Source organism: Vitis vinifera, chromosome 14 (assembly GCF_030704535.1).
Source record: "Vitis vinifera cultivar Pinot Noir 40024 chromosome 14, ASM3070453v1".
Taxonomy (NCBI): Eukaryota; Viridiplantae; Streptophyta; class Magnoliopsida; order Vitales; family Vitaceae; genus Vitis; species Vitis vinifera.
This window is the reverse complement of record NC_081818.1, coordinates 23,571,383-23,633,717: the sequence shown is the minus strand read 5'-3', so window position 1 is coordinate 23,633,717 and position 62,335 is coordinate 23,571,383. Positions and strand designations below refer to the sequence as shown.

General features: G+C 33.7%; 2 protein-coding genes and 2 long non-coding RNA genes across 4 annotated transcripts; 2 read left to right on the top strand and 2 right to left on the bottom strand.

The window, feature by feature from the left end:
- Positions 1–7,175: 7,175 nt before the first annotated feature.
- On the top strand, positions 7,176–10,310 carry LOC100249810 (receptor-like protein kinase FERONIA). The gene has a single exon (XM_002277529.5). The coding sequence runs from the start codon at positions 7,339–7,341 to the stop codon at positions 10,015–10,017; it is 2,679 nt and encodes an 892-aa protein (XP_002277565.2). The 5' UTR covers positions 7,176–7,338; the 3' UTR covers positions 10,018–10,310.
- A 15,290-nt stretch (positions 10,311–25,600) lies between these two features.
- LOC100244676 (receptor-like protein kinase FERONIA) lies at positions 25,601–29,060 on the bottom strand. The gene has a single exon (XM_002277548.5). The coding sequence runs from the start codon at positions 28,772–28,774 to the stop codon at positions 26,087–26,089; it is 2,688 nt and encodes an 895-aa protein (XP_002277584.3). The 5' UTR covers positions 28,775–29,060; the 3' UTR covers positions 25,601–26,086.
- A 342-nt stretch (positions 29,061–29,402) lies between these two features.
- On the top strand, positions 29,403–32,344 carry LOC132255041 (uncharacterized). Its single transcript, XR_009467609.1, has 2 exons — positions 29,403–31,105; positions 32,106–32,344. It is a non-coding gene; the product is annotated as an uncharacterized LOC132255041 (long non-coding RNA).
- A 14,756-nt stretch (positions 32,345–47,100) lies between these two features.
- LOC109123873 (uncharacterized) lies at positions 47,101–47,912 on the bottom strand. The gene is made up of 2 exons (XR_002031719.1): positions 47,846–47,912; positions 47,101–47,696 (listed from the first exon to the last, which is right to left on the bottom strand). It is a non-coding gene; the product is annotated as an uncharacterized LOC109123873 (long non-coding RNA).
- Between the last annotated feature and the right edge of the window lie 14,423 nt (positions 47,913–62,335).

The following is a 62,335-nucleotide window of genomic DNA, read 5'->3' as shown; positions in this document are numbered from 1 at the left end:
TTCTTTAGTTTAATTGACCTTGTGAGATAAAATTTATTTTTTTAATGCCAATTAGTTTAATTTTAGTTTATTTTTAATTTGAATGAGTTATTGATCTTAATTCTTTAGTTTAATTGACCTTGTGAGATAAAATTTATATTTTTAATTCCAATTAGTTTAATTTTAGTTTATTTTTAATTTGAATGAGTTATTGATCTTAAATCTATTAGTTTAATTGGACTTGTAAGGTAAAGTTTATATTTTTAATTCCAATTAGTTAAAATTCTAGTTTATTTTTAATTTGAATGAGTTATTGATCTTAAATCTATTAGTTTAATTGAACTTGTAAGGTAAAATTTATATTTTTAATTCCGATTAGTTTAAATTCTAATTTATTTTTAATTTGAATGAGTTATTGATCTTTAATTTTTAATTTGAATGAGTTATTGATCTTAAATCTATTAGTTTAATTGGACTTGTAAGGTAAAGTTTATATTTTTAATTCCAATTAGTTTAAATTCTAGTTTAATTTTTAATTTGAATGAGTTATTGATCTTAAATCTATTAGTTTAATTGGACTTGTAAGGTAAAGTTTATATTTTTAATTCCGATTAGTTTAAATTCTAGTTTATTTTTAATTTGAATGAGTTATTGATCTTAAATCTATTAGTTTACTTGGACTTGTAAGGTAAAGTTTATATTTTTAATTCCGATTAGTTTAAATTCTAGTTTTTTTTTTTTAATTTGAATGAGTTATTGATCTTAAATCTATTAGTTTAATTGATTTTGTGAGGTAAAATTTATATTTTTAATTTCAATTAGTTTAATCCTAGTTTATTTTTAATTTGAATATGTTATTGATCTTAATTCTTTAGTTTAATTGGTCTTGTAAGGTAAAATTTATATTTTTAATTCCAATTAGTTTAATTCTAGTTTATTTTTAATTTGAATAGTGTTATCGATCTTAATTCTTTAGTTTAATTGATCTTGTAAGATAAAATTTATATTTTTAATTCTAATTAGTTTAATTTTAGTTTATTTTTAATTCGAATGGGTCATTGATCTTAATCTATTAGTTTAATTGGTCTTGTAAGGTAAAGTTTATATTTTTAATTCCGATTTGTTTAAATTCTAGTTTATTTTTAATTTGAATGTGTTATCGATCTTAATTCTTTAGTTTAATCGATCTTGTGAGGTAAAGTTTACATTTTTAATTCCAATTAGTCTAATTTTAGTTATTCATGTGTTTCTTGAAATTTAAATGTTAGTTTTTGGATGATAATTTTGTTAGTTTGTTTGATTAGGAAGTCATAAATTTGTTGCCTTAGTGATTGTTGGTCAAATTTTTTTTGAGGGCCACTGGAAACCCATGAAGGTTGACCTTTACTCTCACCACTTTAATTGACAAGATTTTCTAAAATCTTTATTTCCTGATCTTTGTTTCCTTTTGTTTTAATTGATATTTTGTTTTCTATTTTTGTCATTTTAAAAATGAATTTCTTTTATTTTAAAACAAAACTCTTTTTCTCAAAAAAATCGTTTTTAAATTTTTTTTATTATTCATTTAAAGCCTTTAGAATCAAAATCTATTTTCTTTTTTAAAAAATAATATGCAACCATATCTTAATCGGTTTGCATCCTTCTCAATTTTCAACAAAAATTTTGGTTTTAAACAAAACGCGAATCAAAGCTTGTGGTCCCAAATAAAGGGGACAATTTTAGGCTAAATTCGTGTATATTAATTTGGGGAATTGGTGAAACCCCTACATAAGAAATTTTTTTCAAAATTTACTTTTGCTACCATCCTGCTATTTATCGTAATCATATTTACATTTTTCTTTTTAGGAATTGTATACAAGATATGTATGATAATTAATTATTCCGAATTCTGATAATTTTTGCTAATTAATTAGATAAGCATGCTAGGATTTATTATTTATTCTTTATTATCTAACCCCCATGTCCTGAGGAAGCACATTAGGAGTTATATATGCTATCCAAGTATGTTCCCAAAATTTCATGAATATGCATGTCATTGCCCTTGTTTGATGCCATACTTGATTGTCTCGATGTTTGTTTGATCATCCTTGATAAAATGCATGTCGTGTGTCATATTTCTGAATTAACCATTGATGTTTTATGATAACGTTTAAGAAGTGGTTCAGGTACGCACCCTAACTCTCCTTTATTGTGATTGATCTCCTTATTTAGCATGCTACTTTCTAAAAATCACCTAACTTACTTAGGTATCTACAATTAATCAATTAATTGCCCCATTTTCCCAATTTAGTCAGTAAAGACCTCTTTAGGGCTTAGAAGGGTGATACCTCCTAGAGGTACCTTCCTAATAAGTAACCTGATCCTCGGACCTAGACTCAGGTTTTTCAAAGACATGTTTTTTTCCAAAAAAATTATGGAGTCACATTTTAGGGTTTTTCTTTCTTGTTTTATTTTTCTTTTAAAATAAAAATAAAATAAGTGGCAGCTCCAACTTTTCCAAAACTAAATAATTTTTCACAAATAAAAAGAGAGTCTCGCCAATCGAGTGGGGACGCACGTGAAAAATGCGGGTCCACACTATCTTACATGTCTAGCATGATTGCTTGTTCATATTTACTTTGCTTCAATGTTATCTTTGCTTAGCTAGGGTGATGTTTCTATGATTCATTTGCTTTGCATGATTGTCTATTGCATAACTACCCTTGTTCTGCTTGATGCATGATTGTTTGTCTTTGTTTATTTTCTACTTTAGTTGATAGGTTTGTCAGATGCACCCATACTTTCATTGTGCACATTAGATAATCTTTGAGTGATTGAGAGTTGTGAGATATGCTAACCAGTAGGAGAACCTTCACCATTAGGAAACCCTCTAGGACGTGAGGTATTGCATGTGTGGAGGTGATGACCACCTTGCATGGAAGCGTCCTGTTTCTTTGAAGGCGTGTAAGAGGTTGCATACCGTAGGGGGTTATGATGACTTTTGCTAATGATCCCTTTAGACTGCCCTTTTTATTTTTAGAGTCACTTTAATCTTGTAAGTTGAGCTTAGACCCTTTTGTTAGGATTTCCTTCCTACACATGGGCGCATCTGTGGGCCTTTAGAGTTGCCTTGGTCACATATTTAGGTCTAGTATTCCCTCTTTATGGTCTCTTATTGGTGTGTTTAGAGAATAGTACACATTTGAGTGTCGATTGAGCCACTTTCCTACATTGTGATAAGTGTGTTTCCGCCTCTTCTGAGCTTTCTTCATGTCATGTCTTAGCCCATCCCTTTGTACCTTGTAGGAGTGTTATTCATCTCAATTTGGATTCAACTTCTTAGATTAGAGTCAGGAGTAGCTTGACAAAGTTATAGAGCAATTAGATATGGATCCTTAGCATGTTACGGTTGGGCAATTTACAACCACCATGGTTTCTATTTAGAAGGCATTAGTAGGTTTGAGTTTGAGGATTGATAGTTAGCAGGATTGACAACCTCCAATTTAGGATGGGATGTTGCATGATTCATTGCCTCCCACTCTCACCACCAAGTTAATAAGTGATATTGTTAAGGGTAATAGCATACATATGATGAGATTGATGGACACGGAGCTAGAGCTTTTTATATTGGATGAGAGATCTCGTGGAGGTATTAGTATTTTCTCTTAGATAATAGATTTGATATATAAGATTTTTTCTTCATGATGAGCCTGAGATGGATGCATTAGATGTCAGTTAGATGGCTAGCATAGATTAATCATAGGTCGTTCACTTTCTTGATATGTTTGGGGTCTTCGTCGTTGAGAGTTTAAAGGAGATTCAATTTGTTTTTGCTTCAGAGTTGCCTGAGTATATATCATGCTTATGTTGATTATGCATTTGAGGACGCTGTTGGCCAGTTATGGTCATGATCCACCTATTCTAGGAAACCTTAGTGACATACTTGAAGTACATCACATGTCATTAGAGAGTTGACCTTAGAGAAGACAATATGATTAATGTATCTAAATGAAAATCAATTTTTAGACCTAACTAACATGGATCAACTGAAGAAACATTACATTTGAGACCGTGGTAGTAGAATGGGTGACCATAATTTTGGTTAGCCTTATACCTTATTACTCTAATTGATTTGTAGACGATTGCTAGCCATTGAGCCTTGTAGGTACATTATAGCATTTTCTTTCTTATAGCCTTACTTATATTTTCTACATCAAGGTAAAGACCTTTTGATGTGTATGTATGTTTTGGTAGGAAAGTCTCTTGGGCTCTTAGATTTATAGTCCTGCCTTCTTCACCCTTGTTATCATCTTCGTATCACCTCGTTTCATTATATTTCATTGTTATTCACTTTTTCATTCCATTCTTTGCTTTTATCGTTGGGTGCTTCATTTCATCTTTGCTTCACTTGGAGTGGTCATTCTTCACATTTTGGTGCATAGAGGGTAGTCATATCGCTCCCTTCATTCCATTCTTTGGCATTGATTCAAAGATTTTAGCTTGAGAGGTTATCTCATAGGTGGGGATTCAAGTGTTCATCAATGATTGGGGAGAGTTAATTTGCTCATTCCTTGTATTTCTCTCATTGGAGTTTGATTTATTGATGATCAAAGTATGCACATTCATTCAAAAAAAAAAAAAAAAGGAAAAGAAAAGAAAAGAAAGAAATAAAAGTGCAATGACATGTTTCTATATAGTATCCTACTCCATTGGGCACTTATATTGTCTTTTGAGAGTTATTTGTTGGGTTTATCTATCATTAGCTCAGGTGAGATTTCCATGGGAGCATTTCACTCCCTGATTCAATTTTGTTATGTTCTTTGTGTATTGAGAGTTCATGTGAAAGTTCTATGAGATCTTTGGTTGCTTAGATTGTTGTTGATAAATATTATGGGCATGAGAGATGAGTAGCCTTTTACTAAGGACTTCAAATCATTAAATTATCCACAATTCCATCATTGGTGATATGATTTTCCTTCGTTGCACTGATATGGGTTGATCACCATTCATTCTACTTTCTCTTTGGCTTTCTATGTTTTCTCATCACCTCTTTCTAGATATTGGTTCCACCTTTTATTTCTTTCTTATATTGATACATATTTCAGATTCAATATCTTCTTCACATCTCTCCCTTGCTTCATTGATAGCCTGACCATTTATTCATTTATCTTTTTTTCACTATCGACATTTCCATTAGTTTCCTTTAGGTTCATGGCTCATAAGATTCTTACATGCATTACATATTATACACGAGGGTATGGGTCTAATCATTAGGTATTTGAGTCTAGTTTCTCTTCATTTCTTTCATCTTATCACCTTGACCTATGTTTCGTCCCATGTCTGGCCATGAGATCAAATGTAATCTTTGGCAGCCTTTACTTGGGCGAGTGTTGGAGATTTGGTTGATATATATATGCCATCTTGTTTCCTCTTCTAGGAGATGCTTCTTTGATGCTTAGAGGCGATTCAATGGTGGATGTAGGTGATTGTTTGATTTTATAAGGTATATTCGAGGTTGTCTAACTTCCTATTCTGCTATTCATCAAATGTCATACTAGGGCATATCCCTTATTCACTGAGATTGCTAGCTTGTCATTGGTTGACGTGGTTATCTTATTTTATGATGATAGACGATGATGGATGTTAACTTGATAGTTTGATTTTGTCATGATTCCCTAGTGGAGTTTCTCCCAAGCCATTGAGTCACGATCATATTTCATGATATCATCACTATTCTTGATGGAGTTATCTTGGTGAGATATGCTTTCATCCATTCTCTCAATGGAGTAGTTAGCATAATTATTTTCGATCCTCAGTGGTGTTTGATTTGAGCTAGCATGATAGATCAATGCACATGTACCTTTTGAGCTGTTGATTGTCTCATCCTTGGACATGGAGATGATGAGTTAGTGTCATTTAGACACCCATGTGATCATGCTTCAGTCACCATCCTAGGGCATATTCCTCTATATGGATTATATATATATAATCTCATATGAAAGTATTTTTAATTTTGTAATATGCTTGCTATGTATAATTTTAACGTAGAATCTAGAAACTCTAAACTCTTGCAACAAAAGTTGTAATAAACAACAATGAGACAACTCCGTATATGTTAACCAAAAACTATATTATAAATATATGGATTGAGAAAAACTATATTAAATAAAAAAGTTCGAGCTATAAATCTTGTCAAATAAATGAATTGAGATAATAAGGATAGGACAAATACAATGGAATGAGATAGCAGGCACAGCTAAGGAAATTTTCATCCGACCACTTTTTGGTGCACTTTTTTTTTATTATTCCTAATAAAGGTTCGGCATTATCCATATATGAAATGTTTAAATAATAATTATAACTAATAAAATTTTAAATAAATGATAATTAAAAGTAGGAAATTTCATCCCTATAAATATTATTCTCCAATGAGATTTCTAAATCTTAAACCGAGTTCCACTTTGCCTTCTACCTTTCAATACGAAAGCTTCCTACTATTTTTCTTCTTCTTCTTCTTTTTTGGCTAGAGATGACCTTTTAGTTCATTTTCACCTAGACGATGAAAATTCATTCACAGTAAATAAAAATATAAAATAGATTAAAAAAAAAACAGTCTATAAAAAAAAAAAAAATCTCCATCGTATTTCTAATAGCTATAAAATGCTATAAAGCTAAACTTTTGTGTATCTCTATCAAAATATGGCTCTTGTGCAGCAGTCCAAAGTTGAGCTGTCCTCTGTATTTATACTAGTGAGGTGTTACAGATATCCTAAAGGTAGCAGACTTACTACCCTATCTTACAGATCCCCCTATTTCTACTCAACTGTTGTTGATTTGCATCAAAAGTCGGACTGTTTACCATACATGTTTTCTCCATTACTGTGCTAACTAACATTTGATGGCCCAACTTCTTAAATATATCACCAATTCTTATTGGATGATTGAACCACTAAAAATGTCTAATTATTTATATATTTACTGCACCATATATCACAATCAAATACTATTACTATGATATTTTCCTTCCTCTCAAGAAAAACAAGAAAGTAGACGTCTATGAAGAATGAGAAGTCCACCCTTTTCAATGTGAAAAAGAGAAGATGGAATCACAAAGTTAAACAAAGTGAATCAATAATTGAGCAGGTGGGCCAGCTTCAATATTTTTAATCTCATGATAGAGCAGAAGTTTGCTTTACCAAAAGTCCAGTCTTCCACCAGCGACTGAGAACGAGGCATGCTTGGGTCGTAAAGCAGGCACGAGCCTCCAGCTTTAGACTCAAATCATTTGCTTTCTTTTAATATATCATCTACGCGCTGCTACCCTGTCTATCTCCTCCAATATTTGCTTCCTTCCACCATAACTACCCTATTTGCCAGAGGATGTTGCAGAAATCGGATTCTTTATACCTTCCAACTGTTATAGTCAGTCTCTTGCATGGTCAGATGAACCCGAAACAAAGATGCCTCTTTCGCCTCTCAATTCTCACCATTTACTGCTTCTCCTTCTTCTTTCATCATTGGACACTTGTCTCTGCCAGTAACGCCTCCGCCCCTTATCCTCCCACGGATGAAATACTTCTTGATACTGGCTCATCCGGCAACTCCACAGGCGACGATGGGCGACCTTGGAGTGGGGATAATGGCTCGAAATTTGCTCCGTCCCCACAATCTAAAGAAGCTACGTTGGCCGACCCGCGTTCCGCAATTGGTGTCCCCTACTCCACAGCTAGATTCTCTCGTTCCCGTTTCACCTACACTTTCCCTGTCACAGATGGCCCCAAATTCGTAAGACTCTACTTCTACCCAACTTCATATTCAGAGTTAGAAGGGTCAAAGGCCTTGTTTTCTGTCAGCTCAGGCCCATACACCCTCCTTGCCAACTTCAGCGGTTATCTTACAGCAGAGGGGCCAAACAATGCCAGCAGAGAATTCTGCATAAACGTTAAAAAGGAGGATCAAGTATTGCATGTAACCTTCACTCCAAGTTCTTCAAATGACTCCTATGCTTTTGTGAATGGAATTGAAATCTTCTCAATGCCCCTAAACCTCTATTATGCGGCAGAAGATAGGGAAGTCCCATATGTAGGCCAAACAACAAATTATCCGATTGAGAGCAGCACTGCACTTGAGACCGTGTATCGTTTAAACGTTGGGGGTCCCTCCATCAAAGCAACAGATGACTCCGGTTTGTTTAGGGTCTGGTCTATTGATGATGACTATGTGAAGGGTGAGAGTGCTCCCAATTTGTCCCCCCCAGGTGTTAGAATCAAATACACACAAGATACACCTGCCTATGTTGCACCTCAAGAAGTCTACCTAACGTCCCGGTCACTGGGTCGTAACCGAGTGAGAAATAGGCAGAACAATCTCACATGGATATTACCTGTTGATTTGGGATTCATGTATCTGGTCAGGCTCCATTTCTGCGAAACCAATCCGAAAATCGTAGATGTGAGTGATAGGCAATTCACTATTTATATAGATCGTCAGATGGTCGACAATGCTTTTGATGTGATTGCCTTGAGCAAAGGTAACAGCATTCCAGTGTTCAAAGACTATGCTGTGAGGATTGAATCTACTGGAAGCAAATGTAAGTACAATCTCCCCATAGATCTGGGCACTAGGCCTGGGAAAAGTAAGTATGTTGATGCGGTCTTAAATGGGATTGAAATATTTAAATTGAGCAAGACTGATGGCACTCTGGCTGGACAGAACCCTGAACCTCCAAATACTCAACCTTCCCTGACAGTCACCAAGAAGTCTACAAATAAGAAAACAAAGTTTATTGCCATTGGTGCGGCTGTCATGGTGGGTTTAGTATTGCTTTCACTACTACTTTACATCATTTTCCGGCCACGAAGGAAGACCAGGTACTATAATTCTTATAGTAGAAAATCTTGGTGGTTGTGGTATTGGTGTTGGGGCCAAGGCAAATCAAAGTCTTCCCGAACCAAAGCCTCGTCACTGCCAGAGGAACTTTGCCTTCAGTTTCCACTGGCCGAGATCAAAGAAGCCACCAATAACTTCCATGAAAGTTGCATCATCGGCAAGGGAGGATTTGGCAATGTCTACAAAGGTAATATCAGTGATCTGGACAATGCCGTAGCAATCAAACGCTTAAATCCCATGTCAAGGCAGGGAGCCCATGAGTTCAAAACGGAGATAGAGATGCTTTCTAGTCTCCGCCACGGCCACCTCGTCTCCCTGATCGGCTACTGCAATGAAGGACGTGAAATGATCCTCGTGTATGAATTCATGAACAAGGGGACCCTCGGTGACCATCTCTATGAAACTAACAACGACCCTCTACGTTGGAGGCAAAGGCTCAAAATCTGCATTGATGCAGCCCGTGGACTGGACTATCTTCACACAGGCGCACCACAGAAGGTGATTCACCGCGACGTGAAGACCACCAACATTCTCTTGGATGACAAATGGATAGCTAAGGTTTCGGACTTCGGATTGTCCAAAATTGGACCAACTAGCATGCCCGTGGAAACGATGGTTAAGGGCACCATGGGCTACTTGGATCCGGAATACTACAGGCGTCAACAACTAACAGAGAAATGTGATGTCTACTCATTTGGTGTGGTTTTGCTAGAAGTACTGTGTGCTCGAAAACCACTGAATCCAAGACTTGGCAAGGATGAAGCCAATCTAGCTCACTGGGCCAAATTCTGCATCCAGAAGGGGACATTTGATCAGATAATTGATCCCTATCTTATAGGCAAGATATCACCCGCGTGCTTGAAGAAATTCGTGGAGATTGCTATGAGCTGCGTGCAAGATCAGGGAACCGATAGGCCAACGATGGCAGATGTGGTTGACAATCTTGAGTTCGCATTGAGGCTTCAGGAGAGTGCAGAAATAGCGGAGGGTACTATTGTTGATCCTGTCGTCCTCTACAGGGACGTATCCTTCAGATCAGCAATCACAGGCACTTCCAACGACCTTGACAGTGGAGTTGCGGCAGATTCAAGCACCAGTGGCTGTACCGGAACCGGAACTACAACGTCTGACTGTACGACATCTAAGGCCACCAATTCCTCTGGCGTATGATTTCTTTCCACTCAAATGGTTTGTAATTTTAAATCTACGCTCCAATGATTAGTCTAAAATATGTATAATATGATAAAATGTCCCAATACTTTGGAGATAGTGTGCAAAATAAGGAGTTTGCAAGACATATGTAGGATTTTTATCATCAAATAGCCAACTTAGATGTACGTGGCATAAAAAAACAAGCATTAGTTTTGGTTCAGTTGATAATTCAGCTGCCCCTTTGGTCTATTTTAATTTGTTTCCTGTTGTATGTTTTCTAAGATTAAAGGTTTCTATTATTATTTTGAGAACTTTTTCGCGTTGGATGTTGCTTTGATATTATACTTGAAGGCATACTTTTAATTAGGATTTTCTTTGAAATACATGTTAAGGAAAGTCATTCCCCTTCCTTTCTTACTATTCTTTTCTTTTTCGAAATCAAGAGAGGTGTAAAATAAAAAATGAGTTTTCTTAATGTTACATAAGGAAACCAATTTCTTTTCCTCCATGAATCAAATTTTGGACCAAAATGTCCTTACATTACAATATATTACTTATGTAAATTTTGGACATTAATTAAAATCAAATTAGTGCAAATCTAGAACATCAAAGGCAACTTAATAAGCAACATTTTTATATTAATTTTTATTTATATAAATATTAATAATCACTTATTAAGTTCAGATCTTGTGAAAAAGATCAAAAATATCATCTTCATAATAATTATTTTTAATCAATAAAAACTACTTTTAATACAAATTTTACATTAATAATCACTAATATCAACTTCTTCTATTCCTTTTTATTATCATTATGAATTTTTTTTCCTCGTATTCTCTTTCTTGTAAAATCTTTAGAGCTAATAGTACACCCAAAACACCGGCTTTTGGCTTTTGGTAAACCCATGCAAGAATCACATCTGTGCTCCAATGTTTCAAATTTCTTTGGCTTTTGGTGAAGTTATACAAACATAAAATTTAATTTCCCATGTTCAAGTTTCATGGTCTTTGAACCCAGTCCTATTAATATAAAAATGAACCAGCTATTAGAGAACATCTAGAACCGAGGGATCCCTAGTAGGAGTAACAACAGTAGATATACTAGGAGCCTAAGAACAGGAAGAAAATATTTGACCCTACCAACTCCTAGCCTATCAATGAGAAAAACTAGTTTGAGGACCCCCCCCCCCCCCCGGTTCCCAGATCAAGGACCGCGGAGTGGCTGAGAGGTGTAACCAACATGCTTAAGCCTAGAGGTCTTGTTAATCAGAGTTAACAACTGAAAGATTAGTAGCTCATGCTAAAAAAGCACCCCAAAGTTAAAAGGATACATTATTAGATATATTCTATGCTTTTTAGATGTGGAAAGACCTCACCATGACACTTGAGAATATAATATGCCAAGATTCTAATTTCATGTTCATGCTTTTCTAGCTAGCAAAGGTTTGGCTCTCTTCAACAGTTTTAGCTCCTTATTGGTGATCTCCGGTGATTTGTGTACGGACAAAAAATTAATTATTTCTTTCATTCATAGTCTTCTACCAACCTCAGTAAGTATTCATAAAGAAATACTTGGACTAAAGAAGTCAAAATAATCTTTATTTTATAAAAGTAGCTTCCATTGTTTTGAATTCATAAATATAATCTCATAATGGACAAAACTATTTCTTATATTGTTTTTTGGAAAGGTTCGATATGAGATTAAATATAATGATGGTATTTTTGTCTATAAAAAAGGTCATTTTTCTCATCTCTTGAAAAAAAAAACCAAAACAAAAACAAAAGACAAAGGGTTATTTTGAAAAAGTATCCCATTTATAAACTTATTTCATTTGGGTTTTAGCCGAGGTGTGAAAATAGTATCCTAGTATCAATAGTGAAATAAAAGTGTGTTTGATAATGATTTAAAAAAACGTTTTTAGTTTTTTTAATACTTAAAAATTTTTATCTTTTAAAGATAAAAAAATTAAAAACACTTCCTAAAATTACTACTATTCCAAATACACTTTAAAATAATCTCATCACGAGTAAGAGAAAAGCCAATCACGAGAGGGCCAAACCCACAAAAAGTTGCTCTTTCGCTACGCCCTTCCCCGTCCCTTAGCTTTTAATGTCCCTACTTTCTTTTTCATTTATCCCATTCTCTTCTACTTTATTCTTGCTAGTTGCAGGCCCTTCTTCACCACAAGGAAGCACATCGAACTTTAATATAGCAGTAACAGGGTACTAAAATGATGTGGTTGTTGAGGGGCCAGGAGAGTCTTGTAAGTCTATTTAGGGATGATGCAGCCATGGATAAAGCCTAAGTCACAATAGGATAAAGAATTTAAGAAAGTCTATAATCAGATTCAATTTATAGTCCAGTTAGGCATGATGCAATAATATTATCTGAACGATCTTGTCATGAAGAGATATATAATCAAGCATAAATAGCCTATGATGGGGCTATTAACGTCAGCTGGCCTTTATGCGAGTGTCATTCCATTATGTTACCACTGCTTTTTAATAAAGATTAAAGTAATTGGACCCACTCATAAAGTTAAAAGGATGATTTTTTTGCTTTGTCGGGTATGAGTATCGTAAGACTTGAATGGACAAAAGAGGGCTTCACTCTACCTTTATATCTCCCCATCTTGTATGAAGATTCGAATTTCCAATAGTTTTTCTGGTAAGGGTATGGCTCCCATTTGGGGGCTAGATGTGAGCAATTACTAACCTGTGCCTCTGCATAGCATTTATGTAAATGCAAAAAAAGTTACCAATTTTTACATATTTAATTTTACTATTGGAAAGCCAAATATAATTAAAATAAATAAAAAAAATCTATGCATAATAAATTATCTATAAATTTGAAGTGAGATAGAAATATAATTTATTAATTTAAAATCTAATTTTATTTTTTATTTTTTACATTTTCTCTCAAACTTTCGAGAATGAAAAATAGTCTTAAATATGCATCTTCAAAAGTTCTAATTAAATCAAATTGATTTTTGTTATTGGAATAATTAGTTTGCCTATCAAATGTTTGAATAAAATAGTAAATCCCGATTTTGTTTTATATTGATGCGTCTCTCCCCATATTTAGGACAATCAAATTTTAAATGATGATTGTTTTACCTTTACTAATTCACTGTCCTAGTAGGGGATTTAGCAAAGTGGTTATTAAATTGCCCAACATTATTATAAGAAGAATGGGTGCTCTTTTTGGGGCAAGAAAAGTGACAAACTTAGACGGTATGTTTAGAATGTTAGAATATTAAATATAAATAAACAATCAATTTAATTTCCCATTTATTTATATTACATATTAAAAATCAAAAAAAAAAAAATCATTATAATAAAATTAAAATTTATTTTTATTAAACTTTTAATTTATCCCTTTCACGTCAATTCTCATCCATATATGTATGTACCAAACCAATCCAGAATATAGTTAAGAAGATGAGAAAAGTAAAATCGAAAAGAAAAAAAAAATGCCATGGATTTAATTTATAGAGTACAAGCTTGAGCAGTTTTCCTTTCACACTTCAAATCACCAAAAATCAAGCCGACCCACCTGAAAATCTCAAACAGAGAACACCAATTCTCAAACAGAGCACCACTTGAAAATCTCCAAATGTACATCAAATGAAAAATGGTGAAATCCAAGAAAGAAAAAAAAAAGAAACCAACCCTAAAAGGCTTAATAAAAGATTCTCGAAAACCAAACACTTACCTTCAACCATCCAAAGCTTCATTGGTGGTTAGAGACAAGCAACTTAAAAAATCCTTGTCTCAATGGGGTAACACCAAGAGAGGGGTGAATGGATGGAAATTAAAAAATTTAAAACAAAAGTTGAATTTCTAACATAAAATAATTTATGAGAGGGGTATAAGTCAAATTAAAGTAATTGAATCATGTATGATAATAAGAATATTCAATTGAAACACAATCACACAAGAAATAAACAATTTTACATGGAAAACCCTCACACTAATTATGGAGATTAAAAAAACCATACGATTTAAGATCTTTAATATAATAATCCACTATAAGTGATCAAGATATACAAATTTATCAAGTTGCTTATCTTAAAAACTTATTATCCAGTACTTATATCATGATCCATATATGTGACACAACACCTTTAATGCTCTAGCTAATTTGCCTTAACCTTTAAGAGGATGTAGGTCCTTTTAACAACCCATTAGCCTATTTAATTGAGACTCATACCTCTCATCAAGTCTACTATGACATCTACTCTAAGTGTGTCCATACTTTTTACGATAGGTGCATAGTAAGGGAGTGCTAGGAAAGGCTACTTGGTTAGGAGTTTCCTTCTTACCCTTAACAAAGATTGTGTCTCCACTAGTGGGAGTCTCAATTTTCTTAATATAGCCCAAACCTCTCTTCTTTCCATGGGAATTACATTTATCAAGAATATCATTTAACACTTCAATCCTAGGGTGAAAGGCCTCATTGGAAGATAAAGATGAATTTTGACATTCAATCTCTCGAGTTAAAATATCATCTCTCAAGGAGATTGATACTATAACTTAAGAAACTGAAATTTCTCAATGTAATTAATCTTTTCTTCACAAAGTAAATTAATCTCATATTTTTGTGAGTCGATAACATCATTAACTTTCAAGAATTTCTCAATCAAGCATTGATATTCAACAACAATATTCTTAAGAAAGCTATTATTCTATGTATCAGTAAACATGCTCACTATCAGTCTCATGCATAGATTCAATAGATGCAACAAAGCTAAAAAATCATTCTATTCATATATTTGATCCTTAGAAGTCATGGAGTCACCCTTATTAGAGTTAACGTCCCTCTAAGTAACCTGCATCTATTTTTTAATATCCTCGGGACTTGAACAATTAGTAAAAACATGTCCCAAACATCCACAATTAAAGCACTCAACCTCTTTCCCTTTAAAATATCCTGTCATTTTCTTTAGAGGATTTACCAAATCTTTTTCCCTTTCTTGAGTCTTGTTTTCTATTAGACCTTTTTTAAAATCTTAAGGCCTCATTAACATGTTTAGATATATGAAAAAATCATCTCTATTTGCATTTTCAAAATTTTTGGTTTTTTTTTTCATTCTTAGAAGCCTTAAAAGCTAATTCTTTAGGCTTTTGAGAATATGGAAGTGTCATCTCATAGGTTTGTCAAGAGCTAACAAGTTCATCGAATCTCATAGAATCGACATCCTTGCTCTGCTCCATGGTTGTGACCTTAGGTCTAAACCTTTCAAGAAAGGGTCTTGAAATCTTTCTAACAATTATAGACTCAGGGGTCCTCTCTCCTAAGTTAAAAGAAAAAAAATTTACAATATCACTAAGCTTAGAATAGAATACATAGAAGATATGATCCTCTTACATCCTTATGCTCTCAAATTTGGAGGTTAACATTTGAATCTTAGACAATTTCATCGTTGAAGTACATTCATAAGCTATCTCAAGTATGTCCTAAGCTTCTTTAGCACATTTACATATGGCAATCCTACAAAACTTGTTGGGACTAACTCCATTAAATATGTTGTAGAGAGCCCAAGCATTAGCCTCTACAAATTTATCCTACTCTTATTTAGGCTTTAATTCACTAGTTAATCTTCCAATAACATTTAATTTTAATGGGGGTCCCCATCCAAATTCCACTACATTCCAAACCCTTTTCTCCTTGTATTTTTAGGAAACATTTTATCCAACCATCTAGTGGGAATAGTTATCCCCATTAAAAAATAAAGGACTATTAATGGAACATCCCACTTTTGGTTGTTTCAAACTAGACTTGCAGGATCAAGGAAAAAATTGATTTTTATTAAAAGCATGCTTTGATACCAATTGAAAAACTTTTGTCTCAATTAGGTAACCCCTAAAAGGGGTTGAATGGGTAGAAATTAAAAATTTAAAACAAAAGTTGAATTTATTAACCCAAAATAACCTATGAGAGGAATCTAGGCCAATTGAAAGTAATTAAATTATGATTGATAATAAGAATATCCAATTCAAACACAATCACAAAAGAGACAAACAATTTTACATAGAAAACCCTCATACTAATTGTGGAGATAAAAAATTATGAGGTCTAAGACCTCTAAAATGATAATCCACTATATGAAAACAAGATAAATAAATTTATCTAGTTGCCTATCCTAAAGACTTACTCTTCAATACTTATATCATGATCCATGTCCATAACATCGCACATCCAATGTTGTAGTGGATTTGCCTTAACCTTTGAATGGATGCAGGTCTTTCTAACAACATAGAATATAATCGATGAATTCTCAAGAAAGTTTGGGAATGATAGGGTAAGTTATAGTTTATTCTCTCAAAGCATCCATCCTTGGAAAACATTTAGGTAAGGCATATATAAGAGAAAACCTAGTAGACTTAGAATCAATTTAGAAATCATATTTTACTAAAAACAATTTTAGAAACTTAAGAATTTTAAAAAGATTTGAAAATATTTCGTATTTTAAATTCAAAAACATTTGAAAATTTTTTCTTCTTTAAAATTCTTAATTTAAATTCTTTTTCAAATCTCTTTTCCAAACTCCTTTAAAGATTTGGAAATATTCCATTTTTTTAAATTCTCAATTTAAAATGCCTTTTCAAATTATTTTTATTATTTGAAAAGATTTTTCTTTTTAAATTCTCAATTTAAAATTCTTTCTAAATTAATTAAGACATTCTAGATTAATTTTAAAACTTCTAACCCAACCCTACCTTATTAGGAAAAAAAAAACTAATTTGTCTCTACTCAAACCTTATCAAACTTATTTGTAATAGTCTGATTGACTAAACGATAACCTCAAAATTTCAATGAAGAATAAGTCATTGTCTAAAAAGATCCTATGCCACAAGGAAAAGGAATAAAATTACCAACAACAAAAACAAAATATAATGTCCTAACATAACCCTCTTTCAAAAATCATCTGATTTGCTTAAAGCTCATCCATGGCAAATCTTGGCTTGTATCGAGTTTAGTTTGTTAAGAGGAAATGAGATGAGATTTTTAAATCCTTGTATAAGAATATCCCATGTTAACACATGAGATTTTTAAATCCCTCAAAGAAAGGATTAAAAATTAACTTCAGGTTAGTAATCCCTCTTTATTTCCTATTCGGTCATAATCTAAACATGGGATTGGAATTTTAAATCCTATCCCCCCACCCCCTCAAATCAAATCTTACCAACCAAACATAATCAAAGTGAAAAAATAGATAATTGATTGACACATTGAAAAGTGAAGCCAAATGTCTAAACCTTCAAAAATAGGGGAACTAAAAAAAAGAATGACTAATTCAAACATATTCCATAAGGACATAAGAAAAAAATAAGATAATTTTGAATTTGGGAACAAAAATATCATGTCAACAACAAACCAAATTCATCTTTGAAATATAGAAGCATTATATCTTCTAAAACAAGGGAATCAAAACTTTTTTTCTTCGGGTGTTTTGAATTCCCAATAACACATGAAAAGTAAACAAAAACTTGGAATCTTCCACTAGTCTAAGGTGTAACCAAAGTCTTAAGATTTCAAGTTTTATTTTTCTTTCTTTTCTTTTTTCCTTTGCTACACTTTCTCAATAACCAGATAAAGCATGGAAACAATAAATAAAAAAAAATCATTCATAAACCACATTAAAAATTGAGTAAAAAATCAACTAAATTACTTCTAAGAGCCTTTTATAAAAGATTTTCAAAGAATAAAATCTGCGAAATCAATCAAAAAGCAGAGTTTTGAATTCAATTGGATTCATCAAATGAGCTCCATGGCCTAAACGATGATGATCAATGATGAAGAACCGGAGTTAAAGAGAAGTAGAGATGAGGGTTTGGCTTGAACGAGGGTTTGGCTATTGAGTTATTTAAAGATGGTTTAGGGCTTACTTTTACATGAACCTTTTTGGTAGCAAGCTTGGGTTGGGTGACTATAATGGGCCTATATCTACAGTGCATTTGTCCAAAACTACTGTATAATAGCAGGACTTTAAGATTGCAACTATAGGACCATAAAAATAATATCTCCATCTAGCTGTAAACCTTAGCGGGTAACTTTCCTGCATTCCACCAAGACCTTCATATGTGATCAAACTATGATTGCAATAGTAAATTCTCTTTAGTTAAGGTGTTTTTTGGCCCCTACTAAAGCCTTGTGATAATTTCATTGTTTTCTTGTAGTGCTTGGTTGTTGTCAAGCATCTTTTACATGACTTTATAGCTCAATTACAACTAAAATATTAATCACCTTATTGCTTTGTCCTAAATTCAAATTTAATACTTACTTGAGCTCTAACCAAACTATTACATTAATAAAGAGCATTTCCGTGTCACACATATAGCTGATAGGGACAACAAAGCGAACACTCTCTTAATTAGAAATCTAAAACTTTCTCCATTAAATGTTGTTATCTATTGCTCCTTCCCACACTACCCATCTATAGATCTTAAAAAGAATCCAAAAAATATCTACTAAAATAATTAATTAAAGAGCCATTATCATTTTTACTCTTTGCAATTTTAAAAATAGTGCTAAAAACATTAATAAGGCTTAGTTCCCCATACCAACACCTCTATGATCTACTTATGACATTGGACAAGCTCATCTCTTTGTAGGGCTATATATGTGATGTATACACACACATTTGATGGCATCCTCTATGCACTTTTGCACCAAATGGAGGATTTAGAATTTTTGTGAAAATATATATCACTTTATTTGCAAGAAATCACGAAGAGCAAACGTTGAGACCAACTAGCATCAAAGAAATCTATAAAAACTCGTTACCTTTGTGAGAAGATATAGCCACTATTGGTGGCCTCCAATTATCACTGGATGTCAAAACTCATTGGTGGTGGTAATTGTCCACAGTTGTTGGATGTCAAGACTCACTGCTTGTCACTACCAAGTTTTCTTGCTCAAAGATGGGTATTGGGTTTGAAAAGGGAGAAACAAGTTTCCACATATTTATAACATAATAAACCTTGGAAAATTTGAAAATGGTTACCATGATTTATGAATTATATGTTGAAGTAGCTATGCTACATAAATTTACATTAACTTACAATCAATTAATTTTACATTAACTTATAATTTTCTATCAAGCTTTTATATTCTCATAAGTCATAATAGCTTTTCACTAATTTTATTATTTAATATTTCCTGATAATAATGACGTATATTATCTTTTAGGTAAAGGAAATTAATCTACGCTAAGAATAACTTCCTTTTTTTTTTTTTCTTTTTTTTTTTATTGTTATCCTTCTCTATATTGGGATGAGACTAACATGTATTGACACAACTTTTTTTTTTCTTCTTGTGATTGTTATCCTACTCTATGTTGCCATAATGCTAACATGGGTATATAATTGGAATGCAAAATGTCGTTAGATCAACATTCAATAGCTGGAAGTAACGATGGTGACGGGATGAGTTTTTTCGAGTACCTACCTCACTCCACCCCTAATGGGATGGGTTTCAAATTTAAATAAACAAATTTGGGGCGAGTTTGAGATTTTTTTTTTTAAAACATAAAACGAGTTCAGGGTAGGTTTAGGCATTGCCTTGTCTCACATCACCTCGATTATATATAAAATTCATTTTAAAATTTAATTTAATTTAATTTTTATTTCTCTATTTTATATATATGATAGTAATGATAATAATAATAATAATAAATATTTTTCAATAAAATAAGTTATAAAAAAATTATACTATTTTAACTATTTATAAAATGTATTTACTTTAATGTAATTCAAAAAAAAAATTAAAAAATAATAATAATAAACAGCGCGAGACGAGGCAGGTATGGAAAATTCACATGTTCGCCTCATTCTGTCCCGCCTCGTTTAATTTTTAAAATGGAATGAGGATGAGAAATATTTTGAATAAACAAGATGAGGTTAGGAATGGGGCCAACGTCTCCAACCCACTTGGTTGTCATGCCTACCTAGAAAGCATATAAGGAACACCTTTGTTGTTGTAACAATAAACCTGGACAACTAAAGGCAACATTAGTTGATGATCAGATTGATCGAAATGCATTTGTTAAGGAACTGCTTTTGGTTTGTAACTCCACTTTCTTGTAAAATACTCAACTTTTGTTGTGATAGCTAGTGTTGCACTAGTTATTGACTCTAAAGAATGGAAAAGCAAACTTAAAAGCAAAAATGGGAGTTAAAAAAGAATGATGGTGATCCAACTTATCTTGTGGATGAAATTAAAGATGAAATAATCCATTCACTACCTCCAAAGATGATTATCGTGTTAGACAAAATGTTCTATTACTTGGGATAGGCTTTATTTGAATTGATTCCTTTGTTTAGTAAATTACTAATTCATGAATTGTCATATTATTTCTTAATCTTATGGAAGCACATTCTAAATAATTCATGTTATTCAGGTATGCTTCTCACCTTTTGTTTCTTAATTTTATAAATATGCATGTTTCATGTGTGAACATCTTCGTGTTTAATATTGTTATTGGTTGCTTTGATTGTTGCTTGATCCTTTGACTAAGAGGAAATGCATGTTGTGTGGTATGTTATTTGAACTAACCTTGATGTTTTATTATAGTGCTTCGAATGGTAGTCCAGGTACACACACTATATTTCATGTATGCTTGTATCTTAAAATGATTGTTTGACTTGTTTAACATATTGTTAGATAATCAGCTTTGGCCTTCCTTGTTATCCTCGATACATCAATTAATTTTCATGTTTTCCTCAACTTAGTAAGTAAAAACCTTTGTTTTAGGGCTTAGAGGGGTGTTACCTTTATGGTACCTTCCTAATAGGTAAGCTAATTCCTAGATCTAAACTCTGGTTTTTCAAAGACTTGTTTTTTCAAAACTTAAGGAGTCATTTTTTTAGGTTTTTCTTTTATATTTTATTTTCTCTTTTAAAAATAAATAAAAAGAAGTAGTGACTCCAATTTTTATAAAAAAAAAATATAGTTTTTCAACCAAAAAAATGAGTTTTGTTGTCGAGTAGGAATGCACATGAAAAATACGGGTCCACAAAATGGTGAATATTTGTATCACATCTTTAGTTATAGATATACATAATGAAAAGAAAAAAAAAATTGAAGCATTATTATATTGAAACAATTTTTAACACAATAACTTTAAGGGAAGGGAAATATAAAAATTACAATGAAAGAGAAATAAAATATAATTTCAATCTTTTACAACATTATGGATATTTTTAAGTAAAGAATTAAGAATTTCAAAGAATAAAAATTTGAAATAATTTAATTAATTTTTTTATCCTTTTCATTACAATTAAAAAAAAAATTGGATTATCTTTTATTATTTTAATAATTATTGAGATTGAATCGATATAGATTAAGATAAGTTACTTATTATTATTATTATTTTTATAAAAATGGTAAAATAAAGGTACTTTAATCATTATCTCAAAATAACAATAATTAGTCCCTTAAAATGAAATAAAACTCATTTTAAACATTTTTGGAATGAAAAAGAAAAAAATTGTCATAATTTTTCAAATATTTTGTTCTTATTATATCTTATCCATTTTTTTTTGTCTATTTTTTATTAAAAAAAAATAGAAAAGGACGCAAAATGACATGACATAGAATGGAAACAATGAAGGAGATACACAAAATCATGAACAAGGCACATAGAATCAAGTGCATAATGATAAGAATCCACTCTAGTTAATATTTTTTTAAATCAAGAGCGATCAAATATTAATAATGCTTTATTCTTTTAATTTATGAAATGACATTTATTTTTCTTAATTTTAAAATATTTATTATTTCTTTCTTTGTGTAATTGACAATACATTCTTGTATATATTTTTGAAAAGAATTAATAAAACTTACTGATTTTATTGCCAAATTATTAAATTCTTCATATTATTAGAGTTAGGAGAGGAAAGTCGAATTCAAGCCTTCTCCAAAAGAGGTCAAATGTCATAAAAAGGCTTTACCTCTAGCTCAAAAATCATGTTTTCCTTTTTGAAAAGAAAAAAAAAATTGATCTTAATATCCAAGCCTCCCATCAATATTCTAGTTTGACTCAATCAAGCTAAACAACACAAATTTTCTACTATGGGGAAATCAATTCATCCCCTTAGTTTGTGTTGTTGGTATTCTTCATCATGTCTTAAGTAAACATGCTAAAAAAATTAGGGATAAGGAGGGAAGCAAAAGTCTTATCCTAGTTTGATTTTATTCAAGTCAAGAACCAGAAATTTCCTATTATGAGAAAATCAAATCATCCTCTTAATTCATGGTGTCACTGTTCTTTGCCATTTCTTAAGTTGGGAAAAACCTATTGAAGAAATTAAGAATGATGAGGAAAATGAAAGTCCTATCTTGTAATATCAATTATGGATCGATAATGACGGATTTCTCACTTCATGAGTTCTTAGAACCATGAAAGAAGATGCTTCTAGTATGATTTTTGTGTTAACATGATATATGAGGTGTGAACTTCTCTTAAAAAGCAATTGCACCCTATTACAGTTGGGAATATATATATATATATAAAATGTAAGTTGATAGCTCAAAAAATAAAAATAAAAATAAAAAAGTTCACGATTTCTTGAAGAATATTTAAGAGACTTTGAAGATACATATGGTTAGACCAATATTTGGTTAATCTCATATTTTGATGATAACAAAACAAAGTTTGGTTCTAATAATTATATTTAAGTGTGAAAGGCAAGAAGATCTCTTTGGAGCCATTAAAAAGAAAATATATGGAACAAGAGAGGAACTCAAAAAGAACAAAGAAATAGTTTAAGAGGATAAAAAGATGCAATAAATGCAAATGGAGCAATGCATAGCACAAGAAATGAGAAGAGAAAATCATGGAAAGAGATATAAAGTTCAACAAATAAGAGAAAAGAGGTTTGAAATTTTAAGTTGGACAAGAGTTAGATTTCAAAACTTGGTAGATGCATATACTTTCATTCTGAGGTCAATTTTTTTCATTTTGAGGTCAATTTTGAAAAATTGACCAAATTGATTTTGGAGCAAGCCACATGTCAATTTGAACTCAAAGTTAAGAATCCAACACTTCAAACAAAGTGTGAATTGAATGTGAAACAAATAAGTTACAACTAGTTGAAGTAGGCAACATAAAGCTAGAATCTTATGTCAAAAGAGCACAAGTCAACATTTAGATGCTTTGTTTTTGGGCTTCCTCTATTAGAGGCCAAGTGGATGTAGAGGTGTCCAAGGCCCAATGTTTAGGGAGCCATTATGGGTCAACGTGTCAGGCTAACACCACCCACTTAAAAATCGTATCGGGCCAAGCCAACTTATGTAAACCAAATAGGTGGCCCAACACGACCCATAAGCTCATGGGCCAATCGTGTCATGTTGTGACGTGCCAATCATGTCATGTTGTGTCGTGTCGATAGGTCATGCTAACGGGCTGTGCCAGCAGCCCACAACTCATGGGCCACTGACTTTGTTAAAATTTTTAATTTAATTTTTTAAGTCATTTTGTCTTTATTTTTTTTCATTATTAAATGAAATTTCTTTTTGTTACTTTAAACATCTCTAATAATTATGATTTTTATTTTTTATATTTATATTTATTAAGTTTGTAATTGTAAAATCTATAGAAATGTTAATTTTTTGTTTTTAAAAATAGTAAAAAAAAAATCATATTTGAATTTGGTTTTTTTTTTTTAATCAAAATGGGCCGATATGATGGCACAACTAGCCATCTCCTTAGGCCCAGCACTACATGCTCCTTTGGGTCATGCCAACCCAACCCGCTACAGTAGTTGGGTTGTGTCGGCCTGGCCTAGCCTTTTGGCCTGCTGGGCCATGGGCCAAAATGGGCAACCTGGTCCATTGGACACCTTTAAGTTGATGTCCACCTAGTCGGCCACTTGCTCTAGTGAAGGGTTTTTAGCTACTGTCCACATGGCAAGGTGAACGACCAACTGATTGTCCATTTCTATCTTTTAGCCTTCAACTGCTAGTAAATAGATGACCAAGTGGACATTCGATTCTGGGAAGCTTATTTCTAACGACTAATTTGACCATTAGCTCCCATATAAGGTTCTATACTTTGTTTATAAATGAGAGAAAAGTTCCAAACTATTATTCAATCATCTCTTGAGCCTTAGGAACATATTTTGAGTGCATTGAGCTTAAACTTACATTCCATTCTTAGTGCACCTAATCAATTCTAGTTTTTTTGTATCCTTGAGTAAAAATTTATAAACTAGGAATTTGCATGTATTGAAAATTCAATTCTTATAAACCTAATGAAGTGAGCTCAAGTGTAAGGTATCACTCGAGGAAAGAAATCCAAATGCGAGGTATCACTTATGAATTATCAAGTTTAGGGTATTATTTGAAGGATTGTTCAAGAGTGAGACATCTCTTGAGGCTTATGGAAGATCCATTAGAACTAGGAATCCAAGAGCAAAAAGTTTGAAGGCTTTGGCTTTAAAAGCTTTAAATTAGTGGAATTCGAATCATCTCGATTGGAGTTTGAGGAAAATGGATGTAGGTTGGGTTACGTCAAACCATAATAAAAATCTTGTTTTTGCATTCTCTCTATCCCTCCTCTATTTACTCTATGCAATTGTTTCATTTATTGTTATATGTTATATTGTTGTTCATTTGTTTCTTACATTCATCTAAATTAACTTGTTTAAATTTGCAAAAAGATATCAACGCTCAATTCACCCCATCTTTTGGGTGTTTTACCTTTAGTTGGTATAGCTAAAATCTTCACATTTGTGACAATTTCTTTGCGATCAAAAACCAATTTTAAACCAAGACAAAGTTTATCAATTCGCTCATAGCTTAGGATAAAGATATGAATTTTTTTTTTCACTTGCTATGCTTACTAAACAACCTTACCCTTCTTTTAGTCAATATAAAGTAGCTCTTCAAAGATATAAGTAATCAATAATTAGTATTAAAAAAGATGAGAGAAAATATTTTTAGAGTATGCATAAGTTTTTATTTGGATAATAAAGCCATGGTCATAATAGTTGAGGAGACAAAAATTCAATTTAAAGGGAATAGACTTCACCCTCTAATGGATTCCAATTCTAAAAAAAAAAAGAATAATTTGATATATATTTTTATCAAGTGTTTGCCAAAAGATGTCTGTACCATGTTTTCAGACTATTGCCACTCCGATTTGAGAAAACGTATTAAGAAAAAGAATAAAAAATATACAAAATGACAAAATATAAAATGAGAATAATAAAGGAGATGCACAAAATCATGAAAAAAATGTACAAAATTAAACACATAATGATAAGAATCCACTTCTGTCAATATTTTTATAAATAAAGAGCAATCAAAGATTAATAATATTTTATCATTTTAATTTAAGAAATAATATTTATTTTCTTTACTTTATGAACATTTATTATTATTATTATTATTATTTTTGCATAATTCATAATACATTTTTTTAATAAATTTCTTTAAAAAATTAAACTCATTGCTTCTATTAACAAATTATTAAACTCCTCATTTTTATTTTTATTTTACCATAATAGCTTGTTTTCTTTTTCATAGTTTTTTTTTAACATTTTTTTTGTGAGAAATTGTTGCATATAATCTCTTGTTTAGAAAATTGGCAAACTTTAACAAAGTAGGGAATAATTATTTTTTTCTTTTTTATACACCATGAAATTCTCAAGCTACGCTTTGTCGCTTTACATCCTTTTCCTTTCCCACTTCTTCTCATTTTCCTTTTTAATGTGCATTATTTGAACCTCCACTTTCAAAGCAGCAACCCAAGTGGTCTTCCATGGCCACCATTTTCCCATCCGCGTGAAAGCGAAGTAGGCCATTATTCACACACCAACTTCTCACGTCTACATATCAATAAACGCGTAAACGACTTGACTCACTTTTAACCTATAAAATATATATATATATATATATATATATATATATCTATATCTGCGTTTCATTTTACGTGATATTTTAATCATTACTTTTAAGTCTAAGTCAACATAAACCGGGGTAGAAGCTACTCTACTCTACGAGTTGACTCAGCTGACACCTAATCCTGACTACCCTTCTCTGCTGTGAGATCCATGAGCATGACCTGACCGGGCTGATCTCATCGTCCCTTTGTATTATCTATCTCAGAGCACACCCATCTGACGTGGTCGTAACTGGGGACGCTCATTTGACTAGTGCTCACCCTAGACGTGACGGTAGTGCTTGAGCTTGACACTGAGATCAGGTCATCGTGATCACTGGTGCTGGTACCTCCACGTGTCACAGTAATTGGGCTCGGTTGTGAGCCGTCCGGTTTGATTCCAACCCGACCAATGTACACCTCATCCCCACTGTTGATTTGGGAGTTCCTTTCCGCCGTCTCCTGGAGCTGCAGTGCAAACTCAAGGGCCCACACCACATCGCTCATTGGTGGCCGTTCGATTCCCTTGTCACGCACGCAGCTATCAGCGATCTCCCCAAACTTTTTCAAACACTCTGGCGCAACCTCGTCCCTCAGATTTTGGTCCATGATCCGAACTAGGGCTCCTTTCCGATAAGATCTCCGGCCCCACTCTGCTAAACACACCTGCTTTTCTGGAGCGTCGGGAATCACCGCCGGCCTAGCGCATAACACTTCAAACAGCACCACTCCGAACGAGTACACGTCAGACTTCTCCGTCAACTGCCGCAACCGGAAATACTCTGGATCCACGTAACCGAAACTGCCCTTCACTGCTGTGCTGACGTGGGTCTGGGTCATACTCGTGGGGCCTACTCTAGACAACCCGAAATCCGAAACCTTGGCCACCCATTTCTCGTCTAACAGGATATTGGTGGATTTGACGTCCCGGTGAATGATTGTATGCTTCGCGCCTGTGTGAAGGTAGTGTAATCCACGCGCCGCCCCAATGCAGACTTGAAGGCGTTGCTTCCATGGGAGTGGAGGGTTTTTTGTTTTATAAAGATGATCACGAAGAGTGCCACGAGCCATGTAATCGTAGACAAGGATCATCTCTCCTTCTTCATCACAGTAACCGATCATAGACACGAGATGGATGTGGCGGAGCTTGGACAGCATTCTGATCTCTGTTTCGAATTCGCGGGCACCTTGTTTTGATGATGGATTCAGCCGTTTAACCGCAACCGTGGTGGAGCCGCCTTTGATGAAGCCTTTGTAAACGTTTCCGAACCCTCCCTCGCCGATGATGAAGTTCTTGTTGAAGTTGCATGTGGCGTCTTTAATCTGGGCAAGGGAGAAGTGGCGGCAGATATCGGCCGGTAGTGACGAGCCGTTGGTGCTTGTGGACCTTGTCGTGTAGGAAAATGGGACCCAAGATGACTTTGCCCGACTGATGCCACCAACGTGTTTCACTCTCATCCGCGGTCGGAGAACCAAGAACCAGAGAAGAGAGAGTGCGACTACTCCGCCGACCGCAGCTACAATGACTGTTATCAGCACCAGTGGCGCCCTATTGTTGGGCTTTACCGGGGAGTTTGGGTGCTGTTCCGAGGGAGGAGGATTTAGTACCGGATCAGGATTGAGTCCTGCGAGACTACCGTTGGAATTATTTAACTTGAACATCTCTAATCCATTTAATATTACGTTAGCATACTTGCTATCCGCATTAGGATGTAAATCGAGCCACAGCTCCTGCTTCCTTCGGCTGCCATCGGATAACAAATAAACAACATAATCTTGATAAATTGGATATCCTGTGCCACCACTCCTAACGATGACGTCCATTTCTTCTTCAGCTGTCTGATTGTTAAGAAATATAGAAAAAACTCGTTCACCTGGACGGGTTACCTCCAATTGCAACTCGCAGAAATGAAGCCTAACAAGATAATAAAACCCAGAATCCACATGGAAGAGCCACGTCAAGTTGGTTCTCTTATTTATCTCCTCTTGTTTAGTCATGGTGCGTGAAGTGGTGTAGACTGTACGTGGTGCAATGTAAGGCGGTGTCGTCTGAGTGTATTGTATGCGGATATCCAGGTTAGGTGTCAACCCCAAATTTCCTCCGTATATGTAAGAGTCATCCTGACTCCAGGACCGAAACATTCCACTGTCTGCTTCCGCCGGGATATGATTGCCACCAACATTTAAACGATAAACAGTTTCAAGGGCTGTGTAGTTATCCATTTCAAATTGCTGAACCGCGGAAACCAATTTAAGGTCAATTTGTCCGTAGAGATGATTTGGCATGGAAACGACTTCAATACCATTAACGAAGGCCCAGGAGTTTGGGGATGGAGAGAAGGTTATATTGAGTATTTGGTTGTCCCACACGTTGATGGAAAATTCTTTAACAAGGGAAGATACTCCGGACCCCATAGGAGCAACTGTAAGAGAAGCGCTGAAGTTGCTTAGGAGGGTGTACACCCCTGATGTGACGGAGAAGAAGAACTCGGATTCATTATGGCCAGAGTACGCAGTTGGGTAGAAGTAGAAGCGGACAAACTTGGGTCCGGCTGAAACAGGGAAGCTGTATGTGAACGAGGAGTTAAAGATACGAGCGGTCATGTATGGAACTTGGTCGACCGATGGGTCTTGCCGGAAAGCTTTGGATGATGAGGATGAGTTTTGAACATCAGAAGTTCCAGAGAATTTTGACCCTTGATCACCTTGCCAAGTCCTGCCGTCAGGAGACTTTGTGTTGATGGATGAGCCGCAGTCGAGGAGAATATTATCAGTGGGCCTATAAGGCGGAGACTCATCCCCGGCCATGGAGATGAGGAATTGAAGAAAGAAGGAAGAAAGATAGACAGCCAAGGTGAGCATGGGATTGATTTGATCCAAACTCATTAATTTGATGAAACCGAAAATAAAGGGATCAGCTGGGTCTCAGCCGGGTGTGATGACATAAGGAGTGCTGATGTTTCAGACGGTGCGTAGGATTGGTACTGGCAGTCTGGCAGTAAAGATGGAAGTAGGAAGTCGAAGGTGGAAGGATCAGAGCAACACAAGCGAACGCCGAGACCGTTCAGCTGGATCCGTAGTTGAGGCTGTGGTGGAAGTGGAGGACATAGCCAATCTGCAACTGGTGACTGTGGCGACTGGAATTCCACTACTTTCTTGGATTTATCGGGCCTTTTATAAGAAACCAGAAAAAACGCGTAGAGGTCCCATTGGAAGGAAGTCATTTTAATTTAGTAGACTTTGTTAAGGAAAATTCTACAGTACCGAATGCGGTACTGTACCGAAACTTTTTTTTATCCGTTGGAAGTCCAAGATTAGATCTTGACCATCCATTTTAAATTTGAAAAAAGAAAAATGAAAAAAAAAAAGGATATGACCGGTTAAGGGAGTAACCGGTTGTTATTAAATGATTTTCATTAAATTTAAATTTTATTTAATTAAAATATGATGTTTGATTCTAAAAGGGTGGATTTAAATGGATAATTGTAGATCCCGTTTGGGGCTCATTTTCTGCAGCTAACTTTGGACAGGTGTCACAATCTCAAGGAACCACGTGTCACCTCGTAATTGGCCTTCAGTGAAGCAGGTAGTGGAGTTGAAGGAGCCAATGAATGGTTGACACCTGGGGAGGGATCTTCAGAGAGGAGTGCGTTTCTGTTGAAGAGTAGCAGGCCAGCTGCAGGTGGAAAGGGGGTGGTGTTTTGGGGGGAGAGGGTGTTTTTTCAGCTGTGGGAGAGGAGCTTTTTAGAGAAAGAGAGTTGCAGAGAGGTTTTTTTTTGAGTTTGGGCTGCAGATAGGGAGGGGAGGTGCCCTTTTTGCTGTGGAGGAGGAGATATTTTCAGCTAGGAGATAGAGACTTTTGAGGGAGATTTTCTTTTCTCCAGTGAGATTCTTGAAGCTGCAGAGTGAGAGAGAAAAGGAGTTTTCTCAGGTATGTTCGCCAAACCATGCTTTGATCGTCATTGATATCTTCTGGGTTATGGTGCTATGCATAACACATGTTTGGTTCTTCATATGAAATTTGATTAAGAATGATCTAACTCTTCTTTAGTTCTTTTTGTTTGTCTGTGTCATATTCCTGGATCTTGCTTTCATCTGATTCTTCCCACCCATCCATTGGATGCTCTGTTTCTTTTTCTTCTTTTCTTTATGCTTGTCCCTTTCATGGTTTATTCTCTATTCTCGGTGGCTGTTTACACCTACAAGAATAAGGGTTTGGCTATCATGGCCTTGGGATTTCATAAAAGTTCGGTTCCTGAATTTGAGTAAATGCTGTCTCATTGCTTATGGAGTCGCTTGGTGGCTCTCCTCTGAATTAGCGGTTACTATATCGGGTGACTTGCAAAGATGGACATGACGGAGGATTTTTGAAGCTTCTCTGCAAGTCCTTCGGAGGTTTATCACTGATATTGTAATGACCGGGTATTTTATGCCACGTTAGCAATTTTAGTTTGAAAAGTCTTAATTTATGTGATGGTTGAAAAGTCAAAAAGAAAAGCGTTTGGAGAACACGTGTCAATTTCGGATTGGTGAATTTCGTTTTATTGCGTCGGTCAATTAAACGAGTTGAAATTTTATGCCATGTCAGCCTTAGGATAGAAAATTCTTAGGATTTTAGAAATTGGAAATTTACGGGAACGAAAAACGAAAACGAAAAATGAAAAATAAATAAATTAAGATTAATTAGAATTAATTAAGAAAAATAAATTAATTAATTAAAGTAAATTGATGAATAATAATATTAAGAAAATTAGTTTTTATTTGGTGTTAATAAATAAAATTGTGTGTTAAAATGAAAAAAAAAATGAATTGGAAATTAAATAAAACAATTAGAATAAAGAAAAGAAAAGAAAATAAAAGAAAAGAAATAATAACAATAATAATGGATTGGGCTTAGTTTTTGAGTTGGGCTTGGAGCAAGTGGGCTGGTGGTTTTTTTTAAAAAGCCATGTGAAGTGGGCTGGGCTGTTAGTAAAAAGAAAAAGAAAAAAAAAAAGGAAAAGGGTGAAAATTGGAAAAGTGCAGCACGCGGGAGAGAGAGAGAGAGAAAAGGGCACTGTTCATAAATTAGGGCACTTGCCGGAATTTTGATCGGACGTTTGAACGGCCAAACGATCTCCGTTTCGGCCCAAATTCGGAGGAAGTATTCTATTCGACTAGACGAACAAGCCTGCGGTGGCTGATTTTGTTTTTAACGGCTAAATTTTCAGATCTGAGGTAGGGGACCCTAACCCTAAAACTTAAATTTTTATGTTTTTCCCTTGGAAAAAAATTATAGATATTGTCATTATGAGTTAATTAGGAATTATGGATGTTGTGTGAATTTTTCTAGAATATTTGGAATTTGTTTGGAAATTTTGGAATTTCGGGAAATTGATTTTAATTGATAATTAATTGTTTTGAAAGGTTAAAAAATTATTAGATGGGTTGGAAAATTCCAAAATTTGGGATAAATTTTAAATATAATGATTTGTGAATTTTTAGGCATTGGTTAGAATATTTTCGAAAAGTTTAGGGTAAATAGTTAGTTAATTTTGGATATTAGAAATTATTATAATGGTTGAAAAATTTTGTAAGTGTGGTAAAATCTCAAGATTGTTGATATGCAATTTTTTTTTTAATATTTATTTGGGATATTATCGGAAATTGTAATGTGTGAAATTGTGTGATTGGATTATTGGGGAATGTTGAGATTGTTGAATTATTGAGGAACATTGGAATTGTGGCATTCATTGCATCATGGTTATGTGAAAATAAATAAATAAATAAATAAAATCATGAAGATTGTGAAAAGTGTATGAAATGGAAAAAAATGAAATAGAGATGAGAAGTGGAAGCCCGTGTGAGGCGAATTAAGAAGGGAGAGAGATCCCTAGGGTGAAAGACCCAAAAGTTTACCCCGGGAAGACTCCGAATGGGGAGTGTATTTGGGTGCGGACGCGTATCCTTCGGTGAAAGCCCGAGAACAATAGTGCATTGTATGACTGTGTGTCACACGTTCATGTGCATTCATGTAATTGTTGAATATTGTGAAATTGGGTATAAAATTATATATATTAAACTATGTGGTTTGATTGACACTGTTGAATTGTTCCTGTGGTGTTGAAGTGTTCTTTTCGTATTCTTTGAACTTAGTAATCCCTTTAACCCCTTGGGTGTTAGGCACCCTACTGAGCAATGTGGAAATGCTCACCCCTTCCTTGTTACACCTTTTTAGATGCAGATATCTCTCCTGAGGATCCACAGGTGGGACAGGGAGGACTTCAGGATGCTCCTGGAGAGGCCTAGTGGAGCGTGACATTTATTTGTTATTGTGTTCCTTTTTGGATTTTGGGGATTTGTTTTAGCAATTATGACTCATGGATTTGCTATGAAGCTTTATTTGATTAAGTTGTTAATTGAGAACTTTTATTTTGGACTATAATGAATATTTATTTAATCTTGTTGTTTTGAGTAGTTTTGGGATATTGTAAATTATGAGAATTCTAGTGAGATGTATAAAAAAAAAAAATCCAGAGTGTTTTGGTTGACTGCCAACATGGAATAGGAGGAACCCTTAGGGTCAAACCTTTGACCTGGGATCACGGGTCAAATTTTGGGTCGCCCGGAATTTGGGTCGTGACAGCGTGGTATCAGAGCCAAGGTTGCAATAATACCTTGGGATCAATGTTTGTGGGTGTTTATGTGTGTTGTAATGTTATGATTTTTGTATGTGTTAATCAACAAGTTGATGATTAATTGAATTATGTATTGAGAGTGTATGAAAGTGAAAGTTTTGATAATTGTTGAAGTTGCTAAGTGTGTATATGTGAAATTTATTTTTGCTCACCTTAGTAATGTGATTGAATTAGGGTTTGTTAAACTTGAAATGGCGGGAAGGACCAGAGGAGGAAGATCAGAGAGGAATGAGGAGTTGGAGACAGTTAGAGAAGAATTCCGAGAAGTAAGAAGAGAGTTGAGAGAAACTGTTGAATTGATGAGAGGCCAGGGTTCCAGGAGAGCAGGAGGTACCCAGGGCCATGAGGATTCAGGCCACTCACATAGGAGGAGCCGCACTGAGAGGCCAGTAATGAGCCAAATGGAAGCAATGAAGAGGTTCATGGTGATGCAGCCTCCATCTTTTAATGGAGAGCCCAGTGCTGAAGCAGCTGAGCATTGGTTGAGGAGGATGAGAAGAATTCTGGTGGGACTGGACATACCTGAGGAAAGAAGGGTAGGTCTGGCAACATATATGCTTGTGGACAAAGCTGATTTCTGGTGGGAATCAATGAAAAGGGTGTATGACACTGAGGTTATGACCTGGGAGGAATTTGAGAGAATCTTCCTAGGCAAGTATTTTGGGGAAGTGGCTAAGCATGCCAAGAGGATGGAGTTTGAGCACCTCATCCAAAGAACCATGTCAGTGCTGGAGTATGAGTCACGTTTCTCAGAGTTGTCTCGTTTTGCTTTGGGGATGATCAGTGAGGAAGGAGAAAAAGCTAGGAGGTTCCAGCAGGGGTTGAGACCTGCTATTAGGAACAGATTAGTCCCACTAGCAATAAGGGATTATTCTGAGTTGGTTAAGAGGGCTTTGTTGGTGGAGCAGGACATTGACGAAACCAACCAAATTCGAGAGCAAAAGGAGGACAGAAAAGGGAAACAAAGAATGGGGGAAAGTTCTCAGGGGCCACAGCAGAGGCAGAGGACTCAGCAGTTTGAGAGGCGTCCCTCGTTCTATGCAGGAGGGGGGCAGATTGCTCAGGGGGTGGCTGCTAATAGAGTATGTTATGGTTGTGGATCAGGAGACCATTTATGGAGGGCTTACCCATTGCGAGGCACACAGCAGGCACGACCTCAGTCTCAGGGAAGTTCTCAGCAACAGTCAGTAGTGTCTTTCCAGCCTCCTCAACTTCAGTTGCCTTACTATCAGATGCCACAATTGCCCCCAGCAGCGCAGGGAACCAGGGCAACTACCACGAGTCAGACCCGCTCTTCTCAGGGGTCGAATGCTAGAGGTAGGGGAAGGCCCGCAGCAGGAAGAGTTTTTGCCTTGACCCCAACAGAGCCAAATGAGGATGCCCTTTTGGTGGAAGGTATGATTTTGGTATATAGTACTTGGGTGCGTGTTTTGTTTGATACTGGTGCAACTCATTCTTTCATTTCTGCATCTTGTGCTAATGCATTGGGGTTGAAATCGGAAAGGGTAGAGAATTTGTTACTTATTGAGTCTCCTATGGGTACGAACTCTAGAGTTGATAGAATATGCAAGGGGTGTGTTATTACCTTGGCAGATAGAGCACTAAATGTGGATTTGAGGATTTTGGATATGACTGGGTATGATGTTATCTTGGGAATGGATTGGTTGACAGTGTATAGAGCGGTTATTGATTGTCATCGCCGCAGGATAATATTTTGTCTACCAGAGGGATTTGAGGTTTGCTTTGTTGGAGGAAAGTGTGTTAGTTTGCCTTTTTCGCAGTCCGATCAGTGTTATCAGTATGTGTTGAGGAAGGGATCAATAAATTTCCTAGCTTGCCTTCGTGGTAAGGAGAAAGCCCAGAAGGACATTACAGAAATTCCAGTGGTGAGGAAGTTTCAGGATGTATTCCCAGATGAGTTACCAGGTTTACCACCGCATAGAGAGTTTGATTTCTCTATTGAAGTATACCCAGGAACTGATCCTATTTCAGTATCCCCTTATAGGATGGCCCCTCTTGAGTTGAAAGAATTGAAAACTCAGTTAGATGAATTGTTGGGTAGGGGTTTTATTCGTCCAAGTACATCGCCATGGGGAGCCCCAGTGTTGTTTGTGAAGAAGAAGGATGGTACACTAAGATTATGTATTGACTATAGGAAGTTGAATAGAGTTACTGTGAAGAACAAGTATCCTCTTCCAAGGATAGATGACTTGTTTGATCAGTTGAAGGGTGCGAAGTATTTTAGTAAGATTGACTTGAGAACTGGGTATCATCAATTGAGGGTTAGGGAAGAAGATGTTTCTAAAACTGCTTTTAGAACAAGATATGGGCATTATGAGTTCTTAGTCATGCCTTTTGGGTTAACTAATGCCCCTGCTGCTTTCATGGATTTAATGAACAGGGTATTTCGTGCTTACTTGGATCGGTTTGTGATTGTCTTTGTGGATGACATTTTGATCTACTCCAGGAGTTTGGAGGAGCATAAGCAGCATTTGGTGACCACCCTTGGAACTTTGAGAAGGCATCAGTTGTATGGGAAGTTAGACAAAAGTGAGTTTTGGCTTACTGAAGTGAACTTCTTAGGCCATGTGGTTTCTGAGGCAGGAATAGCAGTAGACCATTCAAAGGTGGAAGCTGTACAGGAGTGGCAAAGGCCTACCAATGTATTTGAGGTTAGAAGTTTCTTGGGGTTGGCTGGATATTATAGGAGGTTTGTGGAAGACTTCTCTAGAATTGCAGCACCAATGACTCGGTTGACTAGAAAAGGGGTGAAGTTTGATTGGAATGAGGAGTGTGAGAATGCTTTCCAGGAATTGAAGCGGAAATTGACCACTGCTCCAGTGTTAACTGTTCCTATTAGTGGAGAGTTGTTTACCATTTATTGTGATGCTTCTACAGTGGGGCTAGGGTGTGTGCTAATGCAGCAAGGCAAGGTGGTAGCTTATGCCTCAAGACAATTAAAGCAGCATGAGCGGAATTATCCAACACATGATTTGGAGCTTGCAGCAGTGGTGTTTGCCCTAAAGACTTGGAGACACTATTTGTATGGAGAGAAGTTTGAGGTGTACTCTGATCACAAGAGTTTGAAATACATTTTCACTCAAAAGGATTTGAACTCTAGGCAGAGGAGATGGATGGAGACATTGGAAGATTATGATTTTGCCCTTCATTACCATCCTGGGAAGGCGAATGTTGTAGCAGATGCCTTGAGTAGAAAGAGTTATGGCCAGTTGTCTAACTTGGGGTTGAGAGAGTTTGAGATGCATGCAGTTATTGAGGACTTTGAGCTATGTCTTAGTCAGGAAGGACGTGGTCCATGCTTGTACAGCATATCAGCTAGACCAATGGTTATCCAAAGAATAGTGGAGGCCCAAGTTCATGATGAGTTTTTAGAAAAGGTTAAAGCCCAGTTGGTAGCAGGTGAAATAGATGAAGATTGGTCTATGTATGAAGATGGGAGTGTGAGGTTCAAAGGGAAATTGTGTGTGCCAAAAGATGTGGAGTTGAGAAATGAACTTCTAGCAGATGCTCATAGGGCGAAGTATACCATCCACCCTGGGAATACCAAGATGTATCAAGACTTAAAGAGGCAGTTTTGGTGGAGTGGGATGAAGAGAGATATTGCTCAGTTTGTAGCTAATTGTCAGATTTGTCAGCAAGTGAAGGCTGAACATCAGAGGCTTGCAGGGTTGTTGCAACCTTTACCTATACCTGAGTGGAAGTGGGATAATATCACTATGGACTTTGTGATAGGGTTGCCAAGAACTAGAAGCAAGAAAAATGGAGTTTGGGTGATTGTGGACCGTCTTACTAAGTCAGCTCATTTTCTAGCCATGAAAACTACTGATTCCATGAACTCTTTGGCTAAGTTGTATATACAGGAGATTGTGAGATTGCATGGGATACCTGTATCTATAGTGTCTGACAGGGACCCTAAGTTTACTTCTCAGTTTTGGCAGAGTTTACAAAGGGCTTTGGGCACCCAACTGAATTTTAGCACCGCTTTTCACCCTCAGACAGATGGTCAATCAGAGAGAGTGATCCAGATCTTAGAAGACATGTTAAGGGCTTGTGTTTTGGATTTTGGAGGAAATTGGGCAGATTACTTACCTTTGGCAGAGTTTGCTTATAACAACAGTTACCAATCTAGTATTGGCATGGCACCTTATGAAGCACTCTATGGGAGACCTTGTAGATCGCCCTTGTGTTGGATAGAGATGGGTGAGAGTCGTTTATTGGGACCTGAGATTGTCCAAGAGACTACAGAGAAGATACAACTCATCAAGGAAAAACTTAAGACTGCCCAAGATAGACAGAAAAGTTATGCAGATAAAAGGAGAAGGCCCTTGGAGTTTGAGGAAGGGGATTGGGTGTTTGTAAAAGTGTCCCCTCGAAGAGGCATATTTCGATTTGGGAAGAAGGGGAAGTTAGCCCCTAGGTTTGTGGGACCATTTCAGATTGATAAGAGAGTTGGCCCAGTGGCATACAAGTTAATTTTGCCTCAACAGTTGTCCCTTGTGCATGATGTTTTCCATGTGTCGATGCTAAGGAAGTGTACTCCAGATCCAACTTGGGTAGTGGACATGCAAGATGTTCAGATTAGTGAAGATACATCTTATGTGGAGGAACCTTTACGAATTCTGGAAGTTGGAGAGCATAGGTTCAAGAACAAGGTGATTCCTGCAGTCAAAGTGTGGTGGCAACACCATGGGATAGAAGAAGCCACTTGGGAACCTGAGGAAGAAATGAGACGACACTATCCGCAACTCTTCTACGAATTTTAAGGTAAGCTAGTTTAAATTTCGGGACGAAATTTCTTTTAGGGGGGTAGGATGTAATGACCGGGTATTTTATGTCACGTTAGCAATTTTAGTTTGAAAAGTCTTAATTTATGTGATGGTTGAAAAGTCAAAAAGAAAAGCGTTTGGAGAACACGTGTCAATTTCGGATTGGTGAATTTCGTTTTATTGCGTCGGTCAATTAAACGAGTTGAAATTTTATGCCATGTCAGCCTTAGGATAGAAAATTCTTAGGATTTTAGAAATTGGAAATTTACGGGAACGAAAAACGAAAACGAAAAATGAAAAATAAATAAATTAAGATTAATTAGAATTAATTAAGAAAAATAAATTAATTAATTAAAGTAAATTGATGAATAATAATATTAAGAAAATTAGTTTTTATTTGGTGTTAATAAATAAAATTGTGTGTTAAAATGAAAAAAAAAATGAATTGGAAATTAAATAAAACAATTAGAATAAAGAAAAGAAAAGAAAATAAAAGAAAAGAAATAATAACAATAATAATGGATTGGGCTTAGTTTTTGAGTTGGGCTTGGAGCAAGTGGGCTGGTGGTTTTTTTTAAAAAGCCATGTGAAGTGGGCTGGGCTGTTAGTAAAAAGAAAAAGAAAAAAAAAAAGGAAAAGGGTGAAAATTGGAAAAGTGCAGCACGCGGGAGAGAGAGAGAGAGAGAAAAGGGCACTGTTCATAAATTAGGGCACTTGCCGGAATTTTGATCGGACGTTTGAACGGCCAAACGATCTCCGTTTCGGCCCAAATTCGGAGGAAGTATTCTATTCGACTAGACGAACAAGCCTGCGGTGGCTGATTTTGTTTTTAACGGCTAAATTTTCAGATCTGAGGTAGGGGACCCTAACCCTAAAACTTAAATTTTTATGTTTTTCCCTTGGAAAAAAATTATAGATATTGTCATTATGAGTTAATTAGGAATTATGGATGTTGTGTGAATTTTTCTAGAATATTTGGAATTTGTTTGGAAATTTTGGAATTTCGGGAAATTGATTTTAATTGATAATTAATTGTTTTGAAAGGTTAAAAAATTATTAGATGGGTTGGAAAATTCCAAAATTTGGGATAAATTTTAAATATAATGATTTGTGAATTTTTAGGCATTGGTTAGAATATTTTCGAAAAGTTTAGGGTAAATAGTTAGTTAATTTTGGATATTAGAAATTATTATAATGGTTGAAAAATTTTGTAAGTGTGGTAAAATCTCAAGATTGTTGATATGCAATTTTTTTTTTAATATTTATTTGGGATATTATCGGAAATTGTAATGTGTGAAATTGTGTGATTGGATTATTGGGGAATGTTGAGATTGTTGAATTATTGAGGAACATTGGAATTGTGGCATTCATTGCATCATGGTTATGTGAAAATAAATAAATAAATAAATAAAATCATGAAGATTGTGAAAAGTGTATGAAATGGAAAAAAATGAAATAGAGATGAGAAGTGGAAGCCCGTGTGAGGCGAATTAAGAAGGGAGAGAGATCCCTAGGGTGAAAGACCCAAAAGTTTACCCCGGGAAGACTCCGAATGGGGAGTGTATTTGGGTGCGGACGCGTATCCTTCGGTGAAAGCCCGAGAACAATAGTGCATTGTATGACTGTGTGTCACACGTTCATGTGCATTCATGTAATTGTTGAATATTGTGAAATTGGGTATAAAATTATATATATTAAACTATGTGGTTTGATTGACACTGTTGAATTGTTCCTGTGGTGTTGAAGTGTTCTTTTCGTATTCTTTGAACTTAGTAATCCCTTTAACCCCTTGGGTGTTAGGCACCCTACTGAGCAATGTGGAAATGCTCACCCCTTCCTTGTTACACCTTTTTAGATGCAGATATCTCTCCTGAGGATCCACAGGTGGGACAGGGAGGACTTCAGGATGCTCCTGGAGAGGCCTAGTGGAGCGTGACATTTATTTGTTATTGTGTTTCTTTTTGGATTTTGGGGATTTGTTTTAGCAATTATGACTCATGGATTTGCTATGAAGCTTTATTTGATTAAGTTGTTAATTGAGAACTTTTATTTTGGACTATAATGAATATTTATTTAATCTTGTTGTTTTGAGTAGTTTTGGGATATTGTAAATTATGAGAATTCTAGTGAGATGTATAAAAAAAAAAATCCAGAGTGTTTTGGTTGACTGCCAACATGGAATAGGAGGAACCCTTAGGGTCAAACCTTTGACCTGGGATCACGGGTCAAATTTTGGGTCGCCCGGAATTTGGGTCGTGACAGATATTGCTCTCAAAGTTTGTGCAATCGAGGAAACTGTGTCTCAGCCTTTGATTTTTCTTTCGATTGGGCTAACTGGGTTTTATGCAAAAGTCTCAGTTTCATTGCTCTGAAAGAGTTGAAGAAATTAATGATTATCCAGTTTCAGTTTTGGATCAGTGGGAGCGGGGCTAATTTCCTGAAGATGCATCATATGAAGAAGTCTGCGGTTTCATCCTTGAAGCGTGGTTGGATTGGTATTATAAAATCCCCAAATGGGGTTTGTCCCTTTGCGGAGCATGAGCCTTCAACGTGAGTATCCGATGCAGGTCTTTCTGGGTTATCGTCTATAGTCTTTGAGAGCACTACCTTCAATCCGTGTATCACAAACAGGCTGTATACAAAGGAATGGATAGTTGACTCCTGCTCATCATACCGACCCATCGAAACTCATGGAAAAAGCACTGTGGTTCCATACACTGCTTTCCTCGCTCTCAAGGGTTCTCACCATACCCACAATCTCACTCTCCCGTCATCCATATCCACCTTGTCCATTAGTGTGCCTACTACCCAACTCATCTCTCATTTCCTCGTGCCCATCTCCTACAATTTATCTATCTTAATTTCACCACCACCTTCCAATGCCCACCCGTCCATTTCTCTCACTACCCGGTTCCCTAAAGGTACTCATATATGCCAAACCTTTTACGCCCGTATTTCACACCATGTAGCCTGCATGAGGAGTTTGTGGAAGTTTCAGCTGCTGGCATTGACGAGAACGTGATTGGACAGTTTGGTATAGGATTCTACTTGGCTTACTTGGTGTTTGAGAAGGTGATCGTCGCTACCAAGCACAATGATGATGAAGAGTATATCTGGAAGTCACAGGATTGGAAAGACCACTGAGAAGGAAATTTTTGAAGAAGAAAATCAAGGAAGCTTCACGTGAGTAGTCCTTGGTCGACGAGCAAATGACCATCTGGATGAGGAAATCTGGGGAGATTATTAAAGAAGAGTATGCCGCATTTTACAAAAGTCTGACCAATGATTAGGAGACACGTGTCTCGCTAAACTTGCCCAGTTAAAACAATTCTCGAGTCCCCTTATCAGCCAAATCAAGTCATGGGAAGTGGAGAGCATAGTCTGTGGTGATGAAAAAGATGGTGACGACGGTGTGTGCTGCATCTGTTATGCTTGTGAAGCAAATACCAGATGCTTGAAGGCATGCATGGTTTATATGGTGGTCGCCAGGAGGGGAAAGTCAGAGAATATATCAGCTGATATCATCAATCCCACAAGCTACATCAGTTGCCCCTCGGGCCCACGTGCAAGACATCATTATGCATGAACACCTTTATGTCACGTGCCACCCTTCTATTCTTTCCATCCTTATTTTATTCCTATAAATGATTTCCCACTCTTATTCCTCAAATCATTTTTCAAAGTCTATTTTGTAAATAACTTTTCAAATTTCGATTTTCAAATAAAATTCAACTCTCCCATTTTTCATCCTTAAGTTTCTTTTAGGTTCCAAAATCCTGTTTTTAATAAAATTTGCTGCCATTTCCCTTCGGCACGCAACTTTCATAACTTCTTTGATTTTTGAATAAGTTTTAAAATAAGCAAAGAATAAATTCCGTAATTCCGAATAATAGAATTTATGAAATTAATTCATGCTAAAATAAACGGGCTTTGGTAGGGGCCTTACATAAGTGAATTTATGATTGATTGATTGATTGATTGATTGATCCGATTATCATACATGATTAATTTTATTATGCTCTATGACATGCATGAGATTATTCTTTAATTGTGCGCTAACCCCCTCTCTTGATAGCGCATAACGGTTCGTTGCCTAGGTACACACCTATTCTCACTCTGGTCACTTTATATTCATGTTTTTATTCTCATACGTGCATGATCAATTTGAGTTTTCATTGACTTTCTCATTGGTTGTCATGTCAACTTCATTTTATTAGTAGAGACCCGACTTTAAGGACTTAGAGGGGTGCTACGGTCTTTACCATACCTTCCTGATAAGTAACCTGACCCCCGAACCCGATCCGGTTTTTCACAGACTACCTTTTCCAAAACAATGAGTCATATTTAGGGTTTTTCTTTCTTATGTTGTTTACCCTTTAAAAATAAAACAAAAATAAGTGGCGACTCCAAATCATTTTCAATAAAATAATTTTTCAAATAAAAATCGAGCTCGCCATTCGAGTGTGAAACGCGTTGAGCACGAAAATACGGGGTCCACAATAATACATAATTTATAATTAAATTTAATGGATAATAGTTATTTGAGTTTATATAAAATAAATAGTATATGAATAGGAATGATTAGTTTTAAATGGATAATGGATAGGAATGAAATAAATAACACATAAATATTGAGATAAAAAATAGAATTGGATAAAAATAAAAATAAAAATGATATAAAATTTATAAAACATATTTACTTAATAAAAATAAAAATTTCATCACATATCATTCACATTGTTTTATTTTTAACAAATTATTAAAAATTCAAATTCACTCACTGAAATTTAAAAACACCAATTATATACACTTAGGATTGGTGGAAATTATGTAAAAATTAAAAATTAAAAATTAAACACTAAAAAATTGTGGAGGGTATCATAAATGTGAGAAAGGTATGCATTTCATATATTTCATACTTTTTTAAAATTTAAGATTTTTTTTTATTTAGAAATACAATAATATTGTTTATTCATACTAATTAAGACTTATAAATGATAAAAAAATTCTTAAAAAATTAAAATACTAAAAGAATCGGAGATGGTACGAAAAATGTGTGGAAAAATACGAATAATGTGATGAATCTTTACATTATTCATACCATTCCAACATTCTATGTACACTTGATATTTTACACTTTTTTCAATTTTCAATTTTTTTTTTTAGGGTACAAAGAATGTAAGAATATGAACAATGTGAGGACTCCTTAAAATTTTCATATCCTTCCCCACATTCTTTGTATCCTAGATATTTTACATTTTTTTTTTCAATTTTAAGATTTTTTTTCCCACTTGAAAATGATATAATATTGTTTACCCATATTAATAAGGCTTATAAATGATAAAAAAATATTCTAATTTTTCTTTTTAAAAAATAAAACACTAAAATTTTGGAGATGATAAGAAGAATGTGAGAGGAAGAGTATGAAAAATGTGAAAATCTTCACCTTCTTCATACACTTCCCATACTCTTTGTAACCTCTAAAATTTTCATTTTTTTTTTTTTTTTTTTTAAGAATTCTTTTTCTCCACTTCAAATAGCTTTAATATTTTTTATTTATACCAGTTACATTTTGCAATTGATGAAAATTATAAACAAAAAAAATTTAAAAGTAAAAAACTTCAAAATTGGAAAGGGTAAGGATTATGAGGAATGATACGAAAAATGTGAAGAATCTTCACTTCTTCTACCTTTCAAAATTTTCATTTTTTTTTTTTAATTTTAAGAATTTTTTTCTCATTCTAATATTGTTTATTCATACTACTTACACTTAATAATTGATGAAAATTATGAACAAAAATAAATTTAAAAGGCAAAAATATCAAAATTGGAGAGAATACAAAAAATGTGGGAAAGAGTATTAAGAATATAAGGATTCCTCTCATTCTTCTTATCATTCCCCACATTCTTTTTACCCTACAAACTATTCTATCTTTTTTAAATTTTAAGAATTTTTTCTCCACTTCAAATATCAATAATATACTTTGTTCCTACTAGTTACACTTACAATGATGAAAATTATGAACAAAATAGTTTTATAAGTACTAAGCTTCAAAATTAGAGAGGGTCTCACATTCTTGGTACCATTTCCCATATTTCTCGCACCCTTTATATATATATTTTTAATTTTAAGATTTTTTTATTTCAAATAACAATAAAATACCTTTATTGAGTTACAATTAATGAAATATTTGAAAAAAAACATATTAAAGTTAAATACAAAAATGGAAGACACTCGTACCAACCTCTCCATAAAAAAAATTAAAATTATAATAAGTAAAAAAATTATTAATACAATTTTCAATTAGTAATTGATTGATCACTATAATAATTTTTAACAATAAATACTTATTTTAATTTATTTATAAATGATTTTTTCACAACGTCCTAATGTTATAACTTTATATCATAAAATAAGTGGAAACTTTTATTTTAGAAAATTTTAAATATTTTACAACTTTTATAAAATAATTTGTTGAATAATATAATTGGTTGTTGTAAAGATAATTTAAATTTTGGGTGTATGAGATTGCTTCCTTTTAAAATACATGGTTAACCGGTTGGTAACTTGTAGTATTGGTGTTTTTCAATTTTTTATTAATGTAAACTTTACATGTGTCATATTTTGATTGGTAAAAAAAGGGGAGGTATGGCAGACCCTAAATAATGTTTTTGTTAAAAATACTTTAAAGATAGTTAATATTTAAATATAAAAATATCTAGGTAACATTTATTATTATTATTATTATTATTATAATTATATTGAATACAATTTTTTGTAAAAAAAAAAAAAAACTTGTAGTCAAATTGAAAATTTGTTAATTTTAGGAACAAGTACTAAAATTCTTTTTATAATAAATTTGATTGAGATGATGTTTGTTTTTTTTACTTAATTCTAAATAGAACCTTAATGCTTAATAGTGTTCAATATTAGATTGTTTATTTTTATGGTATTTTATTTTTATTAAGTATTAAAAAGTAAAGAAAAATCATATATGTTATTTTTTCTATTTAGAAAAAGCTACATATTTTAGCTTTTTCTATTTAGTAAAAAGTTTATAATAAGTCATGAAAAAATAGAAAAACAAATATCTTAAATTCTGAAAACAAATTACTTTTAACAAAAAGCCAAAAAAACAAACACCACCTTAGTCTTAACTCGGATTAGACCTTGGCATGTCTTGGCTTGGGCTTAGACTTTGATGTGTCAGCTTGGAGTTTAATATGTTGAGACCTTGGTGTGTAGTGGGCTAGGCCTAGATTTTTGCGTATCTTCAATTTGGATTTGAACCTTAGAGTGCCTTGGGTTGGACTTGGACCTTAGTTGGATCACATTAACTCAAGGTATAAATGTTTGATCTCGAATTGAAAACGTCTCGATTTTAATCTTTGAAACTTCAAACTTGATCTTCAAAGTTTCGAACTTGATATTCAAAATTTTCAAATCTTCAAATCTAGAATCTTGAACCTTGCCCTTCAAATCTTTAAAGGCTTTAAAAAACTTTTTGAGTCTTTGAGGGGAGCTTTCCATAATTCTTTTCAAGTGTGAAACTCGTATTTAGTTCAATTTTGTAGATTAAAGAGACCCTTTATTTATAGGGTATAAGAGAGACATATTAAAATCCCCATAAACAATACTATTAAAACCAAAAGAAATTATTATTTTAATAGAGTTATTGATTTGTTAATAAATGAATATTTATTAATTTAGAGAGAATATTATATTTTTACTATACTACCTATACATGAAAAAAATATAGTGTATGAATTACAAAAAATTAAGGATTAAGTTGAATTTAGTTTAAATACAAAGAAAGGATAGACGGTTTTAGATGCATATTTTGATAAAGAGTTGGTATTATGAATTTTTATTTACTATTTTTCATGTACTTCATCAATTATTAATTTATATTTCCTTGATTCTTGAAATATTTCTAAAAAAATTATTATTTTATGCATTTAAAAAGGTTATTAATTTAGTATATTGATCCAACTTGAAACCAAAAAATTTTATTATTTAAACATTGTTATTAATTTAATGAAAATTTATTTATCATGATTTTACTATATTTGAATAGTTTTTCTTATTCCTTATAAATGTTATTCCTTAATCAAAGTAGATTTGGAGATATTTTTAAACATAATTTGGATAGTTTTGACCCTTAAAATATGATATTTAACTAAAAATACAAAATATATATGAAACTTTGGAAAATACATTTGGATACCTTCTAATTTATTAATGATGGACAATTACTTTTTCACTTATTAGATTCACCATTTATTTATTTATTTTGGTAATTATATTTTAATTACCAAATTTCTTATTTCTTTGTTTAATTTAAAATCAACTTGTTTTCCTTTGTGTGGGTCATAGATATGCATCACAATTTGATTTGATAGAATTATAAGTGCTATTACTTTTTTTTTATATGCATTTTTTATTACATATCTTTTTTAGACAGGGTAATCACTAAGTAGTAAATTTTTTTTACCATTTTACAATTCCTCCAAAATTTCTTTACATATTTGAATGTGTAAAAGTGAGTAAATTTTGAATATATTTGATTGGATGTAAATACATTTAACCACATTAGTTTCAAAGATGATTTTCTTTCAAGATTCTTTGGATTCTTGTAAAAAGAATACTTTGCTAGTTTACAAGACTTTGGTTGGCTCAACCACTTGTTGGTCGTTTTGCACCTTGGATGATTTGTTTCACTTTCCTTGGTGGAGCTCAAGATCTACTTGAAAATTATTCTATCCTAAGTCTAACAATATTTTGTTTCACCCTTGGTGATTCGTTTCCCTTTCCTTGGTGGAGCTCAAGATCTACTTGAAAATTATTCTGCCCTAAGTCTATCAGTATTTCAAGATCTCTATCATCCTTGGTGTTGCAATCTCTACTTCATATATGAGTAAAGCTCTCTCAATTGTGGACAATTTGACTAGCGATTCTTAAGAGCAGCTCTTGATGCTCAATTTGTTGATGAGATGTTATCCAAGGATGATATGACCAAACATAAATTGTGAGTCTCTTTAGTCACGTTGGTAAGTAATGAAGAAAGACTTGGAACATTCAAAGAACAAGTTGAACTTCTTAGTAATAGTTACGAAGAGATTGAATCCCTAATTTGCCAAAGTAAATTGGAACTTTTAGAGTAATGTACCCGTATTTTAGCCTTACTTGATAAGATTAATATTTCTCAAGAATATTCCTAGTATTTTTAAATAATGAGGATATCATATCCTTGAAGCTTGTAGTGAATTTCAATGTTTCACCTGAAAGCCTTAAGTCGGTAGCTTTAATTTATGTAGCATGTAATTGGACATTTAGCTTCTATAAAGCATTGGTATGTTTATTATTCCAATTACATTACTAAATTTCCTTCAATTCCTCGAGACATTCTTTCTTTATTCTTATGACTAAAGCAAAGACACTTCATATATATATATATTTATCCTGAACTGGCTCTAGGTAGTTATACCAAATCACAAGGGAAACATACTCTAGTGTTTCTATGAAGGTGGTACAGGAATTGTTAATGTGACCTCTACCTCCTCATAAATGATTAAGAGTTGGGGGAAGCATGGCCTCCTCAAGCAATTCACCTAATCTCTCCAGCATAGAAAACCACATGCTTAGGAACTAAACAAGGTTGCTAGATAACACAACCAACTCCACAATCCAGAACACCCATCCCCTTCCCCAACCAAACCCCATTAATTAAAGAAATAAATAAAAGGGTAGCTCTGCAAAAAGTATCTTCCAATATTTGCTTATCAACTTTAAATTCTGTAAAGAAACATATTGTATAAACACAAAGGATGTGAACTGGATGAGCAAAAGGTGAACTGTAGTCTATACAAAGTAACTAACAAGCCAAAGCTGATAATGGTGGGTGCCTGGGAGATAGGATTTTCTTCAAAACTAGGCACTAAGACACTCAAAGCATGATCGACTGTCCATGCTTTAACACTCCTGAATGGAAGTTAACATATGCATGTACCCTGCAACCTAATAAGTGTCCTGCTGAATGGAAGCTAGTTCAGCATCACCTAACTGCTTAGGCACACATAAAACCACAAACTATATTGAGAAAACAATTGTGCCACAGAAACTTGACAAACCTTCCTCCCCCCCACCTCTAAATAACTTCTCACACTAAAAAATAACTGGGAAAAAAAAAAGATGCAACTAAGGTAAAATAACTAAACATCTTTTGTACTTCCTTGTTCACTAGTAATTCTCCATCAATTGGAACCATTTTGCAGACAATTTTACCAGCCCTGAAAGTTTCACTGTAAGTACCTTCACCAATTTTGACAATGCTTTGTGGATCACTGCATTCAAGAGAGATTCATTTTCCGAGATGTTAACGATGCAAGGGTCCATATATAGCTGAAATCATCAGTGCATGAAAACAAAGATTAAAATGAAAAATCAAAGCAAGATAAAACAATATGGCAACTACAGGAATGATAATTTGTACCCCTGAAAATCCTCAAGTAGCGAGTTGTCCAAAAGCCAAAAGGCCTGGAACAAGAATAACTATACATGTCATGCATGTTACCAACAAATAAAAATGTTAGGAAATCAAAGTAGACAGAAATAACTTTTAATGACCAGGATTTCCACCACATAATTTTCAAACATGAATCGATACACAGGGAAGAAATCCAAGTGATGAAAAAGAATGGATCCCTTTCCATGCTCAAGAAAAATTGAACAATCTAGAACTCTTCCCTCTTATCTTTTTTGAATTTCAATATCAATAGACAAAAATTGATATCTATTTGATTGCTCCTGCATCCTTTTAGGAAATGCATATTGAGACTAGGGTTTTAGGATTGATGTTCTGATACCATGTTATTTGAGAAAAAAGTATTTTAATAATCTTAATTGCTAAATAATTAATCAATGAAAGATTCGGATCATAAGAAATTGAATTCAGAAAATTTATAACCAAGTTGATTTAAGGATTCTTGAACCAAGTTTTACATGAGAAAATTTTCATTGTAGATGGAGATTTAGATTTAATTGGGACACTCATTCTCAATGAGCTTTTGTTGTCTTAACCTATGGTTGTGCTAAAGGGTGGGTGAAGACATTTAAAGGGTTAGACTAGGAGGCCCACCTTTTTTTTTTTTAATACTTATTGTGGATGTGATAAGCATTCTCATGCCTAAAACAAAGACAAAGGATTAGAAGAGAAATTCACAAAACCTATAAATAAGTCATAATTTTTTGTTTAACCTACAAACATATTTGAAATGACACAAAATTAATGAGTTTTGATTAAGGTAAATAATGTTTGTGTTATATGCATCCCTACCTACTTAACTTGTTTATTAAAAGTCATGTCGTAGTTGAAGGCTAGCTTCAATACACACAACCCTTTTTAACTTGACCATATAATTAACATATCATGATAAAAAGACTTATGGCTCAACCCATATATAATTATTTATTTGCATACTTTTTATATTCAAAATTTAAAATTAAGACCATTATGATTAAATTATTTAATTTTTCCATATATTTTATAAATCTTTTAAAAAGTTAATTTATAACTAATCATATAATATTGAAGTTTTAAAATATAACAAAGTGGGTTTGTACCAAATATTATATGCCTAATCTTTCTATGCCCAAAAATAGATATGCAAGACTATGTGTTCAATACTATATGCCCAAAACCTAGTGTCCTTGATACAAATTTTAGTTATATATTTGTCAATTTTAGATAAGGGTAACAAGGTAATTTTAGATGCTTATTTTTTTATTTTTATAAATATTAGGAGTATAAAAAGATAAGGCAAAGTCCATAAAGTCTTTTTTTTTTTTTTTCCATTTCTTAATGGTTGATATGGATATAAGGTCACCAACCAGTGTAAGGTGGTTTGGTTTAATTTACCAAAAAATATAGAATAATTTACCATTTAAAAACATAACATAAGTGGATTGTACCAAACACCATATGCCTATTCCTATAATGTCCAAAACTAGATATGCAAGATTGTGTGCTCAATACTATGTGTCCAAATCTTGGTGTCATTGATATATATTTCAGTTATATATTTGTCAATTTTTTGCCCTTAAAACCCTGACACTTCTTTCTCTCTATCCATTAAGATGGTGAACCTCGAGAGATGAACCCTAATAACCCCATCTTAAGAGATACGAACTCTGATACCCCCATCGTAGAGAATGAGGTAGAGCCTAAAACTTCTATTTTGTAGCCACAAATGATAATGCCTTTGCAAGCAAGGATGTCAACTTCTTTGACCCCATAAATGCTTGTTGTCATTGGTCTAGACCCAACATCTTTTGGTTTACCAAATGGTTGTACTATTGAGTAGAGATATCGCTTTTCTCCAAAATACGCCAAAAAATCAAATAAGGTATTTCAATGATCAACTTGTTATGTTGATTTATTTTTTTTAGGGTTTATCTCGCTTTGAAATCTAATAGAAAGGCCTCGTTTATTATCTTAATTTTAAGTATATTTGAAATCTAGTATTTTTATTTCGATTTAATATTTTCAAGAAGAATAAGGATTTAGGTTAAAGTAGCTCTTTTATTGTAAAAATATTATTTATGCATATCCATATTTGTTGGAAACCACAAGATTGGGAATTGATAATAATTTGTTAAAATAAAAAATTTATTGCATCCTACTTTTCAACATAATAACAAGCCTATTTATAATAAACTAATCATACTTGTACTAGGACTCCAATTCCAATTAGACCAAGAGTCCTAATTAACATAGGGAACCTAAATAAATAACAATTCTTAATATTTCTCAATTTTCTAAAATTATTTTAATTTGACTTTAAGTCGGATTATAATTTTATCGGTTTTCCTTAATTCGAATTGTAAAGTCAATCACACCAAGCATCATCTTCAACTTCTTGAACACATCTATCTTTAGTGGCTTTGTGAAAATATCTACAACTTGATCTTCTGATCTACAATACTCAAGTTTGATCTCTTGCTTTTTCACAAGTTCTCTAATATAATGAAATTTGATGCTTATGTGTTTACTTCTATCATGAAACATCGGATTCTTTGTCAATGCAATAGTAGACTTATTATCACATAAAATCTTTGTAAGACCCTTTTGTTCATACTTTAATACACTAAGCATCTTGTGAAGTCAAACTACTTGACATGTTGCGAAAGTAATTGCCATGTATTCAACTTCTATAGTTGATAATGCTACAACTTGTTGCTTATTTGATGACCATGAGACTGTCCCTATTCCAAGATAAAAAAACATACCCAATAGTACTTTTTCTAGTCTCTACATCACCTCCCTAGTCACTATTTGTGTAGCCCACTAAATTAAAGTTGTTTGAGTAAGAGTAGAAAATTTCATGACCACGAGTATCACTTACATACCTCAAAATTCGCTTTGTCGTTTGGAAGTGTGACTGATATGGTTTTTTCATAAATCAACTAATAATTCTTACTCTATAAACAATATTTGGTCTAGTAGAAGTTAAATAACAAAAATTCCTAGTATGTCATTGAAATATGTAAGATTTACTAATTCTCTAGTGTCTTTCTTCTTCATCTATAGTCGTTCTATAATAGAAGTACGGATTGCTAATGATGATTCCATCTTAAATGGCTTTAAAATGTCTAAAGTATATTTTTTTTATGAGATAAAGATATCATCATCTCTTTGTTGGACTTTAATTCCAAGAAAATAGGACATTAATCTCAAATCTATCATCTCAATTTGTTGTTTCATTGTTTCCCTAAAATCTTCAAACATATGTTGGCAGTTTCCTGTAAAAATTAAACCATCCTTATAGAGATATACAATAATTATATCACCATTAGAATTTGATTTGATATAAAGTGTATGCTCAAAATGACTTTTTTGAAATCTATGTCGTAATAGATAAGTATTAATTTGCATGTACGCCTGGTGGTGCCTGCTTTAATTTATATAATGCCTTATTGAGTTTATAAATGTAAAGATAATATGAGAATGAATGTTTGTATTATATTGTTGTGTTAATAATGAATACAAGAGCAACTTTATATAGTTGAATTACAGAGTTTGAAATAGCATAAAATCAGCTAACTACTTACATGATTAAAGAATGATAGTTAGAACAATAAGATAGATACAAATAAAACAAACTATATCTGGTTGTTTCTCTAACACCACTCGTCAAGCTGAAGGCGGAGAAGAACAAAGTTGAAGCTTGTCTCGGTGCTTAACAAATAGATGTTGACCAAGTGGTTTGGTAAGAATATTAGCAATCTGGTCATCTGAAGAAATAAAATGAACCTGAATGTTGTGTTGTTGGACTTGTTCTTGAATGAAATGATAGTCAAGTTCGATATGTTTTGTTCGAGCATGAAAGACAAGATTCGAACATAGATAAATAGCTCCCACATTATCGCACCACAATGTAGCTGGATTTGAGGAAGAGAAGCCAAGTTCAGAGAGAAGTGATCGAAGCCACATAATTTCAACAGTAGAGTTAGCAAGAGCACAATATTCACTCTCGGTGGAAGACCAGGCAATGGTTAGTTGTTTCTTCGAAGTCCATGAAATAAGATTTTTGCCTAGATAGACTGCATAACCATTTGTTGATCGACGATCATCGGGGCAACCACCCCAATCACTGTCAATGAAGCATTACAAATCAAGAGTGGAATGCTTGGAGAAGAACAAACCAAAACCAACAATAGCCTTAAGATAACGCAATAACCTCTTAACTGCTCTCCAATGCTCTTGAGTGGGTTGATGCATAAATTAAGATAATTTATTGACCGAGAATGAGATATAAGGGTTTGGTCAGAGTAATGTACTGCAAGGATCCAACCATTTGGCAATATTGCTCTGCATTTGATAAAGGATCACCAGAGAGTTTGGAAAGTGGAGGGCTGGTCGATATAGGTGTATGACAAGGCTGGCACTCAGACATGTTAGAATTAGCCAGTAGATCAGTAATGCACTTTCATTGGGTGATGAGAAGACCATTAGTTAAAAATTGTGCCTCAATACCCAAGAAGAAATGAAGGGATCCAAGGTCTCGAATTGGAAAAGTTGATTTGATCTTACTTAAAAATCAATCCGGTTTTGTAGAATCAGAGCAAATAAGGAGGATATCATCCACATAAATTAGAACATAGAATTTAAGAGCACCTTGATGAAGTATAAACAAAGAAGAATCAGCCTTTGAAGCTTGAAAACCAAGGTCCTGTAGAAAGGAAGTGAGTCTGTGAAACCGGGCCCGAGGGGCCTATTTCAGACCATACAATGACTTAGACAACTTACACACATAGTCTGGATGTGAAGAGTCATGAAAGCCAATGGGTTGCTCCATATAAATATCTGAATCAATAAAACCACGTAAAAATGCATTTAAGATATCAAGTTGACGGACTGGCCAATGTGAAGAAGTAGCAATTGATAAAATAGTCCGAATTGTAGTAGCTTTAACCACAGGACTAAAGGTCTCAGTGTAGTCAATACCAAGCTGCTGCGAGTAACCCTTCGCAACGAGCTGAGCCTTAAACTGATCTATCTCCCCATTAGTTTTCTTTTTAATTCGATAAACCCATTTACTGCTAATGATATGGCAGCTGGAGGTCGAGGAACAAGAACCCATGTGTGATTCTGAAGCAAGGCATTAATTTCACTTTGCATTGCATCACGCCATTCAGCATATGGTTTGGCTTGAGTGAAGGTTTGTGGTTATGGGATAAGGTAATTTTTAGCTTTGGTGGAAAGACAAGCATGTTGTTTTTGCATGGTGGAAGAACAAAGTTGCATGGGGTGAATTCGAGGAGGAGAGGTTGAGGTAGAAGACACAGCATTCAGTTGAGCTGGATAATGGGTGAGATCAACAATAAGAGATAGTGGAGGATCAGTGGTTGAATCTGATGAGGGTGATTGTTGTGGGATAGGAGAGTGAAAGAAGGGTGGTGTGGTCAAAGATGGGGACTGAGCTAACAATAAGGAATTATTTGAAGATTGATCAGTGGTAGAAAATAAAGGAATATTAGAGCGAGTAGAGGTTTGACCTGAATTTCCAACATAACCCGTGGATGATGGAGATACACTTTTAATGTGAAGCCACGAGAAATTTGAAGAGTCCTTTGGAGCTTGAGATGCTGCAATATGAGAACAATACAAAAAAAGGCTAGGATTAAAAACAACATGCCTAGCAATATAGACCCTATCATTTGATAAATTAAGACAACGACTACCTGAGTGAGAGGGACTTGGACCAAGATAGACACAAGGAGTGCTAAAAATAGTGTACCCAAAAGGCTTTTGAGTAGAATAATCAGGATGTTTGTGAAATAAAACAAAGTAGGGGGAAGAATTATTAAGAACTAGAGTGGGCAAATTATTAATAGAAGAACAGCTCATTTAAAATGCATAATTCCAATACCGTAGTGGTAAATTAGCATGAGCAAGAAGTGCAAGACTAGTATCAACAAGATGGTGAATTTTCCGTTCTGCGACACCGTTTTGTTCATGAGTATGAGGACGTGCAAGTCTGTGAACAATGCCAACTTGTTTAAAATAGGTGTTTAGTTTTCGGTATTCCCCTCCCTAGTCCGAATGGAATGCCAAAATTTTCTAATTAAATTGACGATGAATGAATTGCTCAAATTGAAGAAAGACAGAATAAACATCACTTTTATTTTTAATCAAATAAACCCATGTGTAACGGGAATAATCATCAATGAAAATAAGAGTACAGCGATGGCCAAGACTAGACAACAAAGGAGCAAGGCCTCAAACATCAGAGTAAATAAGTTGAAAAGGAACAGTACTTTTATGTTGAACTAATCCTAAAGATAGTCTAGCATGTCTACCCAAAATGCAAGAAAAACAAAGAGAACTAGAATTACTGGAACAAGGTAAATGAAATTGCTTGATTAAACTAGACACGATACACCGTTGAGGATGTCCCAAAGCAGCATGTTATTCGTCCATGGTTGGTGCTTCAGTTGTAAATGCTTGCTTAACATTAGGGCGAAAAGTGTACACTCCATCTTCACTTAGGTCCTACAGGAGGATTTTCTTGGACACCTGATCCTTGACAAGAAAATAAGAGGGCTAAAATTCAAAGAAGTAGGAATTATCAGTGGCAAATTTTTGAATTGAAAGTAAGTTTTTGACAATTTGAGGAACACAGAGAACATTTTTTAAAGAAAGAGAACTAGAAGATGAAGGAAGTGATGTGATACCAGTATGAGTTATTTGCAAACCTTGTCCATTACCAACATGGAGCTAGTCATGTCCGTTATAGTCATGGGCAATGCTGAGATTGGCTAAATCAGGGGTGATGTGATAGTTTGCTGTTGTGTCAGGATACCATGGCATAGTGGAACCTCCATGAGTGTAGTTGGCAATAGGAACTTGAGAACTTGCACAATTACTTTGAGAATTACCAACCGAAGAGTAATTAGCATGAGGAATTGCATTTTGGTTGTGAGAGTTGTAACGAGAATATCGACGACGACAACGATCAGCAGTATGGTTTCTATAACCAAAAATTTGGCAAGGACCACGGGGTAGATTTCCATTCCAATTCGAAGATTTCTTGTGATTATTATTCTGAGATGGAGTGGGAAGCAATGGAGCAGAATTAGACTAACAAGTCACCATGTTTGCTTGAGGAAGATCAGTAGAGCTCTTAAGTAAAATTTCATGAGCAATAAGGATTGACCATGGAGTTCATGAAATGACACTGGTTCAGAATGAAGATTTAAGGCAGTGATAATGGCATGATAGTCACTGCCAATATTGCGATAAATTATTGCATTAAATTCTGTTGGGGCAAGAGGATGACCTGCCGCATTTAGTTCATCAGCTAGAGCTTTAGCACGTTGCAAATATGCTGAGATAGAGAGATCGTTTTTCTTCAATTCTTGGAGTTCAATGTGCAATTGCAGCTATTGGTTTTGAGAAACTAAACCAAAAGCTTGAGAGAGCCTGTCATACTTCATAAGATGAAGATAACCTAATAACATAAGGAAATATCTCTTTTGAAAGAGAAGAAAGGATCCAGGAATGAAGCATCTGATCCTTTTTATACCATGTTTCATATTATGGATTTGGAATCTCAACAGGAGAAGTAGAAAAATCTTTAATTGTTTTCAATGGAGCAACAGTTGAACCATCAATAAACCCAGTCAGATTTTGGTAATTAAAAAGATGATTAAATTGAGTTTTCCAAGCAAGATAATTTCTTGGAGTAAGCTTGACAGAGAAGGTATGATGAGCAGAAGAAGAGATTGAATTTGAAGGGATCATTTGAGAAAAAGTCATGATTGATCAGAAAATTAGAATGAAGGCTCTGATACCATGTAAAGATAATATGAGAATGAATGTTTGTATTATATTGTTGTGTTAATAATGAATACAAGAGCAACTTTATATAGCTGAATTACAGAGTTTGAAATAGCATAAAATCAGCTAACTACTTACATGATTAAAGGATGATAGTTACAACAATAAGATAGATACAAATAAAACAAACTATATCTGGTTGTTGCTCTAACAATAAACCTATTTCTCGTCTTTCCTTAATATACCCTGGTGGTTGTTAAAAAATAAATAAATAAAAAGCTTTTCTTCAAGTACACCATTAAAAAAAGCTAACTTCACATCCATTTGGTGAATTTTCCACATTTTTTGTGTTGCAAGTGCAATTATCATGCAAATGATATGTAATCTAGCAACTAGTACAAAAACTTTAAAATAATCAATACCTAGCTTCTATTTATAACCTTTTGCAACCAATCTTGCGTTAAATCGATCAACTTTACCATCAAGTTTAAATTTTGTCTTGTAAACACATTTAACACCTATAGGCTTCTTTCCAATTGGTAGAATAGTTAGCTCTCATGTATTGTTATTCTCTATGGATTGAATTTCTTCATTCATTGCTTGAATCCACTTCTTATCACTTGTTACTTCTTTATACGAAATCGGATCATAACCTGCAAATAGACAAAAGTTAACTAAACCTTCATTAGTGATTTTGGTATCTTTCATGACTTCATAATCTTTTAGATGTGCAGGCATAATATGCGAACGTTTTGGACAACATTGTGATTTAGACTCCTACCCTATTTCTGTTTGCATAGGAGAACTTCAAATAGGAGAAAGTGTCTTTGAAGTAGAAATATTTGTTGTAGAATCCTTTTGATTCTCATTGTCTTCCACAAAGTCTTCTTCAAGGATAACTTCTTTTCCCTCACTTTATGTTTGAGTCCATGTCCAAATCTCATTCTCTAGGAATTGAACATCTCTACTCATAATCAACTTCCTTGTTTCTGGATTATATAGTTTGTAACCTTTAGTTACATCACTATAACCAATGAAAATACACTTCTTGTTTTTATCATCAAATTTTTTTCTTTGCTCTTTTGGTATATGGGAATATGCAATACACCCAACAATTTGTAAAAAAAAAACTTCCGACTTATGGTCACTCCAAGATTCCTTAGGTGTTCTTCTAGATACTGCTTTAGTAAGACACCAATTTAATAAGAACACTGCACATGTAATAATTTCTACCTAAAAAGTTTTTGGAAGAGACTTGGCCTTCAACATGCTTTTTGTCATTTAAACAATGGTTTTATTCTTCCTTTTAGCTATACCATTTTGCTAAAGTGTATAATTATTTTTCAATTATCGTTGAATACCTTGACTTTTGCAATAATTATAAAATTCATTGGAGGTGACTCTCTTTCTCTATCATATCTCAATATCTTAATATTGCAACCACTTTGTCTTTCAATAAGAACTTTGAATTCTTTAAATTTGTTAAAAGCCTAAAAATTTTCTTTTAACAAATAAATCCAAGTCTTTCTTGTAAAATCATTTATAAATATCAAAATATATTTGTTGTGACCAAGAGATCTTACCTAGCCAGGATCACATATATCTGTATGTACTAACTCTAAAGGTTGTTTAGCTTTTTTGGATCTTCTAACTGGAAAAGAATTCCTATGTTGTTTTCCTAGGAGACATCCTTCACTTGCACAGTTTGGAATATCAATCATAGGAAATCTTATTACCATGTTCTTTTGCACTAACAACTTCAACCCCACGAAAATTGAGATAATCAAATTGAAGATGTCAAAGCCAATTGTTATCTTTTATTGTTGTCTTTAAGCTAAATAAAGTTTCTGCTTAAAGAAACATAGAAAACAACATATTTTTTGTCATCTGCACCTTTACAATCATCTTCTTATTTTTATCACTAAGGGTGCAAACTCCATTAGAGATATTAATGATATTTTTCTGTTAATTGTCTTATGCTTAACAAATTCTAAACAAGATCCAAAACAAAAAATACATCCGCTATAGTAACATTAGTACCATCTTTAGAACATATTTTAGCATTACCTTTGTCTATGATCGAAACTTTGAATTTGTTTCCAAAAATCTAATTATGAAAACAATTCTTTCTTACCGCACATGTGATTATTGCATCATATATCAAGATATCAAACATCTTAGCGATCTATACCAAATTCTGTTTTACCTCGACAGTGTTTGCATGTTCAACTTGTTCATTCTACAATTTCATTTAACATTTTGATTTATAATGTCCATACTTTTTGTATCTAAAACATTGTATGTGTGACTTGTCTTTAGGTTTAGAAGTGTTGCCCCTTCCTTAAGAAGAATTTGTGTTACCATCTCCATCTTTATTATTGAAGTTGTTGCGTCTTTCTCTACCTTTGTCATGGCCACGGCCTCTACCACCTTATTGGGCACCATGACCTCCGATAGATGCTTTACTCTACAAGGCTTGCTCCAAATTTGTAGAGTTGATTCTTTAATTTATTTGTTATTCATGCAAATAGAATGAACTCATCAACCCTTCAATTGTGAGAGTGAAAATATCATTTTCTTCTTCAATTGTTACAACAACATAGTTGAATTTTGTACTTAAAGATCACATAATTTTCTCTACTATTCGTTGATCATCAAGCTTTTTGCCATTAAACCGCATCTGGTTAACAATGATTTGTATCCAATCAAAGCAATCTGAGATAGATTTAGAGTCATTCATGCGAAGAGACTCAAATTCTCCTCTTAATGTTTGCAACTTCATTCACTTGACACATTTATCACCTTTGTATAATTTCTGTAAAGTAACCCACGACTCTTTTGTTGTTTCTACCTCTAAGATTTTCTCAAATATGGATTCATCCACTACTTGGAATATTGCAAAATAGTGTTTTTTTATCTTTCTTTCGAAAATCTTTCAATGAATCTTTTTGCTCCCTTGATAGTGCCTCAGATTCTTTTGAATCAGTCACTTTGTTGCAATCAATATTTACTAGATTTCATAAATCTTGAGATCTAAATAAGATACGCATTTGAATACACCAATTATCAAAATTCTTACCTATGAATTTTGGGAGTTGAGGATGAATTGAGTTATTATTTACAACCATAATTTCATCACTAAGATTGCAACTTCTTTATGATTTTGCACATTCCTTGGTATTCTAGCTTTGATTTGGCATTTCACCTTTCCCAATCTTCTAACTCTGATACCATTTGTTAGAAACAACACAATTGAGAATTGATAATACTTTTATTAAAATTAAAAATTTATTGCATTCTACTTTTCAACATAATAACAAGTATATTTATAATAAACTAATCATATTTGCACTAGGACTTCAATTCCTATTAGACCAAGAATCCTAATTAACATAGGAACCTAAATAAATAACAATTTCTAATATTTCTCAAATTATTATTTTTACTACTATTATTATTATTATTTACAATTGCAAATTAAATCATTATTTCTAAAAAATTTCATGTGTTATCGTAGTAAATAGAAGACATGGCATACAAAGATAACAATTAGCAAATTAATTTAAGCATTTTCTCATAAAATTAGTTTTTTTAAATTCAATTTTGATCTTTTTTTTTTTGTTTTATAATTTCCATTTGAGAGGAATCATCATTAATGATCAATTTTATTGTCATTGTTAAAGCAGTCTTGTTTTTTTCTTTTATTTAGATCAATGTGAACTTATCAAAACTAAATCATTTTCTTTTCTTTTTTTTGTTTTTTTTTTTTTTTGGTTTTTTGGAATAAAAGAAACTCTTACCTTAATAACCACTAAAAGTTTGAAATTTTAATAGACTAATATGTCCTAATAACCATAAGTAAACCTTGAAACACTCATGAGTATATGAAGCAAAAATAAAATTCATTTCACTATGGTCTACAAGATTATCCTTTCATCCATAAAGTTAATTCATCTTGACATTTAATAGCTTGAACTTGTTCAAATCATTAAAATTCTTTCAACCTAATTTAAAACACCAATTAATATTATTAATAATGGTATACTAAGATGTGAACATTTATATTCCATTTTATACCATGAGTGTAAAAAATATTAAAAAAAAAAAAAAGCAAAAGCGATTAGTTATGAAAGTGTTTTGTTTGTTATACCTTATCCCACTCCCTTTGAAATTGATATATATATATATATATATATATATTATTTGTATCTTGGTCCTTTCTTTGTTGGTGCTGCTTTAGAAAAAGGAAAAAAACAGATCAAAAGCGGGAAACGAAAACAAGACAATTGCAGTGCTTTAACTTTGGAAAAGAATGTAAGAGGACAATACTCTTAAAGAGAATAACATGCAGAGCCCACAGCCATGTCGTCTTTCTGGATGGAAGAATCTGTATCCGACCCTTAGCTGCTTTAATTGGATTGTGCCCTCTTCAAAAATCATCCCACTTGGTCTAGGTGAGAGACTCGCGCGCGTGTTCTTGTGTTGGGAACTAATTGGACTATATAACAACGTACCATTCATATTTCTAAAATCATGATTGGACCATAGTAGTTTGGACTCTTGAACTATCAATCTAATTAGTAACTCCTCATCAAATTATATTGAACCAATGATTCATGATGAAATAACTTTTCCAATTTAATTTAATGATAATTCATTCAATTTGGAAAACATTGACTACAACTAACAACATGAAATAATAATTTACTTCCAAATAATAATGACCTATCATAAATGTTCCTCAAACCTTTTTTTTTTCTTTTTTGTTTTGCCTAGACCTTGGTCATAATCCTATGTCGAAGAATTTCTCAAACTCAAAAATAGATTTAAAAGTTAATTTTTAAAACATCAATCATTTTTAAAAAACACAAAGTGGAAAAAAAAAATGGGAAGGATAAGTCAGAAAAGCAATCACGCACTTGTGCAGTTAGTGGGTCATTAAAAAAATATACATGGAAAACAAAAATAAAGAATGACCGGACCTGAATGAAGAATGCATTAATTTTATAAGCACTCAAGCTATCATTATTTGCCTTTTCCCCCACCTTTTTTTTCTCTCATCTCCTTCACGTAAGCTTTACTTTATTACATAAACTTTATAGTTTTGGCATTCATGCTTTCCCAAATAAATTTTGATGGGTTTTCTTTATATTTTTGACAAACTGGCGTAGGTACACTACCGTACAAATGGTTAGACTCCTTTTCCTAATTTGCTTTTATTTTTTTCCAAGCACCGTTACCTCTAGCGATCATGGTTGTCATGGTTTCTCAATGGCACTTTAAAAAAAAATGGCTTTTCTTAATAGATAAATTTAAAATCTTTGATAATAGTATTTTTTTTTCTAAAGAAAGAATAATTTTTATTTTAAAATTTTAGGCTAATTCTTTAAAATCAATGAAAATTTTTAACTACCTTTATTTTCAAACATAAAAATTTATTTTAAAAATTCTAAAGATATACATCTTTCTTTAGAAATAGTTAGATTAAATTTATAGCTTGCTTAGAGAAGGTTAATGCATAACTTGATGTTGGAGTTGAATTTGGAAAATGTGATGAGTAAAGCTTGATCAGTTAATAACTGAAATTTTCTTGCATTATGGGTGCTGGAACCATGTATGAGATTTAGGATATATAACTCATAAAAAGGAATATGCAGGTCTGAGAGTGAAAGTTTGGGAAAAGGGCAGAGGAGATGCAGCTCCCCTATAACAGGTGACATTGATTAAATTTTTGGAGAAGCGCTTAAAACCTTATTATGATCAGTTTTCTGAGTTTACTGCTTTGGAGCATGCACGCATACCTGTAGTAGAGATGTTGTAAGCTGTAAATGAGACTTGGAATTCAGAAGGAATGATTTTGGAACAAACACAGGGGAGTACGCATAGACTAGTGTGCGTTTGACCCTATGTGCATAGCCCAGCTCATGCGTAGACTCTCTGTTTTTGTAGTGTTTCCAACTATGTTGGACCTGATCTCATCTTGGGTACGTAGGTAAGCTATGTGACAGGTTCTGTCCACCATGCACATATGTCTGTATTGCTACCTCTTCATTTATCACTCACCTTTCAGGATAGTCACATTCTTATTTATCCACTGCCTCAATGTTCTGTCTTCGGTCATTCGATTGTTCAATGATATCATGGTATGTCTATATTCTTCGTTCGTTCTTCTCATTTATTCATCTGATTCATTATGTACACTAGAGGCATGGAGTGTGTCATTGCATTTTTAGCCTAGTGTCCACTCAATTTTTTCCCTTTATCCTTAGCCTACATCTCGCTTTCGACTCCTAAGCAAGGATTGAAATATCGGTTTTTACAGATATATCGGTACTTCAATTTTACGGATATATCGGAAATATCAGAGAAATATCGGTGGATATTTTTTCATAAATATTGGTGGAGTGAAAATTATTTAAAATTAATAGGAATGCTTGAAAAAACTTCAAAAAATGATAAAATAAGTAATAATACACATTTTAAAGTTATTTTATAAGTGTAATTGATATATATATAATTAAGAAGAAAAATATCGTAAACAGAGATATATTGGTAAATTCGATATTTGAATTTTAAAAATAATATATATGAATTTTGAAAGTGTATAAAGTTAAAATTGAGTTAAGAAATATTTAATTTTAT

Bases quoted from the DNA above. Each gene is read 5' to 3' on its own strand.
- LOC100249810 (XM_002277529.5), top strand. From the start codon at position 7,339: ATGTTGCAGAAATCGGATTCTTTATACCTTCCAACTGTTATAGTCAGT.
- LOC100244676 (XM_002277548.5), bottom strand. From the start codon at position 28,774: ATGAGTTTGGATCAAATCAATCCCATGCTCACCTTGGCTGTCTATCTT.